Source organism: Podarcis pityusensis, assembly GCF_964106645.2.
Source record: "Podarcis pityusensis genome assembly, chromosome: 5".
In the NCBI taxonomy this organism is placed as follows: Eukaryota; Metazoa; Chordata; class Lepidosauria; order Squamata; family Lacertidae; genus Podarcis; species Podarcis pityusensis.
Genome location: NC_138032.1, coordinates 69,397,094 through 69,466,994, shown reverse-complemented (window position 1 = coordinate 69,466,994; position 69,901 = coordinate 69,397,094). Strand labels below are relative to the sequence as shown.

The 69,901-nt window shown below is 46.5% G+C and overlaps 3 protein-coding genes and 2 pseudogenes across 6 annotated transcripts in view; 4 read left to right on the top strand and 1 right to left on the bottom strand.

Moving 5' to 3' along the window:
- SAR1A (secretion associated Ras related GTPase 1A) overlaps window positions 1-7,784 on the top strand; it is a 9,442-nt gene extending 1,658 nt beyond the window's left edge. For both annotated transcript variants that reach the window (XM_081004785.1, XM_081004786.1), the window contains exons 2-7: window positions 1,362-1,436; window positions 2,311-2,430; window positions 3,169-3,234; window positions 4,419-4,522; window positions 4,917-5,048; window positions 6,646-7,784. In XM_081004785.1, the coding sequence (XP_080860911.1) occupies window positions 1,379-1,436; window positions 2,311-2,430; window positions 3,169-3,234; window positions 4,419-4,522; window positions 4,917-5,048; window positions 6,646-6,762 (597 nt within the window). In that variant the 5' untranslated portion in view covers window positions 1,362-1,378 and the 3' untranslated portion in view covers window positions 6,763-7,784. The remainder of the gene's footprint in view (window positions 1-1,361; window positions 1,437-2,310; window positions 2,431-3,168; window positions 3,235-4,418; window positions 4,523-4,916; window positions 5,049-6,645) is intronic.
- Window positions 7,785-10,654: 2,870 nt separating this feature from the next.
- Window positions 10,655-11,826, top strand: LOC308477647 (zinc finger protein RFP-like; annotated as a pseudogene). The gene is made up of 2 exons: window positions 10,655-10,658; window positions 11,179-11,826. The product of its transcript is annotated as a zinc finger protein RFP-like (transcript).
- An 82-nt stretch (window positions 11,827-11,908) lies between these two features.
- On the top strand, window positions 11,909-12,777 carry LOC308476828 (tripartite motif-containing protein 10-like; annotated as a pseudogene). The gene has a single exon. The product of its transcript is annotated as a tripartite motif-containing protein 10-like (transcript).
- Window positions 12,778-14,028: 1,251 nt separating this feature from the next.
- On the top strand, window positions 14,029-20,990 carry TYSND1 (trypsin like peroxisomal matrix peptidase 1). The gene is made up of 4 exons (XM_081004727.1): window positions 14,029-15,473; window positions 16,468-16,598; window positions 18,349-18,534; window positions 19,685-20,990. The coding sequence occupies exons 1-4, from the start codon at window positions 14,320-14,322 to the stop codon at window positions 19,900-19,902; spliced, it is 1,689 nt and encodes a 562-aa protein (XP_080860853.1). The 5' UTR covers window positions 14,029-14,319; the 3' UTR covers window positions 19,903-20,990.
- A 16,514-nt stretch (window positions 20,991-37,504) lies between these two features.
- LOC308476825 (testican-2) lies at window positions 37,505-67,660 on the bottom strand. The gene is made up of 9 exons (XM_081004773.1): window positions 67,616-67,660; window positions 62,836-62,950; window positions 61,502-61,616; window positions 53,409-53,523; window positions 51,289-51,408; window positions 47,722-47,940; window positions 46,348-46,410; window positions 45,128-45,265; window positions 37,505-44,146 (listed from the first exon to the last, which is right to left on the bottom strand). The coding sequence occupies exons 2-9, from the start codon at window positions 62,865-62,867 to the stop codon at window positions 44,001-44,003; spliced, it is 948 nt and encodes a 315-aa protein (XP_080860899.1). The 5' UTR covers window positions 62,868-62,950; window positions 67,616-67,660; the 3' UTR covers window positions 37,505-44,000.
- Between the last annotated feature and the right edge of the window lie 2,241 nt (window positions 67,661-69,901).

The window sequence follows — 69,901 nt, the reverse complement described above, 5'->3', positions numbered from 1 at the left end:
AATCATGGAAGTTCATTTACTTTATTAGTAGTAACGGCAAATGGCACTCTGTAAGTGCTGACAATAGTTTTGTTGTCAGAATCACAGAAGTTGGAAGGGAACCCAAGGGTCATCTAGGCCAGTCCCCTACAATGCAGGAATGTCAACTGGTTCAGACTTCAGAACCCTTTCTTGGCATCAGTCTGTTTATGGGGCTGAGCGCTGACTGATTAAGCTTGGAATTCATAGTATCCTATTTGTGTAGCTGTGTTGAAATAAGGAAGGATTATTATCTGGTAATGCTAGACTTTAGACAGAAAAGTTGGTGGGTAACTTGTTCAGTGTTCAAATTTATGAGGAAAATGTCCCCACCCTAACCCCCTCCCAATTTTAGCTCTGTAGCCTTTGCTTTGCATTCCACTCCCTCTTGTAATTCAAGCAGCAGTTTTGTTGTAACATTTGGATTCCATGCTTTTGAATTTATAAATACATTAGAAGTTTAAAAGTTATCCATTTGGAATTAGATGAACCGAAGAAGATGTGGTCTGAGCACCAATTAAACGGCCTTAATATTGGTATCCATGGGTACTTTTTGTAAGAACATTTGTGAGCATAGTGAGTGTTATTGTGTGTTTTATGGAGCATGGTTCACCTGCTGTGGTCCATACTGAAGCAAGGAACAACTTTTCCCACCCTCAGTTAAGATGAATGTGTATCCATGCATTCTTCTATTGTATTCTGAGAGAAATGGATGCCAGTGGCTTATGTACCTTGCTTACTTGAGTGTTCCCTAAACACACTAGCTGCAGAAGGAGAACCTTTATTTGTGTTCACCATATGCAGTGACAAGGCAGGGGATCCGCAGCTATATGGTAGTTGGGGCACTTGTTAGCCCTTTACAAAGGCCCCTAAAGACTTGTTTTGGTGCATAAATCTGAAATGAAAGGCTCCCAACCAAGAGAAATCAATTTAATTTCTCTTCTATATTTTCTTTTTGTGATTTGTGGGGCTGTCACTCAAAGTCTTGCATAAGAAGTAATATATATTTGGAAGCTTCGGGAAGACACCTCGTAACATTTCTACTAAGAATAGAACTTGACTTCATATGGGGTTAGAGTAACCTGCTATGCATATCAAATATGCTGGTACAGAGAGTCAGTTGAAAACATAGGAGCCATTGTGCAAACTGTTTAGCTTATATTCCCTGTTTGAGGGAGGAAGTGTTGATTTGTTCCTGCTATCTTCATAGCTACCACACAGTTTTGTTTTTCTGCTGGTCCCTCTTAAATGGCAACTTTCTAGTTCATAGGAAATTATGATAGCTGAAATGTTCTTGTATATAGCCAAAATTCACAAACAATTGCTTTTATTTTTCCTCCTAGGCAATTGAACTCCCACAATGTCATTCATATTTGAATGGATCTACAATGGCTTCAGCAGTGTTCTGCAGTTTCTAGGTAAGGCTTCAAATGTTCACCTATGAACAGTTCTCTTGGGCTTAGTGTTAACATCTGAACTGCTGGTTTTCACACATTCTGCTACTAGGAACTGAGATGTGGTGGCACATTATCTGATGCCATTTTCACCCCTCTGACTTTTCTAATTCTGAATGTGTCATTTTACTCATTTGCCCTAGAGACCTTGCTAATTTTTAATTTCTTAAAACTGGCTACCTACAGTGGGTCTCAAATTTCAGCAGCACCCTGTACAGTGCCAAAATTCTACACACTCCCCTAACCCTCCTCTGCTACTTTGCAGTCCCATCTCTAGTTGATAGGCTGCAGCTCTTCTGATTTTAAGAAAGGAAACTGTCCTATCCCCACCAGGAGATGCCAAGGATTGAATCTGAGATCTTCCGTATTTAAAGCATGTGTTGTACTGAGCTATGATCCTTCTCCCCTTTTCCCTCTTGGCTAACTTCATCAGATGTATTGGAGTCTATATGGAAGTAATTGTACAATTACAAAGAAAGGGTGGAGACATCATAGCTTACAATTCTAGGAGACTAAAGGGCACAGAAACCTGGGTAAGAGGGGCAAGCAGCAACACCCAATGAAAACAAAAGACTTCTACTTTGTACAGTACCTAAGAAGAAGTAGTCTGTCTTAATTTCAATACTGTACAAGTTAGAAACCTCAGCCCTTCCACAAATGCTCCCTTCTTCCACTAGTAGCACTGGCAATTCTCTGTAGAAAAGCATCTGTTAATGTGCCCAAGGTAGCATGGATATTCAAGATACAGTTTTCAAGATCCATTTATTCTAATTATACAGCTTACTTTGATCCAGTGATCTTATTCCATTTTTTAACATGCTGCTTTTCTGTTCTTCAGGATTATACAAGAAGTCTGGAAAGTTAGTTTTCTTGGGTTTGGATAATGCAGGCAAAACCACTCTTCTGCACATGCTTAAGGACGACAGGTTGGGTCAACATGTGCCTACCCTGCATCCAAGTAAGCTTTTCATAGCTTTGGGTGGTGTTATCTATTAAGGTCATTTTTTTAAAAAAAATGCTACTGTATGTTACTAGACTACTTAGAGCAGGCATGGCCAAACTTGGCCCTCCAGCTGTTTTGGGACTACAATTCCCATCATCCCTGACCACTGGTCCTGTTAGCTAAGGATGGTGGGAGCTGTAGTCCCAAAACAGCTGGAGGGCCAAGTTTGGCTATGCCTGGCTTAGAGCCTGGCATGTATGTTTTAAAAAAGTTGTAGAATAGCAGTTATCATTGCCTTGAAAAGTAAGGCTTATAAGCCTAATACCTTTTGTAACGATTAATAATTTTATAAAAAACTAGTAAGAGATTATAGGGGACTGTGTCATTAAATGCACATTATACCTGGTAAATTTTTATAAGCTAGAATTAAAAATAATTCCATGTCATTTGAAGAATTTGAAAGTTTAAGAGGTAATTTTAGACTTAGGTGGTGCTTTAAGGCTAGGGTCTTAGCCCTTCAGTCATTGCTAGAGTCCAGCTCCTCAGCCACAAACAGCCAATGGCCTGGGATGATGGGAACTGCTGCTGTTGTCATTGGACTGCATCTGGATGGCAGCAGGTTAGCCATCCATGCTTTTAAAGTCTGGTTTGTCCTGAATGGCTTCTCTTAGATGCAGGCATTTTTATATGTGAGAGAAACAGTACAACCAACCAGTACCGGAGTTCATAAAATATTTTCCTTCTTTGCTGCAGCATCAGAAGAACTGACAATTGCAGGAATGACTTTCACAACTTTTGATCTCGGTGGCCATGAACAAGGTAAAAGCAACATTTCCCGTCTTGTGATTCGCGATTGATAAGTGTTTCTGTCTTGGTGTTGGTTATTTTGACGTAGCAAATTATTAACTGGGAGTTTTAATTAGCTGGTCATGATGATGCCATCATGGTTCTCAACCTTTTTGGTATGGTGACCGCCCCCCGCCAAAGTCCAAATTTACTTGGCATGGCAACCCATCAATTTATGTTGTTTTTTCCTCGCTGTCGGTTTATTGTTACATGAATTTTGAATCACAAGCTAGAGTTTGTGGAGCTCTTGTTGCTATGCTTTTCTCCTCAAACCATACTTTTCCCTCTTGGCTCCACACTTGCATGATCTGGAATGATATGACAACTCCTGTTCTCAAAGGGGGGGAGGGGACACTTGAAACGAAGAGTGCCCTTTCACCACTCCCACACACCCAAAATAAACCTTTGGGTCTTTACTCCACACTTCCCTTTGTGGGGGGGGGGGGGTGTTTGAAACAACACATTTTTATACAAGCCAAGTCTGTATATTTTTTAAAAAATACAATTTTTGATTGCTCTGGGGATATCGTAATACTTTATGTTATAGCAACATCCACCATGAAAAGAACCTCACAGCTAAGTCAGTCCAAAAGCCCATCTAGTCCAGCATCCTGTGCTCACACATGCTAACCAGATGCCTCAGGATGCTTGCAAACGGGACCTGAGTATCCGCAGGGGTACTGCCTTCAGTAGAGGAGGTGGAACATAGTTATTGTGGCTAATAGCCGTTCTAATCCTCCTTACGGAAACAGATCTCTTGTAGAAACAACCACATGGAGATAAAATGTAGCTGGGTTTTTAAAGCAGAACAAGTTGGCCTCAAGAAATGGCCCTGAAAATGTGGAAGTACTGAAATTTTGAAGCTAGTTCACATAATGTATACTTTTTAAATTACTGAGCATAGGTGTGAAGTGAGCGCTTGCCATAGAAATAAAGGAATTAAGGCGCCCCAAGGGTCATCTAGTCCATCCCCTGCACTGCAGGGGAAAAGATAAGCACATGCAGTAGCTACTAGTGACGTTCTGACTTTGATTATAATGGCAAGCTGGAATTTGAAAATGTGTCGAGAAACACTCGTGACCAAAATTCTGCCCTTCTTGGGTATTGCAGCTGGTGGCTGTGTTACCTTTATAAAAATGCTTTTCTTTCCCTTTTAGCTCGGCGTGTTTGGAAGAATTATCTACCAGCGATTAATGGGATTGTCTTTTTAGTGGACTGCGCAGATCATGCACGTCTTTTGGAGTCCAAAGTGGAGCTTAATGTATGTAGCTTCCCCCCAGTTTTACATAGCCAGTTGGAGCCTGTATAGAATCTCTCTTCCTTTCTGTCACCTGAAAAATTGGATCTTAAGACTGTGTGAAAGAGAAGAGGTGTCATAATGAGAAAAATCTAATAAATATAAAGTGGAGAATGAAAACAAGGCAGTAGTAGTTAAAGCATCTAAGTTCTAGAAACAGTTTTAGGCCTGAACATACTTTTCAATAAGCTTCTGTCGGACTTCACTGTAAGTCAAGTGCAACTACCATGATGCCTCACTTTGTACAGTAGTGCAAAGATTTTATGTATGATAATAGACAAGAAACTGTTTGGGATTTATTGAGAATCATTGCTGCAGATATGTTATGACGCACATGTAATTCTCTTTTTCCTATTAGGCACTAATGACTGATGAAACAATATCAAATGTGCCAATTCTTATCTTGGGTAACAAAATTGACAGACCAGAAGCTATCAGTGAGGAAAAGCTGCGAGAGATTTTTGGGCTTTATGGGCAGACCACAGGAAAGGTAAGAAGCCAAAGCTGGTCATAAAAATAAGAAAATTGATATACCGTATTGCAAGACTGATATCCTTTTAAAAGCTCTCTCAGTAGAGTGGTATTTCAAGATCCAAGTCTTGAAATCTGAAGTTCTAATGGCTTTTAAAATACTGAAAAACGACAGATAACAGGCTTTCAGTACATCTGTGTGTGATGCAAATATTAGTAGTTTTACTAGCCTACTAAAGAGGTTAGTAGCCTGTGTTTCTGTGCTAGCCCAGGAAGGGGAGAAACTTCTTAAAATTCTAGTGGGGAAAATTGCCTTCTACCAAACAGGCTGACTGCCTTTCTTCCTCAGCCAGTGCAGAAACAAAGAGCTCTAGCAGAAGAGGAAAACAAGAGATCCCTCCCTCTCCACTAGCCCCCTCGCTCACCATGTAATTCCTGGTCACCAATGGCTACCAGGCAATTTGTTAAGTAAAAGGCTAGTTTTAGTCAAAGCTATAATAGAAGTACAATTGGTCAAGGAGAACTGCAAGAACTCACTTTCGTAGAATAGCTTTATTTGGTATATTTGCTCCTTTTTGGAATTCTTTCTCCTATGTGCAGTCAGAAATGACCAAACTTGTATAGTATGTGAACCCCTGGGTTCCCCAAAAAGAGATGAACAACAAAATTTCCTGACACTTTAAAGACTAATAGATTTATTGTGTCATAAGCTTTTCTGGTCTACTTCATCAGATGCATGAAATGTTACCTTCAGTGGGAGGATACATATATACGTGGGTGTCTCCATTTGAAGTTCCTTTATTGGAGAATAGCAACTTTCAGGTCAACAGTAATGCCTTAGGAGATTGAATTTTGCATACGGCGATTTCTTAATATTGCCATTTTTGTTGTCCAGTTGGGTTCCATTTATTTTTACATAGACTGTACATAAAAAACACAAGAACATTGCTGGCTGATACATATACTGAGATTTTAAAATGTGATGCATATGTTCATGCTCACCTGACCTCTATGGATATACAGCAAATTTTATTTTTGTTTCTTGCATTTATGTACTGCATACTATGTTTCAGTCAAAAATTCAAAAATACCATTTCAGTCAAAAATTCAAAAATACAATTTTATATATTTGTGAAATTTACAATTTAAAATGTTTACAATTAAATATAGCTCAGCTATTTGCAAAAGGGGTTTCAGACAGCCCTACACTGAGCTTTGGCTGCACCAGACTGCATGCCAAACTGGGGAGGGATTTACCCTACTCACCAGCTGATGAGGGTGAGTTAAATCCTGCTGATTTGGCTGTACACATCAGTTCCCAACAGGGGAACTTGTGCACACAGCCGACATAGAATCAAACGTTGCCCCTCAGGTGATCACACCCACCCGCCCTGTTGGAGTGTTGTCAGTTGATTGGCAGGTGGGTGGGTTTTTAAAAAATGGCATTGCAGGCCAAATTTAAACCCCAGTGCACCATGATTGGCCTGCAGCTCAGAAGTTCCCTACCCCTAATTTTTAAGAAAGTTTTGTTTGTGTTTGAAGCCATGCGTAACTCTTTTACTGTTTTAAGAATTCCACAACTGAGTCTCTGTGAATGAATTCTTGTTTGACTCTAGGGGAATGTGCCACAGAAGGACTTGAACACACGTCCCATGGAAGTGTTCATGTGCAGTGTACTGAAGAGGCAAGGCTACGGTGAAGGTTTTCGCTGGCTATCGCAGTATATTGACTGATACTTGGAGAGAAATCTACTCCTGGACTGATCCTGTTCACAGCTTCCTTATGGACTTTTCTATTAGAACATGGAAGGCTCTCCAACCGCATACTGGCAATGACCGAGAGACTCCTGTCTTCACTTACCCAATATCACAGTGGTGACACAATTCTTTTCCCTTTGTCTGGGAGATAACATTCTACACACTGGTGCAGATTGTTGTCACTCCAGTTGCCATTGTTTCCCATGGAAACCATGGCTTTCAGTTACAATGGGGCTGGTGAGTTGGAACGCAAAACTGCACACAGCGCTCTGAATGGCTGGAAAAGAGAACCTGTCTCACCACTGTGGCCAATTGACTTTGGAAAAAGCAATTCTATTTTTTAAAGAAAGTGTTTAATGTAAACGGTGTCCCTTTAGATTTCTTAAGTTAGCATTCATCTTGTTTGGGCCAGAATTCGATAGGGTTTTTATTAATCTATTTAAATGTTATTTAGATAGAGAGATCCCAAATTACTGAACCAGCTATCATGATATTAATAATTCTTAGTGAACAGAAAGATGGGCTCAGTTGCCCTGTAAGATGGTTGTGCTGTCACACTGTTTGATCATGAAGATGGTGCTATTGGGACTGACTTGTGCAATGATTTGTTTTCTTTAATTTACAGGGGTTTTAGTTGGGGAGGGAAATGGAACGCACATGCAGACACACTTGTTCTAGCTTTCCATGTCATTATGCATAGGAGTCTGAAATGCGGTTAATCACCTTAGCCCACCTCTCAAAGTTACCACCACTTCCTTTGTCGGCAGTCTTCTTATCCCCCTTCTCTGCAGTAGCAGTGGAACAGTTGTTTCAGGCTTGTGATATGGTTTGTTCTACATTGCAGGCAACTGCTGGAAAAAAATGCAGTAGAAATCATGAGTTTATTTTGTTGGGTTACTGTAGCATTAAATTTTTCCACCAAATGCATATCATAATGCTGTTAATGTAAACTAACCCTGTTTCTTTTATATTCAACAGAGCTTGTGTTTGAAATTTCATTACTTGCCTAGACATCTTCATTTTCCATTTTAAAGAAACCACAAGTAGACATCAGCCTCCTTTAAAGGAGTATGATGGGGCTTTAGGTGAAATTATTTTAGTGCTCGCTGGCAGTGTATTTCACTGATTGATGCAAGAGATTGGTGGCTCAGAGTCTGAAAACTCTTGAGATGACTTGTGTGCTAAATTTTGTTACAGAAGATGAAATGCAAAATAGCAAAACACCAGAAGAACTCTTTTTTGTGCCATAGGCACTTTTTCTGCTGAAAGGTGCACTCTGTTGCTAGGACTTGAGTAGGTTAACTTGATGGTTAGTTCCTGTGATCTAGCACCTTTTGTCTCTGCATCAAAATCTTTGAAAGGGAAATAAGTCCTTAACATAACCATTTATAGTTTGAATTTCCAGTTTTTTGTGCCGGTGGCGTGAAAATCGTTTTTTGTTTTTTTTAAAAAAAACTTCTGAGTTTTGCCACATTCACTCAGCGCTCGGGCATGTCAAAATGTGTTGCTATTTACCCAAACACTTAATGGATTCCACTGAAGCATGTAATGCAGCTGTAAAGACAGGAGAATTTACACTTTCTCTGCCAGCAAGAGGAAGAGAATGTATTGCTAACATGGTACACTTAAATTACACCGGTTGATGCATCTGACCTGTAAAGCTTAATACAGTTGGGGTACTCCCAGGGTAGTTTAAGCTGAACCATCATTAGAAAGAAGCGTGCAACAGTAAACTATTCCTGAAAAGCATAACAAGAAGTCTGATCAGGATCAATAAGGCTCTCTTTCCACTTATAGAATACTTGTAATTCTTGACCTATTTGCAGTGTCTTCACCAAAAATGGCTGCATATAGCATCGTCATTGATTTCTCTTTTAATCTTGTCTCTGTGAAGCCTTTTGATTTTACAGAAGCTTTTCAATCTGTAAATATCTCCCCAGGCCACCGTGCCTATGACTGTGTGGCCAAGGAGGTGTAGAGAACCATGTCAAACTACAGTGGTCATGCAAACACACTTGACTTTAACCGATCAGTTACTACATTATTTGAATCTCCAGTATTGACCACCTAGAGTTCTCCTGTTGGATGTTACATTCAAGGAATGCTAATGGAATTGTTCTTGAAACAATATGCGACCTGGTAACCCCTTACCAGAAGTGACATACTCCAGTTCCATGCTTAAAGGGAAGACCCTAGTGAACAGAGCTATAGAATTTGTGCCCAGTAGAGGCATAGTTTTCTATGAAGGTGGTGTCTCAACCACTGGAGGAAGTACTTGTGAATAGCTCTGACCTTTCCCCCCTCCGCCTTGCCATGTATTGTCATTAGACAAGTCTTAACTCCTTGCAATGTATGGATATAAAGTTTAATATATACTTTAGAAACTGGATTACAGATTGGAAGGCGAGAGAACATGTCATTCTGTTAGCAAAATGTTTTAACTTCCCATTTCTGGAAACGTGAAACATGTTTGCAGAGAAGGTTTGTCTGTATCCAAAACATTTTAATAAAGTTTTTTTAATAAAAAAAAACCAAGAACAACCCATCACACTTAGTGGACTGAGTCTGGCCATAATCCTAATACGTTAGAAGTTCATATGCTCACAAAATAAACTAGTGATAAATGGTGTACAGTTCCTGATCTATAATGGCATTTTAGATGAATGGTTTTAATATAAAAAAGTGACTTGAAGGTAGTAGAAAGTATGTCACATAGTAGTGTTAGCCACCAAATATGCTCAATTACGTAACTGAGGGAGTTAATAATATATTTTCTGGCATGTGAAGCTCTGAAGCATGTTTAGGTTAGCTGGTTGGTTCAGAAGAAAACCTATAAAGGAAAAGGAAGCCCTTTCTGCATGTGGAGTTGCTTAAAAAGAACGAGATTGAAAATTCATTAACAGGTTAAAGCCCAATTCAGAAGTTAACACAGAAGTAGAGCCTGAACAAGCGTATAACTGGTACAGTTTCTGTTTGTATATTTCAGCTAGTTGCTATTACTTAAGTGGCCATTTGAATGAAAATTAAAGTAGATTCTATTTAAGATATGCAAAAAAAAAGTATTCTTTCTTGCAGCTTTTGCTCTTAGATGTACATTCTTTCATAACTGGGTGGAAGGTGAAAAAAGTGCTTAGTAGCTGCAGCCGAGAGGGAGGGAGGAAGATCTGGAGGTGATGTTGCCAGTTGTTTTGTGTACTGTGTGTGGGTTGCACAAGAGAGGGGAGGAAGCCTGGAAATGGCAGGGAAGGTGAAAAGGGAGCTTGGTAGTTGCATGGAGGGGGTGGAGCAAGCAGGAGCACAGCCCCTAGTAAAAAAACAACGAAAAGAGTTAATAACCTGTTCAAATAGGCCATTGTCTTCATCGCATACATGTTATTTGAGTAAGATCCTTGCGACCATCTCATTCTGTGCATTTCTTTAAAAGTTTTGCATTTTCTCCCAGGCCATATTGGGGGAAGGCCGGCACAAGAATCTCCCTGCCCCAACCTTAACTAACTTGATGGATAAAGAGACTGCGGTAAATACTACGTTTTGCAACCTCAAGCAGCTCCTTAAATTCTGTTGTGGCAGATACGGCACACAGATTACCCAACCTGCTCTGCTGCTTGAAAGCATGCATATCTAAGAGCAAGAGGAAATGCAAGAAAGGACATGTTTATGCGTAGCTTGAATAGAATCTACTGCTCTAATTTCCTAGTAGTAGTGCGACATCTTGCATTTTTTAAAAATTAGGAAATTGTTTGTTTTTTTCAGCCAATGCTAGGCAATGCAGGGGATAAGGAAAGTTGTGCATGTGCTTGGTGCAAACCAGTGTTGCCTAGCAACAGCCTGGCTGGGCTGTAATTTTGCAGCTGGACCCGCTGCCAGTATGGGTGAGTAATGGAGTCTGAGAAGTCAGGAGGCAGAGAGGTTTCCTCTGCAAAAAAAAAGGGTTCAGCCAGAGGCATTAAAAGGAATTACATATAGAGAGGTAAAATAATTTTTAATAAGACAATTAGCAACTGAACTAAATAATGGCAGGGAGATGTGACAGTTTCAAGGCAGGGGATAAAAATACAAGTATGAAAGGAGATGGGGAGGAGAAATTATGGGAGGTGAGTAAAAACAGTTTGACAGGCATGGAGGGAGGAAATATAAAATACAGGCTTTTCAACTTAAAAGCATCTAAAGCAAGTTCTTCCTAAAATGGGGAGTGGATTCAGAGTACCTCCACAGCTAATGTCTATATTTCATAGACTCATAGAAGTGGAAGGGACCACAAAGCTCATCTAGTCCAACCCCCTGCAATGCAGGAATTTTTAACCCAAAGTGGGGCCTGAGCTATCCCCCCCTCTCTCAAGACACTGCATGAGCCTCTGAACTAAAATAAACATGAACACCTGAAATGAGAAGCCACCTGCTCCATCTGCCTGCATTGTTTTCAGAACCCAATGATGGCCATAGATTGCAGGCACAATTTCTGCTGGGACCACATTGCCCAGTGCTGCGAAAGGCCTAGTGCAAATGTGTTCTGCCTGCCTGCATTGCAGAAAGCGCTTTCCCTGGCTGAACCTCCAGCCCATCAGGCACCTGTGTAGTATCAGAGAGTTGGCCATGCAGTGCGGCATGCGGCAAGCAAAGGAGAACAAAAGCTGTGCAAAAGACACCAGGAACCCCTGAAGCTCTGCGAAAAATGATCAAACATCCATCTGCGTGGTTTGCAACAGGTCCAGGGTGCATAAAGATCACAGCATGATTCCTATAGAGAAAGCTGCTCCAGTTCACCAGGAGAAAATACATCGCTGTTTGCAAACTCTGGAAGAAGAGAGACACAAGATTTTGTCATTTAAATTACATGTAGGGAAGCCAAGCTAGGATCTTCTGGCAAAAACCGAAGCTGAGAAGCAAAAGCTTGTGTTGGAATTGGAGAAGCTCCACCAGTTTCTTGAGAAAGAAAAACAACTGTTAACCCAGCTGGATTGGGAAGGAGGAAGAAGAGCTATGTGGCTTAATTTTCTGAGATTTCCCCCAGGTAAAGGTAAAGGTACCCCTGACCATTAGGTCCAGTCGTGGCCGACTCTGGGATTGCGGCGCTCATCTCACTTTACTGGCCGAGGGAGCCGGCATACAGCTTCCGGGTCATGTGGCCAGCATGACTAAGCCGCTTCTGGCAAACCAGAGCAGCACACGGAAATGCCATTTACCTTCCCGCTGGAGCGGTACCTATTTATCTACTTGTACTTCGACGTGCTTTCAAACTGCTAGGTTGGCAGGAGCAGGGACCGAGCAATGGGAGCTCACCCCGTCTCGGGGATTCGAACCGCCAACCTTCCGATCAGCAAGTCCTAGGCTCTGTGGTTTAACCCACAGCGCCACCCACGTCCCTTTTGAGATTTCCCCTATCAGCACCCTAATCAATGAACTGGAGTCGAAGTGTCAGGAGTTTCTAGCTGGGCTGCTGCAGGACATTGGAAATAACAGGTGCATTAGGGGCAAATTTCAGTTTCCGGCTCCACCCGGTTCTTCAGAGCTCAGTGCAGTGCATCAGGAATTCTCCAAAGAGAGAGTGCATCGCTGCAAGGTGAACTAAGGAAGTTGAGAGAGACTTTGACTGAACAAAAGTGGATAAATGAGAATGTGATGCTGGACCCCGCGACAGCTCGCTCTCGATTTATTGTGTTTGACAGGCAGAAAGCTGTTGCATGGGGAGCTGTCCTGCAGCACTGGTAGATTCAACCCCACCCACTGTGTGCTTGGCTCTCAAGGGTTAACATCAGGGAAGCATCAGTAGTGGATGTGAGCAAGGGGACTTCCTGGGCTGCAGGTGTGGCCAGAGAATTTGTGAAGAGGAAAGGACTGCCGAATATTGTCCCTGAGGAGGGAATCATGGCTGTTAGGCCTGGGCGATGTATCAGTATTAGGGTGGGCAATACCTGCTTTTCAATATCAAAATAAACATTGCGATATTTCAATAATGTCTGAAGCTATGTAGAGGCAAAAATGGTGATGTCCTGGCAACTGCTACTACTTATGAGTCTGACTCTGAAACTGATAATTTTCTATGTAACCTTTAACATATTGCTACAACTGTTGTGCTACTTTAAACATTATCAGTACAACAGTACTATAGCCTGTTTTCTGTAAAATTAAAGGGGTAGAAAGACTCTAAATCTGATGGCTGGATAGCTCGGTTAGAGTGTGGTGCTGATAATGCTAAGGTTGCAGGTTCGAAACCCATATGGGGCAGCTGCATATTCCTGCATTGCAGGGGGTTGGACTAGATGATCCTTAGGGTCCCTTCCAAGTCTACAATTCTATGAAAAGACAAACGTTTACTCAATGATAGCATCATTAACTAAACCATTTAAAATTTCTGGAGAATATAGTACTGTTCTATGCAGTTTTGTGGGCAAAGTCAAAATTCACAGAGGTAGTAGATTTAGAAAAAATATTAAATAAACCTGTGTATGATTATAAAATTAATTTATTTTCAACAAATTCAAGAGTAGTTTAAGTCTACTTGCACCACCTGTGGGATGATGGCAGAATCGCAGAGTTGGCAGGGAGGGACCTCTGAGGGTCTTCTAGTCGAGTCCAGCCCTCTGCAAGGCAGGAACCTCACTGATGCAGCCGTGATAGGCTGCCATCCAGCCTCTCCCATAAGAGAGCAAAGGCAGCCAGTTAAATCCCCCCCTTTACTTAACCCATTTGTGACACAAGGAACAAGAAGGCTTTAAGGCAGGCTTCCTCAAACTGGCCCTCCAGATGTTTTTGGCCTACAACTCCCATGATCTCTAGCTAGAAGGACCAGTGGTCAGGGATGATGGGAATTGCAGTATCAAAACATCTGGAGGGCCGAGTCTGAGGAAGCCTGTTTAAGGGCATGGCAAATATATGTGCTTTTTTTACTCCTGAGTAAAAAATTCCTGCGTTGCAGGGGGTTGGACTAGATGACCCCCCGTGGCTCCCACCCAACTCCACAATCCTATGAAATCACGGCTTTGTGCCGCGGCGAGCTTCGCTTTACTTGGGCGGCTCTCCCCCTAGCCCCGCCCCCGCCCCAACCAACCAGCTCCCGATCCTGCCAGGAAATCTTCCTGCTGAGCCGCAAGCAGCCAATCGCGGAGGACGTCCGCAGCACGAGCCTCTGCAGCCAACCGCGGCTCGCTTGCCCGGGCAGAGCAGCCAATAGGAGCGGGATCTTTGGCCCACCTGACCTTGCTCGCTCGGCTCCGTTCTGATTCCGGCTGCAGCCGCTGACTCGCGCGCTTTCGAAACCTTAGGACTTTGCCCTCTGTTCGCGCAGGGCGCCCAGGAGAAGGGGATCTCCGTGAGTTTTGCACCTGCTCTTTCCAGCTAAGCGAACAGATCCCAGGGGTGTGTGGGGATCATCCCCACTTGCCTCCTTCGCCCGAGTTCTCTTGCACAACTTCGAAGCTTCACCCTCCCTCTGTAAGGCTCTGATCCCCCTCCTGAGCTGCTCTTACTTTTCCCACCATGCCGAGCGGATTTCTCTCCCGGTGCTGCTAAGGAAACGCGTTCTTCCTCCCCGCAATGGCCGAGGCTCTGCGGTTGATAGCAGAGAAAGCTGGCTGTGTCGTCCGTGTTTCTCACGCGCGCGGATCTGTGCCGCAAGGACCCTGGAGTGGCAGCGGCGTCCTTTTGACGCCGGACCCGGCCATTGTCCTCTGTCATGGCTCCGTCTTCTCTCCTTTCCTCCTGCCAGCCGAGCACCAAGACTGGGCCCAGAGCCGATTTCTGCTCCCTGATAGCTTCCCCCGGGACATCCAGATCCAAGTGCTGAGGCCAGCAGAATGCAGTCTTAAAGCTCCCAGTAGGAACTGGCTAGGTGGAGATCTGGTGGGAAACACCCCAGCCTTGAGATTCAACCCGCTTTCAAATTGGCACGAGACACCCAGCGGCCTCCGCTGCCACAAGGCCGAACTCATCATGATGCTCCCCTGTGTGGCGTTCCAAGATGCTTTCTCCAAAGTCTTCAGCTCCACTGAACAGTGGCGTTTTGGCTCAGAGGAGGAAGTTGAAGAGGAATCCAGCGCCCCGGAAGATGAGGCGCGTTTCCTGCCCTGGTTTGCCCTGCTGAGGATCTTGGATGGCGATTCCCATGGTGTGGGCGGGGTGAGCTGCGTGGCGGCCGAAACGCTGAGGAAGGGAGACCCGGTCTTCGCCTGTGGCTCCCCGTTTGGCTCCTTTTGCCCGGACATCTTCATGAACACCCTCAGCAAAGGGATCGTGAGCAACACTTCCGGAGAAAGCAACGCCCTAATCCTGACCGACGCTCGCTGCTTGCCTGGCACCGAAGGGGGCGGCGTCTATGCGTTATCAGAAACTGGCCTTCACTTGGTTGGGATAATCGTAGCTCCGCTTTGCTGGAAATCCAGCGAATGGGTTGGTCTAACTCTGGTTTGTGCCGTCAACAGTATTCTACATTGCATCCGGAGCGCCCTTTCTGGGCCTCACCGGGCTCTGAAAACGTGGCTGAACCCCTTGGAACTTGTGGCCAAGTCTCACGGAAAGATGGTGGCCAGAGACGGACCACATCAGCAAATGCTGGCTGCTGTGGTTCTGGTGGAACGGGGCCTCACCTGGGGATCTGGCGTGATCGTGAACTCAAGACTGGTGTTGACCTGTCGACACGTGGCCAACGGCGCAACAAGTGTCTGCGTTAGGTTGCAGCCCAGCCACGGAAAGTATGTTTGGATTCTCACCTGTATTGAGAGATGCTGAGGTCAAGTTCTGTTTGCTTTGCTGCATCTTCTAGTCTCTCCAAGATTTGACACTTGAGCATTCAAACCTGCGCTGCTCAGTCAACAGTGTAGACCTGGGTTTCTTAGTGGGCTGGAGCCACAGGGGTGAGCAGTCTGGGTATATGCCAGATGTTGATCTTATAGAGAAGCAAATCACATAGCACCTAGAATCCCCATTCAGTGCACTATATAGAAATTGAGAAACCATCACCTGTGAATTGGAAAGAGATAATAAACTTGAGTGTCAATATAGTGGACACTTCCTTTAAAAAGGAATTCTGTTTGCTTCATATTTTTACAGAGCCACGCGGGGCACTTTTTGTGTGCCCATAACGCCGATGGTTTCATACATGGCTAGGCATATTTCCAGCAGTGTGCATCTTCCAAGTAGAGTGGTACCTCGGGTTAAGAACTTAATTCATTCTGGAGGTCTGTTCTTAACCTGAAACTGTTCTTAACCTGAAGCACCACTTTAGCTAATGGGGCCTCCTGCTGCCGCCGTGCTGCCGCTGCATGATTTCTGTTCTCATCCTGAAGCAAAGTTCTTAACCCGAGATAATATTTCTGGGTTAGCGGAGTCTGTAACCTGAAGCGTATGTAACCCGAGGTACCACTGTATATGCACTCTGGGGAGTCAAGATTGTCCATGTTGTGGGAAATGTATGTTTTCCACTAGGTAAGTTGACTATTTCTGAATGTGCAGATCAACCTACATGTGGATAACTCAGTGAGACCTGTTTCTAACACACTTCGCAGGGCATCATGAAAAACATAGTGGCTTGGCTCTCATTTATGCTGACAGCACTTGTTTAAGAGACCTTCCCAAAGGATTTCATCAGCTTAATAGTTAGGCCAGTTGAGCAATGCCAAAAATCCTGGCTTATTGCAAATATCTGTATCTGCTGTCTCCTTAACGCTTTCTTTTGTTTGCTCCTAGGAGTTCTGTAGCTAAAGGAAAAGTGGTATTTGCTACCAAGGACTCTTCTCCCTATGATGTGGCACTGGTAGAATTAGAAGAAGACCTGCCCACTTCCACAGAGCCCGCCCTGGCGTCAGAGTTTTACAAAGGTGAGAACCGGACACTCCGCCCATCTCCTTTGGGTCACTGCCCATTGGGTCTTGTGGTTTTATTGTGGGGAATCAACCAAAGGCCCTATAACATTCTGCCTACTAAATCATTTTGATATGGGCTGTTCTATTGAAAGTGGTATTTTAAAAAAATCTTGCTAGACTCCTTCCCCTGAGTAACCTCTGTTGAGCAAGTACAAAGTCTAAGCTTTGAAACCATTTTGGGGTGTGAATATGTCCCCGTTGTGCCTCCCCCCTCCCACACAGGGACAGCTGCGATACCTCAGTCAGTAGAGCACGAGACTCTTAATGTCAGGGTCATGGGTTCAAGCCCTACAGTAGGCAAAAGATTCCTACATTTTAGCGGGTTAAGACTACATGGCTCTCATGGTCCCTTCCATCTCTACAATTCTGTGATTCTATAATTCTGTGAATAGTTGAATTACATGGTGGATTCAGTTCAAGTGACGAAAATCAATACAATATGTTGCCTGTGGCAAGCAGGGCCGTTGCTTTCTGTACTTCATTCATTTTTAATTAAATGTTATTAAATTAAACTCTGATTTGCAATACAATGCTCCTGTTTTGGGAAGTCTAGGAAGTCACTGGAAATAATAATAATAATAATAATAATAATAATAATAATAATAAATTATTTTATTTATATCCTGCCCTCCCCAGCCGAAGCCGGGCTCAGGGCGGCTAACAACAATAAAATAGTGCAACATTCTAAAAACAATTCATTATAAAACTTATTTAAGATCCAATTGGTGGCAACCATTAAGCTTAAGTTCTGTAAAGATTGCCAAAGGAGGGAGTCAGGCTGCACCCTGACGAAAGGCCTGGTGGAACAGCTCTGTCTTGCAGGCCCTGCGGAAAGATGTCAAGTCCCACAGGGCCCTAGTCTCTTGTGAAGAAGAAGAAGAAGAGTTTGGATTTGATATCCCGCCTTTCACTCCCTTTAAGGAGTCTCAAAGCGGCTAACATTCTCCTTTCCCTTCCTCCCCCACAACAAACACTCTGTGAGGTGAGTGGGGCTGAGAGACTTCAAAGAAGTGTGACTGGCCCAAGGTCACCCAGCAGCTGCATGTGGAGGAGCGGAGATGCGAACCCGGTTCCCCAGATTAGGAGACTACCGCTTTTAACCACTACACCACACTGGCTCTGTGACAGAGCGTTCCACCAGATTGGAGCCACAGCCGAAAAAGCCCTGGCTCTAGTTGAGGCCAGCCTAACCTCTCTGTGGCCTGGGACCTTCAGGATGTTTTTATTTGAAAACCATAAGTTCCTCTGTGGGACATACCAGGAGAGGCGGTCCCGTAGGTACGAGGGTCCTAAGCCATATAGGGCTTTAAAGGTTAAAACCAGCACCTGCTTGGAAAGAGATTTAGTCTAATGTTGCACCATAGATCACAGTCTCCAAGGAAGATGGGGATGAAGTGTTGATGGCAAGTCTTTTGCTGACTTCCGTTGTGGCTTGCTTCTGAGCTCTCCTGGAGTTATTGCTGAGGGTTCTTGTAGGATTTTGTCTTGTTTCCCTCCACTGGGAACTGTGCATCTCAGAACTGCTTCTCACGTTGCAAAGAAACAGGGAAACAGAAAGCACAAACAGCAACTTCCGTTAGGTGGTAAGAGCGATTTGTGGGTCTTCTTCCTTGGAGAGATTTGGGAGCTTTGCCATCTCTCTGTGATATACAAAGTGGACTTTTCGTGCAGTTTTTCACTGCTTTGGTTTGTGCTCTTCATGCAGGAGAAGATGTGAGTATCGTTGGTTTTGGCGTCTTTGGCCAGGCCTGCGGCCCATCGGTAACATCTGGGATCCTGTCAGCAGTCATCACTGTAGGAGATGAGCCTGTGATGCTTCAGGCAACCTGTGCAGTTCATGGTGGCTCCAGCGGAGGAGCCCTGTTCTCCATGCACAGTGGGAAACTCCTAGGTACAGCCTCTTTCTCCTTGTTCCTTGCTCTCCCATGATCTCACTATGTAGGCGTAGGGATTGGTGCAAGTATGGAATCCTGTAATCTCATACTTGCTGCTGTGAGGAAAGCAAGTTCCTAGTCCTTAGTGTGCAATGAACTGCGTTAAGCGTGGAAGCAGTACTTGGTGAAATCTTGTTCAAGGCTGCTAACATTTAAACAACGTTGGTCTCCAACACTGTCTCTGTGTGCGTGGGATGGATTTCTGCTAGTGCAGAACCCTCCTCTCTTCCCACTTACAGCCCTCACCCACCCTCAAAATCTTCTCTGAAGTGTGGGGGGACTAGCAGATTTTGGGGGGAACACCATGGTGGCTGCAAGGCGAGGAGGGTGGAGCGAAATCCCACCACCCAATTTTAGAGAATTCCCATGCAGCCCCATGCAATGCATCTCCTCACTGTTGAGGGGGCGCCTTCTAACCCTCTGCAGAGGGTTTTAGGAAGGGGAAGAGAAAGATGTGAGCTCACACAACCCATTTTACATGCCCAGCAGGTTAAAAGCAGCAGTTCAATAGGCTGAATGCCCGCAAAAAGGAAATGTCTTTGGGTAGTGGAGACCAGGGAATTGGACTGGGCCAAATGGGTCTCTCGTGGTAGAGACTTTCCAGAGTCTAGGACCAGCTACAGAAAAGGCCACATAAATCAAATGCAAGGAGGAGCTGGGTTCTTTATCCCAATGATGCATGCCTGGGTATGGCAGGATTCATAATCCTCATTTGTCTTTGCCAAGCCAAAGTACATTACACAACTTTCTCCCGCACATGCACTGAGCCTTTGATAATTGGTTGTGTGTAGCAACGCTCTTGATAGGTTTTTATTCTTGCCAACCGTATCTGATCATGGAGGCAGGTTTGTTGTGGAGTGATTTTATCTCTCGATTGCAACCATGTGCAATCGAGAGGTTGCAGCTCTGCAGGATGAAGCTCTTTTATTCCTCTGAATTATGAAATCCCCTTTTTAAATAACAGACTCTAGATGCACAAGATTTCCTCAAGGTCCTCTCCACCCGCTTCCTTGCTCAAATACTTGTTTAAGTAGCCACTTCTTTGCAATTTGATTTTGGGTTCTCCAGATGTTTGGGAATACCTAATGTTTTTTTCCCCAACGGCAGGTATCGTTGCCAGCAACACAAGGGATAACAGCATAGGAGTGACGTACCCTCACCTGAACTTCAGCATTCCCATCACCGTTCTGCAGCCGGCCCTCTTGGAATACCTTCATAGCAGAAGCCTGCGCAGCTTCCGGGAACTAGACAGGGTGAGCCACAAGATCCAGGTTGTGTGGAGACTCCAGAGAGAGCCTGTGGAGGGACCGCTCAGCAAGCTCTGAAGAACTTCAGAAGAGAGAAGAAAAGCATTGTTTATCCATGCCCTGGCTGAGCTATAGCTAGATCAGGGCGGTCCAACTTCTCAGACGAGGTAGGCCGCAAAAAGTGCTTGTAGGCCACACATTGCCTTGTCATGCAGGTGAGGTGAGAAAGGCCTAAATTTGACACACATACACCCCCCTCCGGCCCTCGTGTTGCCTTCCCAAAGCTGGCTAAACAAGGTGCCAGAGTCCTAGAGCCCTTCCATCTCCTTCCCAAAGCTTGGAAAGCAATAACTAGGCTTTGGGAAGGAGGAAGGAGAACTCTAGGTACCTGTCAGAGACCTCAGGCCTCCTTCCCAAAGCCCAGTGCCTCCTGACCTGGCTTTGGGAAGGCAGTGTGAGAACCAAAGGGGGTGGCAAAAGGCATCGAGGGCCCTTAGGCCTATATTATTGGGCCAATGAACCATGCTTATGGGTGGGCTTGAAATCGGCTTTCCTTGGCTGATTTCAGTAGGGCTGAACCTTTTGCCCTTGTTTCCCATCATGCACCTCACTGTGTCCTTCGCGTCTCCAAATCTCACTCGAGCATCAAAATGCCCCCTGTTTCTCTGGAGCTTGTCTCTGCCTGCTCTTCCTTGCTGGGGGGCTCTCTCCTGCAAACCCCTGTGTGCTGTTTCCACCTGTCTTCTGTCAGTTCTTTTTCTAAACCCACCTTTTCTGTAGACTTCGCTCGGCAGTTGTCCTCTGTGCCCCCCTGGGAAGGGGAACCTCTGGCTCTCCTGAGGCTGTTAAGACTCCAGCTCCCATCAGCCGCAGTCAGCATGTCAAGGATCCAGTGATCAAGGATGATGGGAGTTAGCCTGACAACATCTGGTGGTGGTGGGGTTTCCCCCCCTGACTTGCCACTTCTCACAAAAAACCCCTACGTTCTCTCTCTCACACACACAGAATCACAGATTTTGTACACATCTGCATTTGCTTATATGTATCCCCTGGTACCCTTTCCCTTTCTTTCCTCTGTTGCCTTTATGCACAGATGAAATTTTTACTGTAAGCTCCTGGAGGCTGCCTGGATTTTGATTATATAAATAAACGATAACATAACTACAGTCCTAGCATTCTATATGAAGCTATATGACATCTTTTATTAGTTGTTTGTAGTGTCCCTGCTTGCCACCAGGTGGTGCCACTGTTCCAAACACTTATGTAGATAGACTGTGTTCTAGCGGGGTCTGTTTTTTTTCCCCATTTCAGTTTGCTGAAATTGCTTTTAAAGTTTTCAGTCAATAACCTTTTATGCAGAAGTTGTTTGCCGCTGTCTCTTGTGTGCGAAACGAAATGAGCTTATTTCAGCGGCTCCCTCTTGCCCGTTCTCTCTGGATCGTTCATTCGTCGCAGAATTGTGTATTTAGGAGGAACATAGATAATGGTTCTTTTTTCTCAACAAGGCCCAGTGCTTAGCCACAGAGAAGAGCTGGGCTTTTAGAGACCCTGACTGTGCCCAGGGAGATCAGTTCTCTTTCCATGATGGTAATGTTCTCCCTTCTCTGACGGGGCCCGTGTTGCTTCTGAATGCCAGCGGCTGGGAATTTGGGGTGGAGAGAAAGTCTGCTCGCCCTCAGGTGCTTTTTTAAGGCTCCCCATAAGCACCCGCTTGGCCCCCGTGAGAACTGTGTGCTCAACTAGAGACCGGATCCATCAGAGTTTCCACTTGTGCTTTCCTGGACAAAGTAAACAAAAAACAAACTCTGCAAGCCCTGCTTGTATTCTCAGCACGAGATTGCAAGTGCTGCAATAATAGAACAGTAGCTCCCCCCCCCCCAATGTAGTGCTCAAGGGGACTGGTGGGTGCTCATGTCCGCTTCTTAAAAATAGACGATAAAGGGCAACGCTGCTCTCCACTTCTCAGCAAAGACGGACTCAAACCATTCTTCTCTTTTTCCTTTCCTCTTCCTTAGGGATGAAATGGATCAGGCCAGCTGGCCTGCAGGGCAGTCTTAGCTCATTTCATTCCTCTGTCGACTCAGAGAAGACCAGGAAAAAGATTGCAATTTATGGAAGCAGGCGTTATGTTCATTCAGTTTCCAGTGCTGAAACTGAGCAAACAGTAGGGGAGAGTTGTGCTGCGTAATTATTTTTCTGAACACAGCTTGTGCAGTATACATCTTGCTGTTGAGTGAGTTCAAGCCACGCTATGAATTTCTAATAGATATGGTGTAGAGCAGGGGAATGAACTTTTACTGCTGGCTTCAGAGCATCTCCCCTGCTCACCTGTAGGAAAAGTTCCCAGCCAGCGCAGTGAACCACACTTTGCATCTGACAGGCTGAGATCCCCTCAATTTCTGGCTTGGAGGGGCATTGACAAATAAGTGGTATAGCTTCACAGAATCCATTGATCTGGGGAGCTCATATGAGCAAAGTCCTAGGGATAGGAGATGGCATGTGTGATACCCATTTGTCTTCCAGTCTCCTCGAGACAAATGTCCACACAAGGAGCTCCACCGCTTTTGAAGAAAATGAAGACTTCTCGAAATGGTCTCGCCAGCAAGTGTAGCTCCTTCTCCCTCGAGCCATAAATACCTCTTGCTGCAGCCAATTCTTCCAGCCACAGTGCAGAAGAAAAATACTGTGTCTTCTTAAAAGGATGGTGGAAATAAGTTGAGAGTTTTTTACCCCTTGAGTTGTGGAGGGAGGGGAAGAGGCCAGCATTGAAATCTATGTGGCTCCTGCTAGGAAGAAGGAGAAGAAGAAGCAGAAGCAGAAGCAGCAGCAGCAGCAGAAGAAGAAGAAGAAGAAGAAGAAGAAGAGTTTGGATTTAATATCTCGCTTTATCACTACCCGAAGGAGTGTCAAAGCGGCTAACATTCTCCTTTCCCTTCCTCCCCCACAACAAACACTCTGTGGGGTGAGTAAGGCTGAGAGACTTAAGAGAAGTGTGACTGGCCCAAGGTCACCCAGCAGCTGCAGGTGGAGGAGTTGGTGGTCCTCACCACCTCTTGGGGGAGCAAATTCTGTAGGCTAAACACTCTGCTCCTGTTCTGTAAAATTGTAAATAGGATTGTGATGGTATAGGCAGCAGGGGAAGCAATTAAGAATCACTTGGTGGACCCTAGCAACGTTGTCGTTCAACGGAGTGGGCCTGGTCTAGATTCATAAACAGGCAGAGTTAGATCATAGGATTGTAGGGTTGGAAAGGACCCTGAGGATCGTCTAAGTCCTACCCCCTGCAATATGCAGCTGTCCCATACAGGGATCGAACCTGCAATCTTGGCGCTATCAGCACCATGCTCTAACCAACTGAGCCGTCCAGGCTTATGCCTGTTACCCCTTGCTTGTGGATTCTGCTATGTGGCTCTCCATGCCACCACCTGTGTTTTTCTGCAACTAGTCACACATTAAAATCTTGTTTTATGCAGCGAGGCCTGGATCAAAGCCGGAAAGGTATACTATCCTGATCTTTTATTTTGCAGAACTGAATGCTGGATTTTTTCCTCGTCTGAGGAATGACTTCTCATTGTAAAAGCAGTGAGTGGACACTAACTTTGGAACATGCGTACAATGCAATAGACGCCACACAGGTGAAGAGTACAGTCCTATACACTCAAAAGTAAACCCCACCGAGTCCACTGGGGCTTACTCCCAAGCATGTATTATTGTATATGACTGCAGCTGAAGAAGACCATTCAAACATTCCTTCCGAAAGCATCCTTTGCCATTCACAGAATTTTGGTTGCCAGTTGTCCTGTTCCCCGCTGCCTATGGGAAGCCCATAAGCAGGATTGGAGGAGAATAGCCTCCTCCTGCCCATGTTCCTTGCCTAGTATTTGCAGGCATGCTACTTCAGATAATGGAGGAAATGCAGGGGTGTCTTGACAAGCACCCAGGAGTAGTAGCCTTATCCTCTGTTCATTTGTCTTATCCAGGGTTTCCCAAACTTGGGTCTCCCTCTGTTTTTTGGACTACAGCTCCCACCATCCCTAGCTAGCAGGGTCATTGGTCAGGGATGATGGGAGTTGTGGTCTAAAAAACAGCAGGAGACCCAAGTTTGGGAAACCCTGGTCTAATCTAAGGTTACCAGATTTTTTTCAATGAATCCGGAGACTCAGTACATACATACTACACGTTCAGGACGATGTTGCAGTGATGGCAGTGGCAGAGGGGCGGCTGCCACCTTGACCTCAACCGCCACGTTTCCCCTTCCTCCGAGGCTTCTATCTCCTTTCTCCATGAGCCTGGGCAGCCCCTGAGTTGTTGGTTCTTCAGTGGTGGTGGGGAGGTGGTGCGCGGTGGGTCAGGCATGGAAGGCGGAGAAGGAGGGCCGAGAGCGGTGGCGGCAGCAAGGCTCGGGCAGTGCGATGCCTCCCTTCCCATCGGAGCAGCCCCAATCCCATTCCTACTTGCGTGCAAGCAGGAGGGGGCGGGGATCTCTCAGCTGGGAAGGGAGGCTTCCCATTGCCTAACTGAGATCCCTCCCCCTTCTGCTTGCACGCAAGCTCTGATAGGCAGCGTGAAGCCTGCTTTCCCAGAAGTTGGGAGGCTGCTCCGATAGGCTGCGTTTCCCGGGGACATTAGATGAAATTGGGGGCATTACGGGGATGGAATTTGTCCGGGGACTTATTCGCAAATCCGGGGACTGTGTCTGGGAAATGGGGACGTCTGGTAACCCTAGTCTAATCCCTTCCAAAATCCCTTCCAAAATGGATGGGTTTGTGCTACCCAATTCCATAGGGTTGAATGAGCTGTGTCCTTCAACGAAAAGAGAATGCGTATTTCCCCCAGTCCTGTACAACACACTCTTTTCTCTCCAAGGAAAAAAGGTCTTGGCTCAGCACAGTGTAAATGCTGCAAGGAAGATGCACATGGGAAGTGCAAGTGTAAAAAGGCTTCTCAAACGGCTTAATGCAAGGCAGCATTGCATCACTGCACTTTGCAAACCATGACTGCTGATTTTGTTACACATCTGATCTGTACGCTGTGCAGCTTCATTTGCAAAGGGAGCACCTTGCTGGAGAGCCAGTTTGCGCACAGCTTGTGGATAATTGTGAACTGAAGCCCCCAGGGACCTTCTCATTGGTTGAGCTGGACCTACTCTTAATGCCCTCCCTTTGCCTTTTACTGTTTCTCCTGCCATGGAAGCCATCAGAAAGCAGCCCTGCCAAGTTCCTAAATTGCGGGGTAAGCTGTGACTTCCGCTCGCACGCACTAGGGGGCAGTGTGGTCCTTCGGCAGCTCCGCTCTGCCGTCCTCCAATCTCAGCCTATGCCAGCAGCAGTCTATAAAGCTGCGGAGTGTTCATTTTGTGCAAATGGTGTGATCAAAGTGCAACATGGGGCTGCTGCTCTTTTGCTGGCTCCTAACAGCCACGTGATGGGCAGCAACCCCACGTTCTCTTTTTCCTGGGGTGGAATCCCAATTGCCTGACCCACTTTGATTTCTGCAGAGGCCATAGGGGTTGTTTCAACGTTGATGTGAGTTTCTGGAGTTCTCCTTCCTCTGGCTTCATCCTCCACTTGCTGGCGTGAGATTTGATTCATGGAATCGTAAGAGCTCAAAAGGGTTCTTTGGGATCAAAGGACAAGCACCCTGTTTTGCGTTCAAGCCAGGGCTAGCTCTGGTCTTGTTAGCTATAAAACCGATGTACTAGCACATTCACTAAATAAATATTGGAAGCTTGGAAGAGTGAGAGTAACGAGGATGTTGCAAGTAGCATGTGGTGCAATTCTAGGCATGTCTACTCGGGAGTCCCATCGACTTCCGTGGGGCTGCCTGCCAAACAGGTGTATTGCAACTTGCCTGTCTCACCTGTAAAACACAGGAGGGTGTGGCGCTGGAATCCCTGCAGTCCAAGAAGGCCCTCTTCTTGTGTGGTCTTAATAGGCTTCTTCTGGTGACTGAGGAGTTATGCCTCTCCACTGACTTGTCCATCGCGATGTCCCATTATTATTATTGTTGTTGTTGTTATTATTATTATTATTATTATTATTATTTCCCCAGCCACTCTGGGCAACACCCAACAGAATATTAAAAACACGGTAAAACTTCAAACAGTAAAAACTTCCCTAAACAGGGCTGCCTTCTGATGTCTTTAAAAAGTCAGTTTATTTTCTTGACATCTGGTGGGAGGGTGTTCCGCAGAGCAGGTGTCTGCTTCCCTGCTCTTTTTGCAGGGAGGGAACTGCCAGAAGGCCCTCAGAGCTGGAGCTCAGTATCTGGGCTGAACAATGGAGGTGTCAAAAGAGACGAGCAAAGAGGCTTTTGCTTAGCTAATTAATGGAAGTGGAGGGATCTTCTTAAAGAACAAAAACTATTAATTTTTAAAAAAAACAAAGTTGAGATAGAGAGAAAAGAGCCCAGATTCCAGCCTTTCATTCATTTGGGGGTGAGGGAAAATTGAAATAACTTGACTTCAAGAAGGGAAAGAAATTTCCATGTAGTTTTGAAGGAATGTCTGAATTCCTCATGTACCTTGATTAGCAGCCTGCTTATACCCACAGGATCACAGAACCATAGAGTTGGATGGGACCCCAAGAGTCATCTAGCCCAACCTCCTGCAATGCAGGAATCTCAGCTAAAGCATCCGTGACAGATGGCCATCCTACATCTGCTTAAAAACCTCAAAGGAAGGAGAGGCTGCCACCTTCCGAGGGGGACGGTTCCACTGTTAAGCAGCTTTTACTACCAGAAAGTTTTTCTGTATGTTTACTCATTTGTGCCCTACTCTCTACAGCCGGAGAAAAACAAGCTTGCACCATCTTCCATGTGGCAGCCCTCCAGATTTTTGAAGATGGCTATCATATCAGTCTCTACTTTTCCAGACTTAACAGTTGTTTTGAGAATCGGCCCTGAATCTAGCATATTGTTTTGTAAAGCGGGCTTACCTGGCGACTAGGTCATAACATTTTAACATGGGGTGGAAAGCCTCTCATTATCTCTGTGCGTTGAGCATGCTCTCTGGGGCTGATGGGAGTTCAACATCTGGAAGGCCACACATTCTCTCTTCTCCCTCTTAAAATACAATTGTGTGAGCTTCTACACACACACACACACACACACACACACACACACAGTCAAATTGCCACGATTATTTCTTAAAGGTTAGGCAGTAGGTTGCCAACTTATTCCTCAGCCCCTGTGCCTGAAACAGCTGCTTGTTCTGCAGAGGCCGGCAGACATTTGCTACGTAATAGAGACATCGTTTTTGTCTCTGCCGTGTAAAGTGTTCCCTCCTCATTTCTGTAGATCAGTCTGGCACTAAAGGCGCAAGAGCATGCTGGCCTGGGGTTCTTTTTCGGTCAGTTGGCAACCCTGTGCAACAGGAAGGCTTGGTCGCTGCTAGGGGAAGGCGGCCTCATCTCGCCACCCTGTAAGGAAAGTTGTTTCCAAGGAAACAAGCTAAGGACCTGCATCCTTCAATTGCCTTCCTTTCAGAGACTGCACGAAATCACCTCCAAGGAGCAAACAGGCAAATATGCTATAGAGGTTGTGAATCAGCTATAAGCTCACCACACAACTGTTGTTTTCATCTGCCAAATCCAGTTTCCTTCCATCTCGGGAGACCTGACACAGACTTTACCTTTATGAAATCCTGGCTCCGTGTGTCCTAGTTTTCCTAGCACCTCGCTGGATTTATGGAGCTGATGAGATTCTTGGCTCTGCCAGCTTTGCTTCGAACCGCCCTTGCTTATTCCTACGACCCATATTTCAGGTGCTGGACGGCTTCTGCAAGGGAGGAGGCAGAATTAGATTCAGAGCGGTTGAAAGGATGGTAGTATATTGTGCCTGTCTAGGTGCTCTTTTAAGTTTGGGCTTGGGAGTGAATTTACTGCTTGTTATTGTGGATATTATTCCGTCTGATGTATTTGTGTAGCCTCCCACCAAATAGGATTTGTGGGTGCCCTGCAATGTTCCAAGTTAAGACTGTGCTGCTTTGTATTTCTGGTACTCTGGGGCTGCAGGAATTGGAAGGGAAGAATAAAGCATCACATCCTATCCTGTATATTTGGGGCAGGGGAGGAATGATGTGGGGTGGGATCTCCCAGCATCAGCCGTGACCCCTGCAATTCACTGGGCCAGGTTCTGCTTGTTTCAGAGGTTGGGAACTGGTGACCCCCTCCCAGTCCCTGTTTGGACTCCACTTCCCATTGTCCCTGACCATTGGGCATGCTGGCTGGGACTGGTGGGAGGCAGACTCCTGCAATGCCCAGAGTGCCACAGGTTGCCCACCCCTGATTTGCAGGCAGTAGGAAACAGCACAGCTGCTCAGTTGGGAGACCACGAGACTCTTAAAACAAAACAAAACCACTTCATGTTAATGCAGGAGTGTTGGACCTTTGGCCCTCCAGGTGCCGCTGAACTATAACTCCCACCTGCCCCAGCCAGCTGGCCAGAGATGAGGGGAGCTGGTGCCCAATGACAGACGCACCTGCAGCTCAGCCATTGCCCTGGCTCCCTGCGGAAACTGAGCAGAGCGATCTGTCGCTTCCCCAGCTTGTTGTTTTGCCTTGCCGGTTCAGTGTTAGGCACTGGAGGCCACATCAGCCGGATGGAGGTTTCGGAAAGCGACAGCCCGTCGCCACTCGAGGGACAGGGAAGACGCTACTAGCTAATGCTAGCCTCTCTGCTGGTTTCCTGGTGAGCATGCTTAGTCCCTCAGATGGCAGCTGCGGCTCTGGAAGGTCCTCCCAGGCTGCTGTGCTGATGCTGGAGGATCTCAGGTGGCCTTTGCCTCAGCCGTCTCTTCTTGGCCAGGAGGGCCTTTATTTTCAGCAAAGGTCTTCCAGGATGACTGCAGTATATATCTTAGCAGCTGGGATTTCGTGATTTCATTCTTGATTTCCTTTTGCTTTTCAACCTGCTTTCCCCCAAATAATACTATATTCTGCCGTTGTCAGAAGTGACAGCAGTAAATCACACTGTGCATGTTGGAGTTAACTCTTTATTAGCAAAAAACACGTTCTGCAAGGACCTGGCGGAGCGTCAAGCCTAATGAGCACAGCAACTCAACTCTGGTAGGTCTGGCCTCCATGAAGCAGTTGCTGAGACGGAAGGTTCCAGCCTTCCCAGGGTCCTTCCCAAGCAATCAGAAACTATGCCGATGTGCTTGTCTCTGCTCCTCCCTCTTCATGCCTCTTCTGGTTCTGGGGAGGGGAGCTGGTCACAGCTGGAGGGGGAGGCCCTCTGGCTTCTTCATCCTCAGCCAGAGTCATCTCTGCCTCTTGGCCTCCCTCCTCTCCTGCCTCAGCTTCTGAACTTCCCTCTGTCTCAGCTTCTTCCTGCTCACTAAACCCTGTTACATTTTCAGCTTCCGACACCTCCTCCTCCCAGTCTTCTCCCTCTGACCACTCATAGCCATCCCACCAACAATCCCCGGGCTTCTTCCCTTAGGTGTTCCTTAGCTGGTTCCTCCCACCATTCCTCTGCGTCCAACCAGTCCATGATGTCTGTACGTGTCATTTTGCATAATTCATTGTGCAAGGAGTTTCCTCAAGGCTCTGAAGGGGACTTTCCTTCAGGCTGATGGTCTCACCCCCTTTTGACAAAATTTACCCCCGTTACTCCACCCACTTTTGCTTCTGGCCCCTCCCACGTCCGGAAGATTGCACACAGAAAGGAATGTGGCCCTTGGGCTTCCCTGCCCCTGCCCCATAGGGGGCCTAAAAACCCATCAAAACAAGCACATAAATAGCAGCCTTACCCATCACCCCTTTGCCTCACCTTGGCCTACAGAGATGTCCCCGTTACAGAAGCAAACAGATGAATTTTCCCAGCAGCTGCCAAGGTGTCAGTAGCACCTGTCACCCAGGGGAGCTGCCAAGGTGTCAGCACTTGTCACCTAGGTGAGCCCTCCAGGAAACGCAGGCAAATGCCCGAGGCGTTGGCATGCCGGTGGCTGCTCGGATAATAAGCTCCAGTAATGAACCGAGCTGGGATTAGCCTCACCCTTTCCCCGAGGAGGGCTTGCAGGCTAAACATAGCCCAGGCAATTAAAAAAATGTAAGCCCGCAAAATGGTTCTTTCATGACAACGGCGCCTTGAAGGGTCCTCCTTTGGGCAGTGGAAGCCACGGGGTGTTGTTATGGGGTTGGGGTTGGCAGCCGTTAGGCACAAGATAGGACACCTCTCATGCTGCGCTAGTATCGTGCTAAATGTAGCCTGGGGTAAGCCACTGGGGAGTTTTATACTTGACTCCGAGATAGGGGCAAAGCTGGGAATAGTTGGCTCTTCCTGTCATCGGGCTGCCCAGCTGCCCTCCCTATGAGTCTCGTTGGGCACAGGCCTCCACTGGATTGTGGAATTCCCCAAGGTTCTGCTTGCAGCAGGAGAAAGCAGCAGAGGACCCAAATATCCACATGTGGATCTGCTGGTGGACACAGCCTCTGTTTGAGAAGGTGTGACTCAGAATGCAGAGTCCTTTTTGACATACGCTGGACCAACTTCCATCAGAGTCCTAATTGGATGTGCTAATCGGATGCAGCGAAGACGGCAAATGTCGCCTCTCCGCTTTCTCTCTCTCTTCAGCATTCATCCTCGTGAAGGAGGTTAGATGAGGTTGGCTCTTTTGTGAGCATTCGGATTCGTTTGTGGTTGCAGGTACCGTATTTTTTGCTCTATAAGACGCACCAGACCATAAGACGCACCTAGTTTTTGGAGGAGGAAAACAAGAAAAAAAATATTCTGAATCCCAGAAGCCAGAACAGCAAGACGGATCGCTGTGCAGCGAAAGTAGCAATCCCTCTTGCTGTTCTGGCTTCTGGGATAGCTGCGCAGCCTGAATTCGCTCCATAAGACGCACACACATTTCCTCTTAATTTTTAGGAGGGAAAAAGTGAGTCTTATAGAGCAAAAAATACGGTATATGATGTTGGGTGAAGCAAGTGTTATCTCACGCTTTTCTCCTCGCTTTCCATATAAGTCCTGTTTGTGGGAGTGGATTGGTGGTGGCAGCAGGTTTGTTGCTGAAGAGTTGCCCGATCAACTTCAACTGTGTAACCTGAATTTGCAATCAAATCCCACCTGAAAATAGCAAGCGTCTGGAAGCACCCAGGGACTCCTGCAGCACCTTAAAGACAAGCCTTTTTATGATCCATCCATGGACGTGACTGGAGTCCTCTTAGTCACGTCTGATGAAGTGGGCTCTGGCCCCTGACAGCTTAGACCACTGTGAATGGTTCATATTTAGTGTGCGACAAGTAGGGAAAAGAGAGTCAATTTATTTTGCATTTAAAGCTGGGGCAAAATGTAGCCATCCTTTGAAATTCACACTTCTCCAAATTTTGCGGTACAGGCCTTTAGCAAAGCAAATTTTTACAAAAAAAATCTGTATACTTGGGTAAAGTATGCATGAAATTTCCTTTTTCTTTTATTTACTAAATTTGTAGACCACTCTATACCTGTAGCTTGGGGCGGGACACAACATAAAATTACAAAATAAAAAAATAAAAAATATGTTAGTGAAAATGACATACGAAAATACGTTAAATCTGGGGAAATTGCGATGTGAAAATGTGTGTGTTTCGGGCAAAGTTGCATACAAAAAAGTTTATATTAGAAGAAATTCACACCAAAACGATGACTTTTTTTTTTTTTTTTTTGCACACTGATGTGGAAATGTGAAGAGCTGAACTTAAGATGGGAAAGGTGAGAAACCTGAGAGAAACCAAAATGGACAGATTTGGCCATCGCTAGACACAATAAACTATTATCTCTTGCTGTGTGGGTTTTGCTAACCTGATGCTGATGGGAGTTGTAGTCCAAAACACTAGGAGGGCACCAGGTTGGCAAAGGCTGCTGTAACATGGGTGCTGCTGAGGTCAGCGGGGGGGGGTGTTGGAGGGACATAAATTGTGAGCAGGATGTACTGTGCAGTCTGGCACATACAGGCCCTCACAGAAAAGCCTCTAAGCCCTTTGTGCCACTTTGATAAATCTACCACCACACTTCTCCCTCTCTTACAAATATGTCATGACCAGGCGGAAAATGATTAGCCAACTGGGACTCTGGCCAGGGGATGACAACTGCTGTGTGCTGTGCTAAAGCCCTTGAGCTGTGAACTCCACAAAGCGCTCCTGAGAGCAGAGGAAAGCGACTGGTCAGCAGTTCTCATCTGCTGCCTTGGGACGCTGCTGAGCCAAGCATGGCCTCCCCCCTTAGAGAAGAGGTTAGGCACATTTGGGCAGCACGTTCTCCGAAGAAGGGATGCCCACAGGAACTATGCAGCTGAGATCAGAGAAGAACAGGGCCGTGTTCTGAGGGGGGTGACTAGGCAGCTGAACACCGTTTTCACTTTATGAAGATGAACTTGTTTGTTGATGTGTGTATGTCGTCATTCTTCACCTTACCTAATTTTAGAATGGGCAAAACTAGGGCATTCACTGTGGCAGCCTCGACATGGTGGAACAGAGATGCGCTATAATTTTTTTTAAAAAATGCCGTTCACATGAACATGATGGAAAAGGTACCTCCGTCTGGGAACAGTCGTGTTTCTTTAAGAGCAGTTGTGTTCCTTTTATCCTTCATAGTGTTGTTTCCAAGTGACAAAAGGTGGAGTGGTCAAAGAAGAAATTCCTTTAGCAGGTAGAATCGTGGACTTTTGGGAGAGGGGTTATCTAGGTAAGTTCTTTATTATTATTATTATTATTATTATTATTATTATTATTATACCCCACCCATCTGGCTGGTTTTCCCCAGCCACACTGGGCAGATTCCAGTAATAATAATAATAATAATAATAATAATAAGTCAAACATTAAAAACTTCCCAAAGATTAGTCTTTGTTCCATCCTTTCAAGGCCATCCACTTTAAATCAGGGGAAGAGAACCGATTCCGGCTGGGGAGCCAGATCATTATCTCTCCAAACCTTGGGACATCAGGTGATTATAATATTTCTTTGTAATCCATTAAATTTCTCTACTGCCCTTCATCCAAGGATCACAGTTTGGCTTCCAATATATATGCTGCACTTTGAAGCCCCAGGTGTTTTTTTTATAAAAAAATGGAGGTGGAAAGGAGCAGCGTGGGATTAGTTCAGAGAGCAGCGGTGGGAGATGCTTTGCTCCAGCACAGTAGAACTCAGGAGACCACTCCAACCCGCCCTTACCTGTCCCACACCTGGGATGTCATGTATGTATGAGATCAGGTGTAGGGTGTGCAGGCCTGGCTTCACCAGAACAGCTTTGCAGGGCCAAATGAGGCCTGGTGGTCCAGGTTCGACCCATGATCTGGAGATTCCCTACCGCTGTTTGCTTTTAAAGTTTGTGGGGTTTGTGTGGAGCTTAAGCAGAAAATGAAGCCAGGGAATCTTTCCATATGGCCGGTCTCCTTGTCACTGTCAATGGATGTGTCATTTTCCCTGACGGCGCCACCTGCCATAATTCCCCCTACCATTTTTGCCTCTCGCCAAACCATCTGCATGTTTCCGGAGTTAGGCAATAGCTTGCCTCACAACGTGACATTCGCAAGCATTTTAGATATTTTACAGCATTGTTTTCGTTATCCTTTACGCTGAACAAAATTAAGGATGGCAGCACCACTGCTTGTTTCGTTACTGTTTCTTCCACACGGTATGCTACTTTCTTCCGAATGGTGTTTTCCAGAAAGACATCGCTTTTCGTACAATTCCACCACATGTGCATAAGCGCTTTGTGTTGCCCGCAGTCTCTCCAGCACCCTGGGAGATGTTGTTTGACTATTTGTGCCTCCAGGCTGCCACTGTTTTGCAGGAGGGATTCAAGTGAACAAATAATTGCAGGGGAGTTGGCTTATTGCTATATAAAAAGGTAAAGGGAACCCTGACCGTTAGGTCCAGTTGCGGATGACACTGGGGTTGCGGTGCTCATCTCGCTTTACTGGCCAAGGGAGCCGGCATACAGCTTCCGGGTCATGTGGTCAGCATGACTAAGCCGCTTCTGGCGAAACCAGAGCAGTGCATGGAAACACCGTTTACCTTCCCGCCGGAGCGGTACCTATTTATCTACTTGCACTTTGATGTGCTTTCGAACTATTATACCTATATATTGCTATATAAGTATCCTGCAAACAAATCAGAATGAATGCTACATAAAGATTGGGCATTGGCTTCCATGTTTGTGCAACTGAATCAGAATGAGTGCTCAATGAACAGGCTGTCTAGACAAAACCTGTATGTGTTAACTGCCCAGGAGCAATAGACTATCAACTCTAAGGCCCCTTCCCTACTTTGTGTACAAATAGATTTATTCTATCTTTCACAGTATATACTAGTTTTTGCAATGTAATGTTTCTTTTTTGCTATTACAATCCTCTAGTGTCTGTTTCATTTTCTGCTGCATTTTTTAAAATTGCAGAACTTGTTGCCTGATATTTTTCAAAGACCGTTCAAATTCTCCGTAATGGGGGAAGGATGAAGAAAACCTTTGGGGTAATGCTGGGTCTTCATAGTGGTTGCCTCCATACTATGGAGCAGTCTAATGCAGGACGTTTGCTCAAGCCCTGCTCTCCTGACTTTTGAAAAGGAATATCAAGCACATCTTTTGGGGAAATTTGTAACCTTACAGGCAGTGATATGGGGCTGAAAATTTTCCACTGCTCTATTTTCCCACCGAAAGTTTTGTTTCCTGGGTTCATTAGAAGCAATTAATGGGTGCCAACTGCAAATTAAATATTAGGCAAGCTTGGTATTTTCACAGGTTTTACTTTTGTTTGCTAACTGCAAGTAAAGGAAATATGCTTAATTAAATCACAGCCTGGGGCATGAGAAAATATTTCAGTGCAAAGTAAAAAAAAAATTCCAAACTTGCCTAATTTGCATTAGAAAATTTTCCCGTTCAGTTTTTTTCCAGAAAACCTACATCACTGCTCACTGGGGGGAAGTGCCTATTGTCTGTTGTTAACTAAGGATGTTTTATCTGGCAGGCTTTTTATTTTTTGAGTGTGAGTCTATGTTATCCGCTGCCTCAAGCGTTTGGACAGGCAGCAGACAAAATGACATTGGAAAATGTTGCTGGCGCCAGCCTTCCATTGGAACCCAAAGTCTCGGGGAGACAAAGCAGGCAAAAAGGATTCGTCTGATATTTGATACTGCTTGTGAGAAGCCGGCTGCCAGAACGAGCCACCTGGAAGTTGGTGCCAGGAAGATACAAGCTTTGAGAGGCAGAGTCAACCGAGAGCCAAACTGCTGTTTGAAAACGAGACATGCTGTGATCACGGTGCAGCCTGGAAGCTTCGCTGGTGCGGCTCCAAGTGCCCATAACAACCGAGGGCTGCATCTCACTTTACACTTTGAAATCCAGTGTGACGGACATCCAAGGGCAAAAATACCCAGGCCTCTTATCAGGCACAGCCCTGAGACAATTTGGAGAACTGAAATAATACCTCACCTCACTATTTGCAGGGCAGCGCATTCCACATAAACGTTTCTCTGCAGAGTCCTAGTCAGTGCTGTCGCTCTTCAGTTTGTTGCATATTCCATCCCTGATGTCCCATTGTGTCCCATCAGTAGCAGACAGCTTGTTGGGGCAACATCACTCACCTAGTCCCATTGCTGCATGTTCCCTCCCCTGTAGGGTTCTTGACCAGACTAGAACTTTGCCCAACAGAGGCCTGGAAAGTTTGGCTTAGGGGAAAATGGGAGGTGCCTCCTGGTTTTTCCTCTTTCTGTCTTTCTCCAGAGTCTGTCTCCTAATGGTCAGAGAGTGTCCTGTGTCTGCACCCCCATATTGGTATGTGAGTTGTTAATGGCCTTTCCTGGTTGTACAGTGCTGGCCCAAGACATTTTGCCACCTGAAGCAGAGCTCCCCAGAACGATAGTCTTGCTGCTCCAGTCAGAGTCAGACATTCATGTCTTTTATTTCCCGCTAGGGCCAGCTCGCTCATGAGGCAACTTGAAGCAGCCGCCTCAGGCAGCAGAAACCCAAGAGGCAGTGGCCCCTCTGCCCCACAGCAGAAGTGGCGCTGGTAAGATCTGGGAAGATCTTGCAAGATTTCAGTGAATTCTCGCTGGGAACTGCTGTCATTTTGCAGCAGCTGCCATGAAACCCAGGTAAGGGTTCAGGGCCACATCTGAAGACAGCCCTGTTTAGGGAAGTTTTTAATATTTAATGCTGTATTGTTTTTAACACTCAATTGGGAGCTGCCCAGAGTGGCTGGGGATACTCAGCCAGATGGGCGGGGTATAAATAATAAATTATTATTATTATTATTATTATTATTATACGCTTCCCTTTTTGCCTCGGCCGGCAAAATGGGATGTGCCACCCGATTTCCCACCACCCTCATCCTGGGCCCTGCTCAAAGCAGGTCGCCTCAACCTGCTGCCATACTAGGACTGACCTGGCATGCTCAATAGGCAAAAGTGGAAGTTGCATGCCTTTGGTGTCCAGAAGCCTATTTTCTTTGTACAAAATGCAACACGGCATGAGCCCCTGAGAAGCCAAAGAGTTAACTCTCTCTGCAGGTGGCTGTCCGTGCGAAGCCTCAGCAAACAGGCCTGTCACTGTTCAGGCCCTGGAAATGGGCCTAGAAATGCAGGCAGCTGAGGGGACAGCTGCAACTTGCGAAGTCTTGGCCTGGTGATAATGGGAAAGCAAGGAGAGAGAAAAATCCTCTGTGGCTTTGTTGGCTCGCGGCCTGCCAACGGCCGCCGCAGAGTGACAGTGAGCAATGTGCCCACACTGCAGCAGGAAGAGGCCTTTGGCGTTCTGCAGCGGCGACTCAACGCTTCGTTCCCATTTCGAGTTGGCATCGCTCCCTTTTTCCTTGTGGCTTTATGTGAGAGCAGAAAACCGAATCCTCGCCAGCAAGCCAGGACTGCTTATCTGGCAGAGCAAGGACAGCCTTTGTCGCCTCTTATTCTCTCGCAATCATTAGGACTGCCAGGAGCATTGGAGCTTTGCAGTGTGGATGGCAGAGATCTGCACAGTACTTGCTTCCGAATGCTACCATCGAGGTAGAGCAGATTCTCTACCAGGTGAATATTTTGTAACATAGGAATGCAGAACCTGTGGTCCAGCAGAGTTTAGTGGACGCCACCTCCCACCTGCACGGCCAGTTGCTGAGGATGAAGGGAGTTGTAGTCCACCCAGATCTGGAAACCTGTTGATTCCCCCAACCCTCCTGCAAGATGTGCTCTGGGGTGTGTTGGGAGATGCTTTGAAAAGCATTCCAGCCCAATGGGAAGATGGTCAAGGCTCAACAACTTTCAGGGTATCCTGGTTTTTACTTTTTGAAATACAGCAACTATAGTTTAGGCGCTTACTTGAGGCTGGCTCGGGCCTGCAATGGACGCGGCCTAAAGTTTTGGGTGTGCCATAAGAGCCACATTTGGTCCGTGGACCAGACCCTCACCATCTCTGCTCTAGGAGTTCCACATTTACCCATATGACTGCATACGCCCATTGAGCTGTTCTGCCCCTGCAAAGCAGTTCTGAGGCCGCCTCCCAGCTCAAATCACAGAAATGCCTTTCCTAAGCTAGCAGACGGCAAGAAGTGGGGATTCATCTTGGAAGTGCCACAGCCAGGTGGAGCCCAACAGGTGGGCATTTTTATGAGCAGACTTCTTCCCCAAGTGCGCATCAGCGCCCTTCCGTCTTCTCGAACTCTTCCCCGACCCCAATCCCCTCCCCAGTGCCATTACAAACCACAACGGAGTGATGTTTATAAATTTTTATTTTCTTTTTTTAAAAAATAAGGTTGTATTTCATTTCTTGTAATGGTGTACGTGTGTACTTGTTTCCTTAGGTTAAGTAAGTTAAGTTATTAGGCAGAGAACCGACAATGTGAAACAGTTTCCCAGGGAGCCGCCGGGAAAGCGATACAGGAGTGTCACAGCTGGGAGGGAGGGGAGAGGGCGCCCTAGGAACAGGAGGAGCCTGGGGGGGCAAGGTCTCGCCCAAGTTGAGCTCTTTAAAGTCCCAGAACGATTTCCGAGGAAGGAAGTGTTTAAACTCTCCCATTGGAACCAACTGGACAGCTTTTGCCAACATGGCACCCTCTGAATGTCCTGGACTCCCATCAGGCCCACGCAGGGTTTGATGGGAACTGTAGTCCAAAGTGGATATCCGGAGGGCACGAGACTAGCAAAGGCCGCAACAGGATTTCAATGGCTATGAACTTGGGCAGGCTTGCCCCCGCTGGTGTTCCAGCGCCCGCCATTTGCACACACATACGTTCTAACACTTTTTTTGTTGTTTCATTTTTAATCGTCTAGAATTACCGAGATACACTTGCAGCACTGAAATATACAAACTGAAATCAAAGCACTTGAACACGATGTTTAACGCTATAAAGTTCAGAAGTTATTATTGCACATAAGACTTAAATATGCTCTCAGGCTATAGGCGAGTTTGTTTCTCGATTCTGGTTTGTTAAGCGTAAAATGCTGTTGGTTTTTTTTTTCCCCTTTCAAAAAAAAAATTAACTCATTTTAACACTTTAAAAATACACATTCTTTCCATCAACACTGAGCTGAGATTCAATACAGAGAAGAGAGAAAGGTTTAATAGATTGGACTAGACAGAGCTACTTTAATTTGTTTGGTGTGGGGAGACTTGCGATAAATGTGTAGAAATGATCTATTTGAGATTTGGACACTAAGGGGAAGAAGAGGGGTGTGTTTGTGTACAGGGCAAATTTCAAAAGCAGCACACTTGTGAGCCTAACTCCCCCAGTAACTAACACAATTGTCTTGCTACAACATGAAGGGACATGTAGCAGACACACTACAGCCAATGTGGGTGAGTGTTTTGATCCACATCTCAGGGCTCATCTGGAACTTAATGGACTTGCAGGTTTCACTTGTTGGTGCAGACTGGGATGCACACCTCTGGCTGTTGCGCAGAATGAGTGCTGGATATGGACGTCACTTCCAACTGAACTCGCTTCTGAAGCGTGCTTAAGAGAAATGCAACCTTTGGCTGCCATCTTCAAGTCACATGCTCTACACGGCATTTGTGCATGAAAGCATCAGAACAGGAACACATCCCAATGGCCATTGGCCAACTTTTGAGGAGGTGGTTCAAGAACTGCAGTCTACTCTCCACATTTTAAAATGAATTGAAGTCACTTCTGAATACAAGAACCTTTGGATGAAATGGTTAGCTGCAGTCTTAGGAGTTTAATGCATTGCAAAGATTTCCTTCCCTTGGATGTTAATTCTTGTCAGCTGTACTCTGGAGGAGAAGAATGGTCCATTTCCTTCCCCTCCAGCTTCCAGAATCAATGAATATCAAGGGAAAATAATATTTGCACACATGAATACCAAGAGTTCTTCCAGATATATTCATTTGTCCTCTGATCATCGGCCAGTAAGGGGTTCCAATGGAAGGCAATTTCTTGCCCACCTGAGCAAGCGATTGCTTAGCTCTCCCAGAGAGGATCAGGGAAGCTTGATCCTCAAAGCTCAAAAGAATAGAAAGAGGACTTCACCAGCTCAAAACAGCAAGGATCAGGCCCGTGGGGCTGTTTCATACATTACACAAAGGCAAACCTGGGTTTGCTACTGAGGGCACGCTCGCCAGGTAGTCACTGCCAATCACAGTTCCTTGACAAGAGTACTCGGATGACACACAGATTCAAAACATGCTATGAATGCCATACTACAGTCGCTAGTGTCAGCATACACCTAAAAATGTGATCATCTTAGGGGCAAACCTAAAAATGTATGAAGGGAGACAAGCAACCAAGAAGAGGAGCACCTGCTATTAGGGAGACCCCTTTGGCCAATTTGTTGAAGCAACCAAAACATTACATACTTACGCTCTGAAGCAGGCTTGCTCTTTCTTATTTGCACAGGGCACATGCATGACAAAATAAATAAAATGGCGGCAATGCAGCCTGGTGTTTTCAGAAATCCGAATCTGGTTGATACTAACGGTATGATAAGAGGCTTCCTTGCTTGTCTTTTCTCACTCTCTGCCAGCACAGAGATTGCAAAACAGGTGAAGTTGTCAGAACTGCCTGATACACACAGCTCCAGCGCTGGCATGGCTGCTTGATATGGTGATGATATCCTAGCTGCTTCCCTCGGGGAAGAGACTCTTTCTTTTTTATTTCTTTTAAGTCGTCTCTGGTGTTGAATTCCCAGGCTGGCTAAGACAGTTCCTGCTCTTATTGAAAACAAACAGCATTGATGGGGCGAACGTGGTGTGGAAAGCAAAGCTGTGAAGAGGAAGAACTTGTGTGTGTGTGTGTGAGAGAGAGGGGGGGGGCATGCATGCGCCAAGTGTTGTTTCCTTATTTACAACATTCAGACTAGCTTGCAGGTTTGGAAAAAAAGAGTGAGATTTTGAAAAACTGGGATGATCTAACCAACCCCAGTGAAATCTAAGCCAAGTCAAGGGTTGCCAACTCCTTTCCCCAGCAGGACCCTGTCCTGAGATTCAAGCCTGCTCCAAAAGTAAGCCTCTTATCTGGAAAGACCTACCATGTAATCCCAGATATGTGAAAGAGGCCTATTTCAGATTACCCAGTAGGAAGGGGCATTGCACATGCTCAGAGGTTATTTGGACTAATCCACATACTCTTAAAGTTTAACCCTAGCAAAAAGGTTTGGGGAGCTGAGATTCGATTCACTAACTCGACACAAAGTCTTGCTCTCATGTCTTTGAACAGCTGCATGACAGGAGAAGCGCTACAGATAAAATAATCCCCACACTTCCAGTCATGGAGTCACAGTGATTGGGAAGTTTGCTCCTGCAGTATTTCTCTGTTCTCTGTTAGGAAAGGAGTTGGCAACCCAAGGAGACACAGGAAGTCTTTAATTCTGCACCCAAGTCCACTTGACAAGGTGAACCCTACAGGGGCGGCAAGAGTTTCTCCTATGGACGTCATTTGGGATGACGTATCTTCTGCTTCTGCTACCCTAGAAGTCAGAGAATGTGTCACGAGGTAATACGAATCAGCTAAAAATGCATTAAAACAAATGGGGTGTAAAATTAAGGCTGGAAGCAGAGAATAGGCAAAAGACATTATGTGTTCACCATAAGAAGAAAAAATGCTCTCCAATTACTTTTTAACTCCCCTTAAGAAAATGGAGAGGTTTCTCTTCCATTGGCGAATAAGTATGACTTTTGTCCCATGGGGAAGTTTTTCTTTCAAAACTGGGCAAAGCTAGACAATCTGGAGAGAGAAAATAGTTCTTAAAAAGAGAGTTGAAAGTGGCATGGTTGACTTATCGTTTTCCATGGCACTGACACTCATTCCTTTGTCTTCAGTCGATGCAATACATTTTTGAGAAGTTGGTTTTTGAGCAGTTCTTGACAGCCAAAACCTACGAAAACCTGCGATCAGACACAATGCTGGGAATGAGGATCAATCACGGGCCACCATTTGTCTGCCATTCTACCTTCAACCCTCTGGAAACAAAACAAAACCCTATCATCCGTCTCCAAGGCTGTCGTCAAAGGTGTCAAGGAGGACAAGCAATCATCAACCATAAGCCTTGTTATCAACACAGCAAGCACACACACACACACACACACACACACACACACACACACACACAATTGTTGTCCCCCCCCCCCCAAAGTTCTACAGTATTCAAGAGTGTCTGGTGTGGAAGGGCACCATCATTGCTGCTTCCCTGGATGGGGCAAACCAGGTTGGCGGGGAGAGGCGGGGGCTGTGCAAGGAATACAGGAAGAGCCAACATTGCTCCCCCTGGCATGTCTGCACAGACTTGGTCCTGCTGCCACCCCTGTGCCATCCATTAAAACACCCCATCCTGGTCACTCCTGTGTCCAAATAGATGGGCAATTCTTCCCCTTTGCATTAATTTTGGGGTGCTGCCCTGCCTAGTGAAGTTAGCAAAAATTTGTTTCCTGGATTCGAAAAATGTATTTACAGGTTATTTAAACGTGCACCACTGGGAAATTCAGTCCCAGACACACAGGCAGAAGGGGGGGGGGAGGCAACAACAGTGGAGGAGCCCTCAAAGAGGGGCTTTCCAGAAACCAAAGCTCAAGTAAGTCACTGGATAGTTGGTGCTGAGGTTGCAGGTTCAATCCCTATATGGGACAGATGCATATTCCTGCATTGCAGGGGGTTGGACCACATGATCCTCAGGGTCCCTTCCAACTCTACAATTCTGTGACTGTGTATTAACAAGATGCAAATGGATCTCTTAGCAGTAGAAAGGGACGGGGGGAGGGTACAAAAATGCAAAGTCTAAGGAGGAAGAGGAGGAATTTCCCAAAGCACATGGACTGAGAAGGCCACTCCCTCCCGGCAGTGACAAGTTCCAAGTCTCGGTCAGTCATAAGCTATTATTCTCTCTGCAGAAAAGTAGAGGAAATAGTGGAATAAAGGAGGGGTGTGAAGCGTGCGGGTGTGTATATAGACAGAGACAAATAGAGAGGGAAGAGCCTAGGCAAGAAGGAAGGTTAAGAGAGGTCGACACAGCAAGGCTTGTTTATTATCACAGCTGGGCTACACAAGTGTTCTCTGTTATGGTGCCACCGCAAGCATGTGGCTGGGCTCACTGGGAGGTTTAGCTCACGTTAAAAAAAATAAAAATCCCACAGTTATTCATAATCTTTTCGTGTGTGTATTTGAAGGATATGGAGCCGCACAGAAAGCCTAGATGGCTCTACCGGAAGCGCAGTTTTTGCGTAAGCTCTGGAATGCTCAATGTAATAAGCCAAGCTGGCCCTCCCCCATTCTCCACGCACGCACACACACAAACACCCACCATCTGCTCACACTGCGTGAGGGCACCCGTGGCTGCAACACCCATGCACTCGCAACACACTCACACACAGAATCTCACACCTGCAGGAACCCACGCCCACAAAGCAGTGGGTGCGTCCAAATGCAGCAGCAGTGGGACGACCGTCTCTTTCAAAGGAGAATTTAAAGTTTGCTGTGGTGCACCCTATCCAGGCGAAAAGCCTACAGTTCTCCTGACCTGGAAAAGAATGTAGAAAAGAGCATCTTTACCTAGAAACAAAGCAGCCAATAGCAACGCCACACTGCAACCCAAATCATTCGGAAGCAAACCTCCTGGGGTGGCTGTTTTGCTGTTGATGGATATGGACCCCCCTTTTTCATCATGGGAACTTTGTTCCTAGCTAGGGATGCCTTTTTGCCGTCGGTTACCCTAGCCTGCCCCACAAATTTGCATTCCACAATCAATAACGTTATTTATCCTTTTTTAAAAAAAATAAAAATCAGTGTTTCTCAGCCAATTGTGTGCCCAAATGCCTCTGTCACTCTGCCAGGGCACCGAGAGGCCAAATGGAAGCCCGTTATTCTACAGTGACCAGAGATAAAGTTGAGACAAGTTTGCAGTGCCCTTTCTTGGGATCCTCTAAATCAGCGGGAGCAATCCTGTGATCACCTGTCGGTTCTTAAATCAATACGAGGATGCCAAGCCTCCTGTGGGGAATTTTCCAGGGAGGTAGGATTTTGCAGGACCCTCTCGGTGTCTGAGAAGTCCATAATATGCTAGCCAAGTTTGGAACCAGCGCTGTGCTACCTGTCCCAGCCTGATATGGATCTAACATATGGTCAAAGGAAGAGAAAGGGGCTGCTCTTCATCCCTGACCTGTCAGCCCAAGTCCAGGTGATCACACCTCTTCCATTGCAACGAAGACCCAGGAATGCTTGGCAGAGCTCCTGGGCGCTTGCAGAGCATGTGCTTGAAAGCAATCTGGTGCGCCAGGGTGTACATAACTAACAATGTGTAAATTGTTGGAAGCTATTGCTAGGAACCATAACACGAGAGATGATGGGGCAGGTAAACATATTTGGGGGTCTGGCTACGAGCGGAAATGTGTGATAAGACAATTTAAACATTAAATTAAATTACATTTTTTTAAATATATTTATATATATAAAAAGACCGAACCTACAGTGCAGAATACTTTGCCCCCTTTCCCATTTTGCTTTGATACAGCTTTGATCTCTGCTAAGCTGGGGGGTGGGAAACAAGATAATCCCCACGGCCATGTAAGGAGAATGGACTCACCCAGGCAGGTGCATACACACACACACTCACACACGCACACACAACATGTTCTGCCATAGTTAGTTACATTCAACTGTGTTTCCTGATCATCTTGTTAAGCTGTTCCTCTCCTTCGGGTTTCGACGGCCGTCTCCCAGCCCTGCAGCCAGCATCCTGACCAAACTGTGCCCTCGGCGGCTTCTACCAGATGTAGCCTCCGTCGTCGGCCTCTCCCGCCTCGCCTTCCTCCTCCTCGGCCTCCTCGCCTGCTTCCTCAGTCTCTTTCTCTTCCTCGTCTTCCCACCCGACGCCACTCCCAAAGTCCCCAGAGAATCCAACGATATCATCTGCAACGACAAGAACAACAGCAGCAGCAGAAGCAGCAGCATTAGTAAGGAAACGGCGGTGTGGCACTTTGGTAACCGTGGATGGTGAACCCTCCCCCTCAGAAGGCATTCATTCACTTCTTCCATGGCGAGGAAACCTTTCCACTCAACTCTACAAGTGGGGCCAATAGGAGCGAGCCAGCAGGAAATCACACCGAGCAAGATGGAGTTAACTCTTTGTTGGCAAAAAAAACCCCAGGAGTGTCAGGCCTCGGGAGCACAGCAACTCGTCTCCAGTAAGTCTTGCCCCCTCCCTCCGCCCAGAAGCACTTGCTGAGACTGAAGGTTCCTACCTCCTCACTGCTGCCTAACTCCAGTGTCTGTGAAGTTAACTCTTTATTCGAAGAAACCAAAACAGTGCTGGCCTAGAGATCACAGCAACTCTTCCTAGTAGGTCTTCCCCAGTGAAGCAGTTGCGAGGTCCCCACCTTCCCACCGCTCTGTAAGGCTCCTCCCTCAATTCCTTCCCCGGCAGCCGAAGGCTCTGTTGTCTTGTCTCCCATTCCTCTGCTCTCTTCATTTCTCTGCATGTTCTGGGAGACCAGGGGGAGGGGAGCTGGTCGCAGCAAGAGGGGGAGACACTTGTGCCTCTTCACTAGCCAGTCTCCTCTCTGCCTCTTGGCCTCCCTCCTCTCCTGCTTCAGCTTCTGGACTCCTCTCTGCCACAGACTCTCCCAGCTCACTCAGTCCTGTTACCTCTTCAGCTTCCGACATCTCCTCTGCCCAGTCTTCTCCCTCTGACCGCTCATCGTGGTCCCACCACCATTCCCTGGGCTCTGAGCCTGCTTCTGGGTTCCACAGCTGGTTCTTTCCACCATCCCTCTGAATCCAACCAATCCATGACGGGCCACATTGGAGGCCCGCCTTGTCGTGTGCAACGTGTACGTTTTGTGCTCCAACCCGCCAACAGTTCTTCCCACCTTCCCTCTCCATTCTCCTTACCACAATCTGGATTCCCATGCATCCGCGTTCCTGTTAGTTCCATGCCAAGGTGGTCCACGCACCAACACTCCCCACTGCTTGCGTCACACTGCATCTTCCGATAGTACCCATCCTCATCGCAGCTGGGGATGAAGATCCCTGGGAAAGCAAAATCAGCAACAGGGCGTCAGTAGAGTTGGGATACAATGGTTGCAGCAGCAGGACTTCATTGCTGGGAAATGATTTTTAGGATTGCTGTGTTTTGAAGAACAAAAAAGAGGGACACATTTGCCGACTTCTGCTTTTAACTATGGATCGCCATGGCGAAAAGGAGGACTTGTCCTGGAAAAAGAGGACATATTGCAACCCTAGCAGCCCACAGCATCTTGTACAACTGGGAATTTAAAGGAAGATCATACACTTTGAATAAGAAAGGAGCTTAGACTGTAAGGGATAACTGGCCAGAGTACGGACTTTATATTTAATTGTGCTTAGAACCACCTTAAAAAATTAGCTTCTTCAGTTAAACAAAAAATGATCTGACCTCAGAGGTGCTTTCACACATAAACATATGCAGTGGAAAACGACAAGGGAAAATCTCCACACATCGATTATTTCCCTGACAAGAATTATGGTGTGCAAAAACCACTGACAAAAATCATAATGTGTAATAAGTGGATTGCCATATATGCACACGGCCAGAGCAATGCACCACTACAAACACCCCTGGCCTGGCCTGCGACAATGAGCTGTTGCACGATTATTGCTGAAATCTGCCCAGATTGGGGATTTGCTCGCACAAATGGCTCCAGCCATAAGGCTGCTTTGAGCATGTCCACCCACATGTATGAGCTGGACCAGGCATCCCCAAACTCGGCCCTCGAGCTGTTTTGGGACTACAACTCCCATCATCCCTAGCTAACAAGACCAGTGGTCAGGGATGATGGGAATTGTAGTCCCAAAACAGCCAGCAGGCCGAGTTTTGGGATGCCTGAGCTGGACCTTAGGGAAGAGCCGTTAGATCTGCCTAAATCTTCATTTCCATGACACCATCATCTAAAACAGGTGTGGATCCTCTGGCCCTCAGCTGTGGGGCAAGCAGAGATGGGGCTTGGGTGAAAGAAACCAGCACTGCCTGCTGAAGTGCCTTCCAAGCATCGACTATCAGCACGAGACATCCACAAGATCCCTTTCCCCTTCCCTCACCCATCCCCCAATAGCTCCCCAGTTCCACAACTCACCAGGTTTCTTTTTGGCTGCTTCCTGGATCTGTATCCTCTCCAGCTCCACAAGACAAGGAGGCTCTGAAACACCCAAAGCAAAACACACGTCCGTTCCAGGATTGCCAAAAACCAGCTCAAAACAATCTCAGCGGAGCCGTGTCAATAAATGACCCAGTAATCTCTGATACGAGGGCCTACCTTGCAGGACTGCTGGAAGAATAATTAACATAAAATATGCAAAGTGCTCTAAGCCCTTAAGAAAAACCACTTACATAAATATCAGTGTTTCATTTACTAACAGCAGTGGTCTAACTTGCAGGGCTGTTGCAAGGATTACTGAAGTGTGTGTGTGTGTGTGTGTGTGTGTGTGTATGCAAAGGGCTCTGAGTTCATAAGAAAAAGCACTACGTAAACGCTAAGCAAATATTCTCCCTCCTAAAAACTATTGGCAGCTCCCGGGGAGAAAATATAAGAGAGACCAGCTTCGCTGCAAGTCTGGGAAAAAGCATGCTGCTAGAGACTATCAAGGTGGGGTGATGTTTGGGGCTTCCCTTGGGGTCCAGAATTAATCTTGAAGGTACCTTATTTACAGGGATGTTTCTGAGTTTTATTAGTAGACTTAATGTTCAATTTTATGGTATATTTATTACTGAGATGCTGAGATGTTTTAGTTAACTTATTGTTAAATTCTGTTGCCACTTAGCCAGTTTTGCCACCACGAGCAAAATTTACAACGGAAAGGTGGCGTGCAAATAAAGGACGATGATCTTTAATCTAAGTGGGGCTGTTAACGAGTGCCTCTTTAAACAGCTTGAACTTAGTACTAAAGGTAAAGGGTAAAGGGACCCCTGACCATTAGGTCCAGTTGTGACTGACTCTGGGGTTGCGGCGCTCATCTCACTTTATTGGCCGAGGGAGCCGGTGTACAGCTTCCGGGTCATGTGGCCAGCATGACTAAGCCGCTTCTGGCGAACCAAAGCAGGGCACAGAAACGCAGTTTACCTTCCCGCAGGAGCGGTACCTATTTATCTATGTGCACTTTGACATGCTTTCGAACTGCTAGGTTGGCAGGAGCAGGGACTGAGCAACGGGAGCTCACCCCGTCGCGGGGATTCAAACCGCCGACCTTCTGATTGGCAAGTCCTAGGCTCTGTGGTTTAACCCACAGTCCCTGAACTTAGTATTATGCTATGGTAAAACACATCAGCCAAGAAGAGGCCTTTAGCTTAGTGCCATCAGTGAAAGATAGGGAGAAGCCCATTTGTCAGCGTGTGTGTGTATCTCTTTCAGCATCACTTACAACAGTTGGCACTATATAAAGAATGGCGGGATATGACTGACTGGAAGGAGTCAACACAAAAGACTCTTAGGAGAAACCTTGCAGCAACGCACTTTCTCGCCAGAAGCAGAAGCACCACTCTGCGGTGGAGACGCGGCCGTCCTTGTAGGTGTCGCAGGAGTTGAAGAAAGGCCGGATGCAGATCTCGTACTTGTCCAGGTTGATGGCTGCCAGCTCCGTCTGGTCCAGGAAAAGGTCGCCGTTGGTGTCCAGCTTGGAAAACATCCAGCCAATCGAGTCTTTGCAACTGGCCACAAGGCTCTTGTCCAGCACTGCAAGCAGAAGGGGTTTGAAAAAACAATAACAGCAGAGAGTGAGAAAGAAGAGTAAGGGGGAGCGAAGGTGCCTCTGCGCATATAGTTCTAACGAGGGCCGCTTGCGCCCGCAAGTGTGGGATTTGGGGGCAGAATTCATCATCCTGAGGCCCTCAGCTTCCATTGTTCCCTCTAAGAGTGAACTCAGGTGGTTTGGAGCCGAAATGGGGTTTCTGAGAGATGGGAGAAGCAGTGTGTGAAGGTGAACCTCAAGGTAAGAAGAAGTATAAAACTTAAAAAATACACCCCTAGGAGGCAAAACCACCCCAAAGGCAACCCAATGGAGACTGAGCATGCTCAGCAGCTGTGGAATGTTGAGTGTCAGCTGGTAAACAAAAAAACCCAAAGTGTGTGTCTGTGTGTGCAACGGAGTATCCTAAGGATAACACGTCTGTCTGCAACTCTGAACAGGAGCACTTGCACTGAGAGGTAGATCACCTGCAGTGATTTGTTGCAGGTTCTACTTGTTATTTTAAAGAAACCAAGCAAGCTGCTAGACCTTATGGCTACAAAGACAGGGGTGATTAAAAACGTGTAGGCGATGCTTAGGAGCTACACAAACGAGAAGCCGAGCAGAACACCCTGTGGCTGAGAGGCAGGTGCTCCTGGAGTGCCGTGCCGGTCCTCAGAGAAGCTGCATGTATTATGCAAATAGGCTTGATCTGCATAATTTATACCGATCACAGGGTTCCGTCTTCCTAGTTGCGGAATTTTTACTTATTTAAAAGCTCGTGCGTTGACACAAGCCTGTGCATACACACGGCCTCTAGTGGAAAGGCTGTCTGTCGATGCTGCTGCTCATCAGGATTCAAACGTCAGGCCTGCAGGCCTGAAATTCTGCACCGGAACCCCAAAATACCGCCATCGCAGTTCTGCTCGGCAAATACATGTTAAGCATGTATGGAGCAGAGGTGAACAACTGCAGGCCCACTGGCAAAATCTGGTCCTCTACAAGGTACCAGCTGCTACCCCTCTCCTTCCTGAAGCCAAGCTAGAGGCAGAAGATGCAAGGAGGACGTGGCACACAGGGCAGCAGAAGACAGTGGCAGCCCGCCTGAAAGGGTCATGGCTGCGGCGTCGGCCTGCCACGCTCGGCTCGCTTCTCAAAGTGGCCCTCTAGGAAAAGCAGCTGCTGTTGAAGGAGACGGGAGCCTTGCCATTTCCCCGCACGGCCTGCTTCACTTCCTATCTCCTACGTAGTTTGTGATGCTGCTGCCAGGCTGGTTCCAGATGGACTTCCTCGCCGCTGGAGGTGAGCCACGGCGGCTCACTGCTCTGCTTACGAAAGCCGAGGGATGGGAGTGGCAGAGCCAACAGTGGCACAAGGGCATCGCCCTCCCAACGCGGCAAGACTTCATGCAATGCATCAGGCCCGCCTGTGGGAGAAGCATGAGGCTTGGCGTTTTCTGTTCACTGACATTTAAACTAATGATCTTCCTCCTGACCGGTCGCACTTCACGTTCTGCGTGTGCTCTGGGACCAATCTGCCAACTCTGCTCAGGGGCTGGGGACTTGTTTAAAACAAACAAGTGCGCAAAAACCTTTACCTTGCTGTGCTCACACAGCAACTGGCAGAGTGTGGGTGGCCCACACAGAAAGCTCTGCTCCATGGAAGCAGCCAGGAGATGAGCAGGGTTGCTTGGTTTAATGTACAAAATGTGCATTTGCTGATGACAAACCAGTCCAACTTTCCATGCTAAGCACATTTTTTCTTTCATCACACCAACTACAAAATGCATAATAATAATAATAATAATAATAATAATAATAATAATAATAATAAATTTATTATTATTATTATTATTATTATTATTATTAAAATTCCACAGACTTGTCGTTAGAGCATTAATTTCTCAGATCAGCTCTGAGAACAAAGTATTGTGTTTCAGCTAATGAAAATGTGGCAAATGGCACATGTAAAGCTGCATTTAACGCACCGAATCTGACTGGATGGACATGATGGTGACTCAAGAACTGTTTAGTGCAGAGATGGGGAAGCTGTGGCCCTACAGAGTTTATTGGACTACATTGCCCATCATTCCCAGCCAGCTTGGTCGGCAGCTGGGGTCAATGATGGGATTCGTAGTCCAGCAGCATCTGGAGGGCCGCAGATTCCCCGTTCCTGATCTTATGGTATATAAACTAATAGAGTCACACATAAAGACCAGTTTAGTGCCGAAATACGACAAGCTGCTGGCATCCAACAAGTAACTGCTCAGCCAAAGCAAAAACAATTTAGTTTCACAAGGGAAAATAAAAGCTGACACAACAGGGGGAATAAAGATTGACGGAACCAGGCACATCTGCTGCGCCAGCTCCGGTGAAATAAATGAGCCTGTGGCTCTCGCAAAGTCCTATTCATTGCAACAAGGCTGGCCCTCTCTAATAGGAGTTGTTGAAGGGCTGATTGTGGTCACCTTCCCTCGTTCAGTGCAGAAAACAGAGGTTTCTCACATCGATCCTGAAAACATGGCGGAATTTTCCCACCGGTGTCTCTGCACTGCTGACGTTACAGCTGAATATGTTCCTGCGTCTTTCACACCTGAATGAAACAACGTTCTTCTTGGTATAACTTAGAGGAAATAGAGGCGTTAAGCCAAGGGGCGGGGTGACCAGTGGCCCTCCAGATGTTGTTGGATTACAACTCCCTTCCATCCTTGTCCATTGACTATACTGGCTCTGGATGATGGGAGAGTAACCCCTGAGTTAAGCCAAAGTATGCATTCAGAAATATCCTATTGCGCATAAGTATCCCCAGGACTGTACCACTTCGTAGATTGTGAATCACACGTTTCAGCATTATCCGCTATCAAAAACTCCCTGTGTGTGGAAAACCAGCCTGCCAGGAAGAAATATATAGAAGAAATATGGGCGTTATTCAACAGAACTGTTGCATTAACACAACTGGGTCCCCTGCCGCTGTCCTCAAATCTACTCCAGAGAGTTGGAGGAAACCCCAGAAGAGATTTAGGGAGGAAGCAGAGGAGGAGAACATTTCCTTGTGCAAGCAGAAATCCTAATTCTTACTTAAGGTTCGCCTTAATGCTACCACCTTGAACGCAACCCTTTCTCCCCAACGTGCAGGCTTTCCAAGGACAGAAAAGTGTTTGTTTTTTAAACCTATTCAATCATGCAGCCAACCATCCACCTGCAGCTCAAAGATGTTCAGTCTAAGGGAATCACTGGACACAGATATCAGTCCAGTAACTGCAGAGAGAATCTCTTCAGAGATTGCATGGCTCCGTCCCTGTCTTTCCATGACTGTGTACGCGTATGCATATGACAATGGCCACAGTTTCTGCATACCATTCACTGGATTGGCCCCTGCGCTCCCGGAGCTGTTCTGTTTGGCATTCTCATGCAGGAGCTGGAACCAGTCACGGAGCCGATCCCCCAAGTCTGCCAAGTCTTGCCCAGTACAGGTTTCTGTAAATCAAATGCAGAATTATTAACTGAGCACCCCGAGCTGGGAAGAATATGAAAGACACCCAAACTCTATTTTATTCATTGTGCAAGTCTCTTTCATGTAGCAAAACATTCCACCTTCGTGGAGTAAAGTCAGTTTGTAAGCAGAAAGGACTGCTTACTGAGGAGTTGGGGAAGGGGATGACTTGTGACATTTATTAGCTTGGAAATCCCTGCCTTAAACAAAAGTCTGAGCTGTCCAAATGGTGGATAAACTCCAGGATTTGACAAGAGCACCACTCACTTGCCTAACCAGAGTGTGTTACACATCTTGGACTTGTCTAGAATTTGGCCTTCTGTACTTTTATGGGGATGTAAAGCAGCAGACAGAAGCCTGCCATTTTAAGGGTTTAGGTACAGAATAGCATACAACTCAGAAACAACCTTTATACCAACAAATTGAACAAAAGTTACACAATTAATTTGCTAATTAATTTGCTCGGTTTTACTCAGGTAACAGTGCTATATTCGCTAAGTAACATTAAGCATTCTATTTATTCATTTATTTATTTATATTCATTTCATGCATGCCTCATAGCAGATACTTACCTCTTTATCCTGGCCTTTGATGCCTATGGTACGTTTTTAGGACCCACCTTATATTTTTGATTGTAAATTGGTTCATCTGGTTTTAATACTGTCTAAACCTGCCTTGGGTCCTTATGGTGAGGGGCAAGGAAGAAATCTAAGCAACAACAAAATGGACCTATTTCCTTCCTTCCTCCATTTTGCAAACGACGGTGTAGCGTGAACTGGATTTCCCATTTCCATGCAAACTGGCTCTTGGCAGATGTGCTGAAATGATTTCTGAATCTTTATTGCGTGGACCAGAACTGCAGCCATGGGGGAACCTGATTTTTGGTGCTTTAAGCTTTCCCACAGCTCTTAAGTCAGCACCATATTGACCCAAGTCTAGGAGACCCTAGATGTGTGTGTGGGACCTGGGCAATGTGTACTCTTTATGGAAGCCCTTCCCCAGCAGTGGGCTCTGATGGGCTTACCTGGCATTAGTGTGCAGCTGAGACTGTGCTCTGAACGCTGCCCTAGAACAATGCTGCACTGTGGGGAAGGGAGCATTTTAATAATATAATAATAATAAATTTTTATTTATATCCCGCCCTCCCCAGCTGGAGCTGGGCTCAGAGCAGCTAACAGCATTAAAAGTAACACAGCATTCTAAAATCAATATTCTAAAATCAATTCAAAATCAAATGGCAACCACTGGGCCAGAGTTCTACGAGGATCACCAAAGGAGGGGGTCAGACTGTGCCTTGGCCAAAGGCCTGGTGGAACAGCTCTGTCCTGCAGGCCCTGCGGAAAGATGTCAAGTCCCGCAGGGCCCTAGTCTCTTGTGACAGAGCGTTCCACCAGATCAGGGCCACAGCCGAAAAAGCCCTGACTCTGGTTGAGGCCAGCCTAACCTCTCTGTGGCCTGGGACCTCCAAAATGTTTTTGTTTGAAGACCATAAGGTCCTCCATGGGACATACCAGGAGAGGCGGTCCCGTAGGTTATTTCCCGTAGGAAATTCAAACAGCGAGTAGACCCAGCGTAGAGAACTAGCTCTTTTTTTTGTTTGTTTTTAAAAGGTGGGTCCATGGCAAGCAGCAGCAGTGCCCGCTGCCACAATGCTGGAGCCCTGAAACTGCCCAAGGTTGCCTGGTAGTAATGCCAGCCCTGGGGTCACCTTCCCAGAACAAAATGATGACAATGCACACGAAACCACAGTGTGAGATGTGTTACCGGGGGAGGGAGCTTGCCTGCGTCTGTATCATGGTCTCATGTAGTTTTCCTGGCAGACGAATGCATATGGCATGATCAAGGGAGATTGGGGCCCCTTGGAATACGATTTAATGCCAGACTCTTAGGCATGCTTTCTGTTGTTCACACAAAAAGCAGCAGAGAGAGAAAGGGAAGGAGAGGATGCTGTCATCAGACTATTTGCTAAAATGTTCCCCCTGACCTTGTTTGGTGTCTGTGGCTGAGGTCGGGCTATGCTCACTCGCGCATGGGCACTGCCCCTCGCACTTAACCGTCAGCTGTTTGCTGGTCAGGCAGGCTTGCTGCTCCAGTTTGCACTGCAAGACAGAATGGAGAGTAGACAGTCAGAGAAGTCAGCACTTGCCAATCAAATGGGGGACGGGATACCCGGGCTCCGGGACTCTGCTGGTCTAGGAGAGCATGCCATGAACCTCCTTGACCTCATCTCACCTGCTCCTCTGCTGCCGCCTGACGCTTCCCTCCTCATTTGGTAGTCCCTGTCTAGTCTGTCCAACATAGATCACACACCCTTACAGAGTGGACTATGCCTCCTTCTCCTCTATCTTTTGCAGCAGGAGCAAGAGCAGAAGGGGAGATGGGAGGCAGGACCACTTCATCACCTCGGACAACAGGCCAGACCCTTTTGGCTCCTCCTCTCCTTAAGTTGTTTCCATCCCAGCTCGTCCTGCAAAAACCTGGTGCCTGAGTTTGCTTATCTTCCCTCCATCCCTTTCCCCCTTTTTGTATCATCTCTTTTAAATTATAAACCTGAGGGTAGAAACTGTCTTGCTTTTTAACTGATCTGTGAAGTTGCTTTTCGGCTTCTGGAGCAGGGTCCAAACACTACAAACAAACAAATGGATACTCTAAGTTCTGCACTAAGATGACGATGCACCTACTGCTTAATGCAATGGCTGAATACTCATGCACAAGTTCATAACGGTTACTCCCCCCCCCCCCAATTCTAAATTCCATGAATAATATTCCTCCGAACGCTCCTTGATGGGAAGCAACTCCATTAATCAGCTCCAGTGTAAACACATTAATCACAGGGATTAGCGGCTGTGTATATTCAATATAATAAATCGGAGGATGTGACCATTTCCCTTTTGTCCACGATAGAAAGCACAGCGGGTCTTGGAAAGTATTCCTATGGCAGTATAATGAACTCTGCCTCTGGAGCCATGCCCAGCTGGAGCAATGGTGCTCAGCTGATGTAGTCCAACTTAGGAAAGGGTTCTGTTACTAGCCAAGGCTACATGCCTGCCGTGATTTCCATGGGGGGGGGGGGAGGGAAATGGGCACCACAAAACGAGGCTTTCTGAGAATTTCTGCTTTTATGACGGGGAAGATATATATACACAAGTATGTGTGCAAGGGAGGGGAAGGAAGCGGGGAATACCGTATTTTTCGTCCCATAGGACGCTCCGTCCCATAGGACGCACCTAGTTTTTTGGGGGGGGAAATAAAGGGAAAAATTCCCCCCCCCCCAAAACCAGGTCGGGGAAACCGAACCAGGTTGAGGAACAGCGGGATGGCGGCGCTGCGCCTCCCTGCTGTCCCCCGAGCTTGTGGGGCTGGCCGATGTCTGCCCGGCGCGCGGGGCGCTCTGCTTCAGGGCGCCCCTCGTGCCGGGCGGCAGGCTGCTATCCGCAGCATGGGGATCCCTGTGGGGAACTCCTGCAGGGCTCCCCACGCTGCGGATGTCTGTCTGGCGCGCGGGGCGCTCTGCTTCAGGGTGCCCCGCGTGCCGGGCGGCAGGCTGTTATCCGCAGTGTGGGGAGCCCTGAGGGGAACTCCTGCAGGGCTCCCCACGCTGCAGATGTCTGCCCGGTCCTGCAGGGCTCCCCACGCTGCGGATGTCTGCCCGGTGCGAGGGACGCTCTGCTTCAGGGTGCTCGTAGCGCCGGGCGGCAGGCTGCTATCCGCAGCCTAGACAGCCCTGCGGGAACTCCCGCAGGGTTGCCTAGGCTGCGGATGTGTTCCCGAAGTGCCGGGCGCTCTGCTTTCAGCGCGCCCAGCGCTGCGGGAAGCAGGCTGCTATCCGCAGCCTAGACAGCCCTGCGGGACCTCCCGCAGGGCTGCCTAGGCTGCGGATGTCTTCCTGGAGCCTGGAGAGCGAGAGGGGTCGGTGCGCACCGACCCCTCTCGCTCTCCAAGCTTCAGCGAAAGCCTACATTTGCCCCATAGGACGCACCCAGATTTTCCCTTCATTTTTGGAGGGGAAAAAGTGCGTCCTATAGGGCGAAAAATACGGTAAATAAGGCTTTTGGTAGCTGGGGTGGGGCTTCAGTGCATGAGGCAGTTTCTCATGCTCTTAATGACTAGCACAAAAGAAATGTTGCAGAATTCTGCATTTATTTATTGGTCACTATTTTTCAATACAAGAGACATCTTGCAAATGGGCTTATTTTTCACCCGCTTACACAGATCACATAATTTGGCTTGACGTGGGATTTTGATTGCAAAGGCATGGACGGGGTTTTTAATTATAGTGCACCCGATTCTGCTTATAAGGTAAAGGGACCCCTGAGCATTAGGTCTAGTTGTGACCGACTCTGGGGTTGCGACGCTCATCTCGCTTTATTGGCCGAGGGAGCGGGTGTATAGCTTCTGGGTCATGTGACCAGCATGACTAAGCCGCTTCTGGCGAACCAGAGCAGCGCACGGAAATGCCGTTTACCTTCCCGCTGGAGCGGTACCTATTTATCTACTTGCACTTCGTGCTTTCGAACTGCTAGGTTGGCAGGAGCAGGGACCAAGCAACGGGAGCTCACCCTGTTGCGGGGATTCGAACCACCGACCTTCTGATCGGCAAGTCCTAGGCTCTGTGGTTTAACCCACAGCGCCACCATATCTCATGCCAAAACACAGGAGGGCTCTGCGTAGGGATGGGGAATCAAACTTTCCCCCCATGCTCCATGGCTAGATCCTGCCTCCTTCCCGTGATGATCCTTGCTCTTTATTCTGAGTACATTTAGGAACGCTAAGTTCCAGCAACAAGCATCTCTCTCCCGCTGACCCCTTTGAAATCCAAGGACAGATTGCAACAGAAGGGTTTTGCGGCAGGCCAGCCTTCTGATCCTGTTACTTTTTTTTATTTAACTCTTCAGGCAACGAGGAACCAAAAGCAAATAACAATGAATCTTCTTAGTGCTAATCTCCCCCGAATGAAATTTCCTGCTGTGCCCTGGTTTCGAACTAATCAGGCTAAGGCTTCTCAACATTCTTTGGTGCATAATAGGCTACAAACTGGCTGCCTGTTTCCTGCAAACTATAGAAAAATATTTCCCCCAGCCACTGACTTGACCTGCTGTGATTTCATGGGGCATTCACAAACATCTTAATAACTGATGGGATGGGAAAAAGAGTAACATTTTTTTTTTAAAAAAGGGAAGGACCCCAGTATATTTGGCTGTGACAAAACACCACACACAGAGTGTATGGAAATGGAGGATTTAGTTGGTGGGAAGATGAAGGGGTAGATTCACAAAACCCAAAACAAATTTGAGCAAGATGGGCAATGGAACTGATTACTTAGAGGGATGGTGCAGTCTCCCTCACTGGCACAAGCGATGGACAAATCTTCAATTTATTCCAGTTTCTCATTTCTCCAAACTTAAATTCAGTTCTCCATTTTTCCACATGGTTGTGATTTTTTTTTTAAAAAAAGTTCCCATGAAAATTCACCAGCGTTTTTGTGTACATTTATCCTAATCTACACGTTTGTATGCAATTTCCCCTAATGAACAAGTGTACGCCAAACAATTTCCCCTAATACAATAAACTGTTTCATGTCATTTTTCACTCATATATGCATTTTTATGCACACTTTACACCAGTATGTGCATCTTTGTACACATTACTTCTCAGGAGAGCTGCACTGCAAAATTCAGAAAAGTGTGACTTTTGAAGACTGTGCTTTGGTTCTCGTATTGTGTTGGAAAGCATGAAGTAGGTACGTTCATCTTTACATGCAAACTGAATTGAATTTCTCCTCCCATCCCCTACTCGTAGGAGGCTTTCAAACAGGCTGGACCGCTCTGGATTTCCTGCATCAAACTACATGTCCAACAAGACCACCTCCAAATCTATGGTTCCAAGTGGTTGGTTCAAAGCATGTTACAGCTATTTACTTAGCGGCAAAGCCATAATTCCAATGCTCCACCTCACTGCCAGATCAGTGCTCGGGATGCAAGGAGACAAGCAGGGAAGAATCAGAATCCTCACTTCCTGTTGCAAATTGTCCCGGCCACCATACGGAGCAATCCAAAAATGGCTGTAAAAGATCTATGAGTTGCATGCTTCCGGAGCTGTATAAAAACCAGCCTCAGTTTTTAGCAAAGGTACCATGCTTTGGTTTCTGAATCAGTTTACCCCAGGCTGGGAGGCGATTCTTCACAAGACTCGCATCTCTATTTTGAGAGAGTTAAATGCAATTGTATGTGCTAAAGGCAAGAGCTTAGTTGGAACAGACTCCCCCATTCCAACAGCCAGAAGGCAGAAAAAGTAGGTCAGCACAGCATGACAAGGGCTACCCAAACGAGCTTTGGCTCAGTGAGTCACACCAATCCTGCACAGCTTCACTGTACTGCATGTAACGCAAAGGCATATTGCACTCACCTCCAATACTGTAAATATACCACTGCACTATTACCCAGAGACTCACTTTGTCTAGAAGGAAAGTCAAATGACCTCAAACCCTTGGCGATATTTGTACTGCTGCTGTCCGTCTTTTTAAGGGACCTGCTTTACATTTCATGGAATCAAAAAGATGGGAGGCACCTCGAAAGGTCAGCGAGTTCAGCACCCCCCTACAGCAACCTCAACAGAGGGCCAGCCAGCCTCTGCTTAAACAGCTCCAGCAGAGGAGAACCTACCACCTCCCAAAGCTGTCAAAGAGCTCTTACTGTTAGGAAGTTTCTCCTAATATTAAGCTGAAATCTGCTTCGTTGCCATTTCTACCTGTTGGTTCCAGTCATGATTCCGTGGGCCAAAACCATTCACAATGTCCTAATTGTATGCATTTTGTTTCCAGAATGTGATGTTTTGATACCAACATCTTGGTAACAGACATTCTCCCTTTTCTAACCAACACCAGGGAAAGCCAATAGTATTTCCTTCCCCAGAAATGAAGGTGCCCTTAAAAAAGAAAAGAAAAAAGGATTCCTTGATCTTGCTGCCAAAACTCATCTTGATTTCTGGTCTGGTCAATGGGCCCAGCAGGTTTTCATATCGTTTCAAAAACCTGTTTGATTACAGGTGACAATGAGGATAAAATAAATTCGTGGAAGGGGCACAGCTCAATGGTAGCGCATCTGCCTTGCGTATAAAGGTAAAGGGACCCCTGACCATTAGGTCCAGCCGTAGCCGACTCTGGGGGTGCGGTGCTCATCTTGCTTTACTGGCCGAGGGAGCCGGCGTACAGTTTCCGGGTCATGTGGCCAGCATGACTAAGCCGCTTCTGGCAAACCAGAGCAGCGCACAGAAATGCCGTTTACCTTCCCGCTGGAGCGGTACCTATTTATCTACTTGCACTTGACGTGCTTTCGAACTGCTAGGTGGGCAGGAGCTGGGACTGAGCAACGGGAGCTCACCCCGTCGCGGGGATTTGAACCGCCAACCTTCTGATTGGCAACCCCTAGGCTCTGTGCTTTAACCCACAGCGCCACCTGTGTCCCATGCCTTCCGTATAGAAGGTCCCAGTTTCACTCCCCGGCGTCTCCAGGCAGGACTGATAAGGACTCCTGCCTGGAGAGTTGCCGCCAGTCAGTGCAGGCAATCCTGAGCTGAATGGACAATTCGTCTGACTTCGTATAAGGCAGTTTCCTTTTTTACTGTGGGTCTGATTTGACTAACCAGTCTAATAATAATAATAATAATAATAATAATAATAAATTATTTATACCCCGCCCATCTGGCTGGGTTTCCCCAGCCACTCTGGGCAGCTCCCAACAGAGTATTAAAAACACAATAAAACATCAAACATTAAAAACGTCCCTAAACAGGGCTGCCTTCAGATGTCTTCTAAAAGCCAGATAGTTGTTTATTTCCTTGACATTTGATGGGAGGGCCTTCCACAGGGCAGGTGCCACTACCGAGAAGGCCCTCTGCCTGGTTCCCTGTAGCTTCACTTCTTGCAGTGAGGGAACCGCCAGAAGGCCCTCAGCATTGGACCTCAGTGTCCGGGCTGAATAATGGGGGTGGAGGCACTAGCAGAAGGCTGCACAAGGAAGCCCGCACAATTGGCCGAGGGAGTGCGTGTGTCAGTACAGAATGAGAAGGGAGGAGAAGGGAAACCACTCTGTCAGTCAAACAGAAATGTGTGTGCTGACAGAGTGATCTCCTTAGCGCTACAAATCCCTCCCTCTGTTACTAAATGCGTGTCTGCACCAGAGGAAGTGAAGCCTTCGTATAATTTGTTATTCTCTTAAAAGCTGTGCCTCATTTTATTATTGTCTCCGTGCCTTTTTGGTTCTTTTCATCATACTAGCATTCACGAGAATTCTGCAGATCTGCAGCGTTTAGCAATGACAATTTTAGCTGCCCTCAAAAGAAAAAGTAAAAAAAAAACCCAGCTCATAATTACCTCTTCTTTATCTTTAAAATCAACCAATTACTCCACCTCTGGGACCTCCACCAAAGGGTTATATATAATCTTGATATAATTTTGTGGGTTGGTGATAAATTAAGCAGAGGTGCCAGAGAGGTTGTCTTTGTTGGTTATTATCTTTAATATCGCACGCTAACAATGCCTCCAGTGCTTCCACTAAGATATATATGTATGTGTGTGTATGTAATTTATTTAACTGTACTGAAGTACTAAGTACTGCTCCACAGTTTGGGTTAATGCGTCCTTACAATTTTCACAAAATTGTCCGTTTTTATAGATGGAAATGAATGGCGAGAGGACTTAGGCCACCCACTGATGGCAATGTAGGAAAGAGGGCAAAGTTTCTAAGCTTGAGAGGAGAGGTGTTGTGAGCAGTCAAAAGACACATCAAGAGGAAGGGGCAAGTGGCTTCCATGTCTTCTGCTCACACTCCTGAGTCTTGTCCTAAGGAAGGAGACAGGCACTTCCCTCACAATGAGATGGCCTCACTCCTGAGCCTCCAACAGAACGTGCTTTTCCGCACTACAATCCAGAAATGCAGAAAGAGGAAACATTAGTCCCTTGAGCAACCATTCTGAAACAAACAGGCCCTAATAACAAGTTAAAGAACCAAGCTTTTCCCATGGCAAAGTGTTGCACGAGACGCAAGTAAATATTTATTTATTTGTTACATTTATATGCTGCTACCTTTCCTGCTTTTGAATTATGGTGCTGGAGGCGACTCTTGAGAGTCCCATGGACTGCAAGAAGAACAAACCTCTCCATTCTTAAGGAAATCAGCCCTGAGTGCTCACTGGAAGGACAGATCCTGAAGCTGAGGCTCCAATACTTTGGCCACCTCATCAGAAGAGAAGACTCCCTGGAAAAGACCCTGATGTTGGGAAAGATGGAGGGCACAAGGAGAAGGGGACGACAGAGGACGAGATGTTTGGACAGTGTTCTCGAAGCTACCAGCATGAGTTTGACCAAACTGCGGGAGGCAGTGGAAGACAGGAGTGCCTGGCGTGCTCTGGTCCATGGGGTCACAAAGAGTCGGACATGACTAAACGACTAAACAACACCTTTCCTTCCGAAAGCCTGGAAGCTCCCTTGTATCATCATCATCCTCTTCTTCTTCTTCCTACTACTACTACTACTATTAGGATTTACAAGCTATTTGTAGAGCCAACTCCCAGTACACCATAAAGCCCGCTGAATAACTTTGGGTCCATTACTGGGTGGTTGGGTTTGTTTTGTTTTTAAGCTTAACCTACCTCACAGGGTTGTTGTAAAGATAGAATAGGTGGGTGGGTAGAGAAACAAAAGGACTTGGAGCTCATTCTAGCAGCTCAGTTGCCTAGAGCGTGGTGCTGATAAGGCCAAGGTTGTGGGGTTTGATCCCCTTAAGGGACAGCGGCAAATTCCTGCACTGCGGGGGAGGGGGCTGGACTAGATGACCCTCAGGGAGCCCTTCCAATTCTCCAATCCTATGACTTAAGAATGTAAGGAACAAGCAAAGACTGTAAAACAACTCAAGAGAACAGAGATACAAAAATTCCCTGCACGCCCCCCCCCCCGCATAGTACTATACAGATATGAAATTCAGACCAGACCCCCTGAAACGTTGCGGCTGCTTCTTCCCCTGAACGAATGCCCTCCCGCCAACCTCGTTTCCAGGCTTAGCTGCTGCCATTTTCTCTCACCACGGAGCTGTAAGTGTGTCCATCGGAGCCACAGACAGATGCGAGCTGGGTCATGTGACAAGGCTTGCACAAGCTCTCCTTGTTTCCATGGAGTTTCAGGGTAGGCTGTTTGATTCTGTGGGTGCACAGGAGGAAGAGATAAGAAAGAAACAAAGAATTCGTATTAAAGCAGGGATAACCTCGCAGCAAACACACCCTCAGGCACAAGATGCGCTCTTCTCTGTTTGGCACTTGAGGAATGTGAAATATCCGGAAACTGCAGACCGGAGAGTGCTCCTCAGGTATCACTGTAATATAAAAGGCAGGGATCCACAAGTGAAACTTTTCACAGAGCCACGAGAAGGAAAAGCTTCACCTATGGATTTCTGCCTGTTGTACTGCCATGAAAGCCACACGCAGAGCTTCCGCCTGCCAAACAGCAACAACTTTAACCTTCAGTTATATGATTTGTTCGCAGCAGAAAGGGGCGAAAAGCCATTGAAGCCAAAGGCCTCTTCAGCCATTTGGGGCGAATGCGCATGGATTGATAAGGGGCAGGGGCATGCACAGAAACCCCAGTCCCAGCATCACTGCATGGGCCAGATCCACTTCAAACCATCCTGTATTGAGAGCAAAAGTCTGAAGGGAGATTTTAAGGGTGTTCAGATGAATATGTGCATGCACCTGTTTTCTCCCTGCTCTTAGCTCACAGGAGTTTGGGCGAACACTTGCAGAGAGCTCATGTGTGAACACCTGTGGACCATAGCATAACGTTAAGTGAAGGAATAGAAGAGAGACTTAGCCACAAGGAATGAGTCCACCTGCGCAATATGGCCTCCCTTAGGGATACTGCCTATTCCTCCTCTGCCTTTTCACTCTTAAAAAGAAGTTAAGACTTGTGGAAATTGTGCAGGCAACTCTATACCTGCTTGTTCAGTGAGAACAGGCAGTGGGGAGCAGGATCTGGCCAACGGGCCAAATCCTGACCACCCCCATGGGCCATTTTGAGAGATGGGTAGTGCCTCCATCACCTGACGTCACAAAGGTGTCACATGATCCGAAATATACCTGGTCCTGAGTTTCAGAGTCCTGGCTAACAAGTTGCACTTCAGCGGGTGGCTGACAAGCACTTGGCACTTTAAAAAATATTCATTCAATATCCTGAATAAAACAAATCACTTTTAAATCTACTAGCCAACTGTACTTAAGTTTGGGTTGTCCTCCATTGGCTTATAACAGCTTCCTTCCTTCCTGGTGTGCCCACCACAAAAGGACTCGGCAGAAGCAAGAGCAAGTCACTCAGTAACACCTATTGCCGCACCAGGGACTCATGGGGAGGCCAGCTGCTTCCTTACCTGTGCTCCAGCTTTTTGCGGCTAATGCACATAGCCCGCTGGTAGCCCTGGGCGATGCACACCTTGTGCCGGCTGCATTTCACTTTCTGGCAGGGATCCTTAGTGGTGTCCACACCTAAAGCCAGAAGTAAATGGAGTGTGAATGACTAAATGCTCCTTTTTATAGCAGAGGTTGCTGCCTGATATAAAGCAGAAGCTTGCAGACAACCACACACACACGCTAAAAACCACAAAGCAACCATGGTCTGCAATACTTCGTTACATGCAAGTATATCAGGATCAGAAGCTGTTTCACAAATCAACTTAAATTGAGTCTGATAATTGGACTAGTTTCCCATTAGGGCTGCCCTACGTCCGGGACTCCCGGGTGTATGGCAATGTCGGAAGTGTTGGTTTTTTTGGCGAATTTCCTTAAAAAAAAAAAAGCACAGCAACTTCATTTTGAGATTTTGCAGAAAAAGCTCAACAACTTTTGTGTTCGGATATTCACTTTTTGAAATACGGCAACCCTATTACAAACAACTTTGCTACAATCGACGATTTTGAAATTATTTGCATGCAGTGTGCCGTTTACTGCCGGCTGCCTTTGCAAACAAACCTAAACTCATCACTTTAGGAAGACAGCTCCCCAATATGCAACAGCAATGAACCTTCTCTCTATGACCTGCATGGATTCCCACCACATGCAAAAAGGTGCTGTGAGAGAACCACCTGACATGGTACGTATAAGAATTCACATTCCCATCTTCGCTGAGGAACGGGTAGGAATGTGCAGCTGCAGCTGTCCTGCACGGACACAGTCAAGGGTCACCTTACACTTGTCATGTGTGCCTGTCAATATGCAACCAACATGGGCCTCGACAAATCAGCTGGCTTACTCACCTGCAGCAGTGTCCAGTGCTGAACTACATATACTGAAGGCTCTTAGGATTTGCATTCAGGGAGTGCTTGTGTGTGATGGAGGACTTTGTGCAAGAAAAGCCCTAACCACGAGGGTGAAGTATCTGCTGGGTTGAGACCAATATTTTTGTAATGGTTCTCTACAGAACTAGCACCTTCCACCTGAAATCTAGTCTCTAGTCACTCCCCTTTCAAACACATTTTTGTTTAGATTTATTTTTTTTAAACACACACCTATGCATCCAAACATCTAAACCCCAAATCGGTGAGATTTAGGTAATACGCCCACAACAACTAATCATCACTAAATTTGGGAAACAGCTATAGCTCAGTGGTAGACTGCATGCTTTGAATGCAGAACAATCAAGTTTTGATCGCAAGCAGCTCAGGGAAAGACTCTCTCCTCAAAATCTGGAGAGCTGCGCCCAGTCAACGGAGATAATCCTGAGCTACATGGACCATTGGGCTGACTCAGCAGAAGGCAGCTTTCCATGTACGCTGTGTCAAATCTAGAATAACAGACAAGTTTCAAGCCGTGTGCTCTAATCTGGCCCGAATGACTGTTCTACTGAAACAGCCTCCTGCTTGCATTTGTCAATGAAGGTACACATCTCCATCTGCAATGGTTATCTACCCTCTACCAAATTGTCTGGCAGGTGTAGTTTGGAACTTCCTGAGGGCACCTGAGGTTGGAGGAGGATGGGCTAGATGCATCTAGGATGGGAATGGAAGATGTGCCTCTAAACCCAGTCCCTCCAGCTACACATCACTAGCTGCCCGCGATTGCTGTTGGATTTGGGCCGCAGAGGACAATGCAGCGTAGAGCTAAGCGCCCTTAAGCTCGCCGCTTTCAAAGGGCATAATAAGCATGCTTAAATCTGCGTGGGTTCAAAGCCAGCAAACTTTACAACGGCAGGAACTTTGCAGCCTGGATCAGGCAGCCTTTGAAAAACAAAATGCTCTTGCACTATTTTCTGAAGGTCAGCAAATCAGTATTCTGGTCAGGCCAGAGCAGTCAAGGCATTCTTTAAATTGAATTGCCTTTATTTAATAAAACCAAGGGAGATCAAAGGACTGGTGCTCAAGTACTCAATTTTCTAAAAGTTGGGGGGGGGGGAGTCTGGTGCCAGCAGTGATTGGAAGATCAGGTGGTGGTAACCAGCGAAACTCCAGCTCCTCAAAGCTTGAATGTATAAACCTGCTTTAAACCGAATCAGGACCTCAGTCCACCTATTTCAGTTCTGCCTATAGCAAGATGGAGGAATCTGTGGCCTCCATGTGCTGTGGGACTCCAACTCCCATCATCCTCAGCCAGCAAGGGATGATGGGAGATGGGAGTTCATCAACATCTGGAGGTTCCCCATTCCTGGCCTACACAGATTGGCTGTGGCTTTATAAGGTCTCAGAGAGGAATCTTTTCCAGCTCCATACCTGGCGATGCCAGAGACTGAACCTGGAAGCTTGGGTATGCAAAGTATACACTCTTACTTCTTTATGTGTCAATTTTATTTAAGTCAACCATGTCTACACCACTTGCCACCTTAGCCTCTAAGTGGTGTACAGGAAGGATAAAAGGATGTGATGAATTTAAAACCAATTAAAACTGACTGTGATTTAAAAAAATTAAAAAATATAAAAACTATCTGCAATTGAACTATGGTCTGCTCTTATAGCTTGAGCATGCTGTTCTCTTGCATACATTTTTCAACGGTTTAGAAGATCGCGTTGCTCAGGCAACATGTGGATATACTCAAGTTGCTTGCCATAGAACACATGTTTTGATTGCAATCCCTAACATCTCCAGGGAGAAGGATCAGAAAGAAAGGAACGGGGAAGGCTCTGGTGTCAGTTGAAGTAGCAGACTAGACAGACCCAATGGTCTTGCCTAGAAGAAACTTCCTCTGTTCCAGGTTGGCTAGGAACCTTAAGTTTCGTAACCACACAGCATCTAAGTCAGCAAACTATTCCATCAGTTCTCCCTATGCCCCATATACGTACTTCCCCTAGAATAGGGAAAGGGAAACCTCAGGTCTGGTGGCCCCATCAGCGCTCTCTTTTGGACCCCCAGAGCTCTCCACCAGCCATATCCCCTCTTCCCAGATCACACAATTCACAGTTTCGGCTTTACAACCTCCTTGAATGTTTTTGCCAGTCTGGAACCTGCTCCTGAACTCTACACTCATTGTTCTACCCATTTTTGTTTCTGGTCTCGCCCCTTCTGGCATGTGGCCCTCGGGACATTGCTGAGAAGGTAATCTGGCCCTCTGGGTGAAAAACGTTCCCCATCTGTGTGCTAGAATATCTACGCAGTACCAGCGCCCCCTTTTTTTCCTCCCAGTCTCCATTTGGAAAACTAAACTTTCCCATCATGCTTTTGTTACTTGACCTGTTTACATAAATGTCCACACCACCCTTCAGTAGAAATCCCTGCTGAAGTGGTTTACATGGAAAGGCCAATGCGAAAAAGAATTAAAACGCACGTGAAGAATCACATAAACACAAAGGCCGAAAAGGCAGCTGTATCTGAAAGCTGTAATGCCGCCAATCAGAGGAGCACAGCTGCATTTACCCTTCCTGCCCCTCTTCCCTTCCTAACAGCTGATCAGCGCAACTGCAGTTGACTTGACAGAGCTACATGTGCACAGCTTTGGCTTGTTGCACATGAATATTGTTGGATCAGCGCCAACTGCCCCACTTGCAAAAAAAGGAGAGGAAATATATATATATAAACCTCATATCCCACTACAACGCTTAGATTAAAATTAGACCAAATTTAGAAAACCTTCAAGCACAGGAAGGTCTTTAAAGCATATTTAAAATTAATCAGAGGAGTGCCCATTTGGACTTCCCCGGCAAAGCATTTGTGCAAGCTGCAGTACCACCCCTGAGATGGCCCTGCAATATCCAAACTCAACTGCTTTAAAACGGTCGTGGACATCTCCCGACAAACCCCTGAAACAGCCATTGATTCAGATTATTTCCTCTCCTGCATGAAATTGAGTCCTGCACCATTCCACTTTTTTATTATCTGGACAGCTGCTCAGCGCTCAACTCTGTGCTTCTACTCCGCAAATTTCTCCTCTGTCACATCAACCACCCACCCAATAATTTCGGATCAATCATCTGTGAAGTCACAACTCTGGAGGCATCGATTTCAAGTAGCAATTAAATGATACTAACCAAGGAAACCAAACCTGCAAACTGTAAACATTTGGAAGCAGGCGTCTCCACTAACATAAAAGGGGGGTTATTTCCATCACTCGCATAAGCACAATCAATTCTGCTCAATGGCACACAACACCCTTATCTAACATGCAGGGAAATAGACTTAACTAACCCAAACACCTGGGAAAGCATCAGAATTCACCCCAGAAGAAAGTGATTAAGGCCATGGGTAGCCCACTCTAATGAATTATCAAGGGTGGGAAAAACTTGGCCTGTCTACAAATTGTTTTTGTGTTTTTAAGAATATGCATTGGCAGGTAGGTTGTATATGAAAGACTACTGCAGCTCAGAGGTAACACCATGCTGCCAATGGAACAGAGGGAATGGAAGATAAAAAAGGAAGACCATACCCTCCACTTAGAAGGAGAGTTGCAATTCCTGCATTGTACACACATATTTGTTGCAGCTAGTAAAACCGAAACCGGGAAACACATCTCTCTTCAAACACGCCTGTACTCTGGCTTGATAGTCTTGCCTTCAAAGTCATTTTCAAACGTCTTTAGAATAGATGAAAGCAAGGCAGACGCAAGTGAGATTTGCTCCCATATTTACCATCTTGCAGGGCAGGAGGAACCTTGTCCTAACAAGGTCTTGGGCACTTTATCGCAACAGGTCCTTTAAAAAGATTAAGCGGAACCAAAAGGGAAAAGGGTACCTTCATCAACTGGCTGATTATCCTCCCAGCTTTTGATGTAGTCATCCTAAATGGGGGGAAAGGAAAATGACAGCCTTAGTGAATTAAAAGATTAAACAAGAGAAAATGTCAACTATAAAAATCCAGATGCTGAGAACTCCAGGCAAATCAAAATCCATACAGATAATGTTATGCAGAGGATGCGACAGTGATGCTTCCTTGACAGCCTGAATTCCAGGAAAGAGGCTCTGTTGCTGTAATTTCTCTTGGCTTTACCCTCTTTGTTCCCTTTTTGCAGGAGAAGCTCAATGATTTGATGGGCTGGCGCTTAAGAAGGCTGAATCTTCTCAAATCCTCGATTCTTCACAAAGCAAAGAAATGGACTAGGCTCTGTGGGATTTGTCCATTCTTGAACAGCAATGGGAAACCTCCGTACGATGAGCCTAATCAGGCTCCCCAACTCCAATTTTGGCCCACAAGAAGAAGAAGAAGAGTTTGGATTTGATATCCCGCCTTTCACTCCCTTTAAGGAATCTCAAAGTGGCTAACATTCTCCTTTCCCTTCCTCCCCCACAACAAACACTCTGTGAGGTGAGTGGGGCTGAGAGACTTCAAAGAAGTGTGACTGGCCCAAGGTCACCCAGCAGCTGCATGTGGAGGAGCGGAGTTGCGAACCCGGTTCCCCAGATTACGAGACTACCGCTCTTAACCACTACACCACACTGGCTCCCATTTTGGCCAAGTCACACCCACCTGACATCACATATGATGTCATGCTGATAGAGATGTGTGTGGTGCAGCTAAAGACCTGACTTAGCCAAAATGGGGTTTGCAGGCACTGCTGATCAGCTGATTGGCAGCCCCTGCAAAGTGATATGCCCTTTGTCCTAGCAAACCCTGACCATCAGCTGATTGAGGTTTGCTATGCCAGGGCTCAGCCATTGCAAGACCCTATAGCGTAGAACTAGGAAGAAAATCCAGGCATTTCAGAACACCAGGTCATATTCTCTTATCTCTCGTGACTTTGTTTTTACTTTTTTTTAATAAAAAAAAATCTCTTCACATTTTCCAAGCTAGCAAGCAATCAGAAGTTAGCAGCCCACTGCAAATCAATGAAGCCGTTTCTGCTTTAAAGTGTTATGCAATCAGAAATAAACATGCTCTATCAACCAGAAAAACAAAATAAAAGCAGTTTAATGATAGAGCCCTTGGCCATCCTGCTTTCATCAAAATGAAGTGTGTGGGGATTGGGGGGCGGGGAATCCCCGAACCTCAGCAGTTTTCTTTCTTTCTTTTAAAAAAATCTCATCCACTATGGCTCTGAGCTGACCAGTCGGAACACCATTATTATTATTTAGACAGTCTGCTTTCCCCCTCCATGTGGTACAGTGGTCTTGTGAAGGCACTCCTGTGTTGCAGCACATCTACATTTTTTTAGGATATGGGAATTGGTGATATTGCCATGGTGACAAAGATAGTGCGACCTGACAGGCAGGAGAAGAAAAGGCTCACCTGTGGAGTAGAGGGGTGCACCTAGCCCTCTTACTGGGTTCTCACAAATATGCTGCCAGGCTCTGGCAAGAAGGGAGTCGCACCAATGTCACGGAACCATCTAGAATGTCCCTCTAGATGGAGAGCCAGATTCCCTCCTGAACAACCTCTGGAGGGCCTTATGACAGTGGTGGACTGGCCCAACTGGGAGGAGGAAGACATGGGACAGAAATATGCCACGTAAGAGCCAGAGGTTTCTAAACCCAAACACCTCTCAATTGTCCACCATGGCACACCGTTCCAGCCAGGCAAAAACATCTGACGGGCACAGAGCAAGGCCTGTGAGAGGGGTTGCGGTCTGAGGAGAGTCTGAGAGGGCTGTATCTGGCCCTCAAGCCCACCAATCTCCCCATCTGCTGTCCATATTTTTGGGCAGATACCTGATTCAAGATGGTGAGCCAGGGCAGACGTTAACTGCCAACAGAGGCTGACGCGAAACAGCAATTTGCGCCAGCAGCGCCACGTCAGGCCTGGAGCCCACGGAAGGTCAGAGCAACATGCAATTGTTTCTAAATACAGCATTGCATGATTCCCTGCTTCACATGTTATACCACTCAAGAGATATTGGAGCTTATCGGGAAGCTGCAGGACTGTGTCAACTCATTCATGCGACTTTAAAGACTGTGAGGGAGCACAAGGGAGCAGGTGGTGCCTAAGGTGGGCAATCTCCATTGTTTTTAAAGTGTGAGGGGGCGAAAGGGAAAAGGCAGTATATGGGCAAAAAGAGATTTATATTCTGACTCGCGGCAACAATCT

Bases quoted from the DNA above. Each gene is read 5' to 3' on its own strand.
- TYSND1 (XM_081004727.1), top strand. From the start codon at position 14,320: ATGGCCGAGGCTCTGCGGTTGATAGCAGAGAAAGCTGGCTGTGTCGTC. The intron at 15,474-16,467 runs GTATGTTTGGAT...GTTTGCTCCTAG, and splicing joins TTGCAGCCCAGCCACGGAAA to GAGTTCTGTAGCTAAAGGAA. The intron at 18,535-19,684 runs GTACAGCCTCTT...CCCCAACGGCAG, and splicing joins GCACAGTGGGAAACTCCTAG to GTATCGTTGCCAGCAACACA.
- LOC308476825 (XM_081004773.1), bottom strand. From the start codon at position 62,867: ATGTGCATTAGCCGCAAAAAGCTGGAGCACAG. The intron at 61,617-62,835 runs GTAAGGAAGCAG...GTGCACCCACAG, and splicing joins CGCAAAAAGCTGGAGCACAG to AATCAAACAGCCTACCCTGA. The intron at 53,524-61,501 runs GTGAGAGAAAAT...TCTGTCTTGCAG, and splicing joins GACACACTTACAGCTCCGTG to TGCAAACTGGAGCAGCAAGC.